The 72,089-nt window shown below is 42.2% G+C and overlaps 1 protein-coding gene across 1 annotated transcript; it reads right to left on the bottom strand.

Annotated features, from left to right (window-relative positions):
• Nucleotides 1-24,121: 24,121 nt before the first annotated feature.
• PI15 (peptidase inhibitor 15) lies at nucleotides 24,122-47,101 on the bottom strand. Its single transcript, XM_082236058.1, has 6 exons — nucleotides 46,898-47,101; nucleotides 46,042-46,379; nucleotides 32,612-32,730; nucleotides 31,707-31,839; nucleotides 31,470-31,585; nucleotides 24,122-30,398 (listed from the first exon to the last, which is right to left on the bottom strand). Exons 2-6 carry the CDS (start codon nucleotides 46,312-46,314, stop codon nucleotides 30,263-30,265), a joined length of 777 nt encoding a protein of 258 aa, XP_082092184.1. The 5' UTR covers nucleotides 46,315-46,379; nucleotides 46,898-47,101; the 3' UTR covers nucleotides 24,122-30,262.
• Between the last annotated feature and the right edge of the window lie 24,988 nt (nucleotides 47,102-72,089).

Raw genomic sequence — 72,089 nt, 5'->3', positions numbered from 1 at the left:
AGGTCCATTCTTAACTGAAACTGTTCTTAACTAGAGGCGTGCTTTCGCTAATGGGGCCTCTTGCTGCCGCTGCGCTGCCGGCACACAATTTCCATCCTCATCCTGGGGCAAAGTTCTCAACTCGAGGTAACTCTTCCAGGTTAGTGGAGTTTGTAACCTGAAGTGTTTGTAACCCGAGGCGTTTGTAACTCGAGGTACCACTGTAGCTCTTACTGTCAGAAAATTATTAGTCAGAATCTCCATTCTTGTAACTTGAATCCGCTGGGTTCGGGTCCTACCCTCTGGAGCAGGAGAAAACGAGCTTGCTCCATCTCTCATGTGATAGCCCTCTAGATATTGGCAATGGTACTTTTAGGGTTTCACACAGGGGTCTCTCCCAGTCCTACCAGCATATGCCATGAATTGAATCTGGGACTTTCCACATGCAAAGAAGATGCTCCATCACTAAGCTAAGTCCTCTCCCCCCCCCCACCCCGGTGGCTTGTCCCAATTGGGGGTGACATCAGTTCAAAAACTGTCAAGTAAAGGCAATATGTTTGATGGACATCAGTGCCAGTTACAAGAGGGAGAGGGGTGGCAGCAAGACAGCAAGGAGTTCAGCACAGCATAGGCAATTGCAGCGGATCCAACCTTCGCTGGCCATTACTGCACATAATAGTCAATTCCACTTAACACATAGGATTACTTTGTAAGTCAGCTGCCCCTGACTTTTCACCAAACTATATGCATAAAAAAAAAATCCTTAAATATAGGTCGGGTGAGGAGTTCTGTTCACCCTCTGCTTCTCATTGTCAAACAATACGTTTCCTTTCTTAGTCACTTCAAACATAACCTGCAGAAATTTTCTGCTTTTAACACACTTCCCCTAGTTCTTTCTCATTTATTTCTAGTGTCTGCTGTTAAAAGAACACATCTCAGTGGATTGACTAAACTATATTATCTAAGCCAGTGTTTCCCAACCAGTGTTCCGCGGCACACTAGTGTGCCGCGAGATGTTGCCTGGTGTGCCGTGAGATGTTGCCTGGAGGGAGGCGGGCGAGTCCAAAAAAGGTTGGGAAACACTGACTTAAGTTTCTCTTTCAAAAAGGAAACGTGGGTTAAAGCGGCGACGCCGCCCCCCACTCACTTTCCTGCTCTGGCTTCCCTAACAGTTTTCCGAGTTGCGTCACTGGATCCAGCCCCCTTTTCCACAGGTGACACGGGGCTGGAGGGAGGGAAAGAGGGCTTTACGTCGCGCACAAAGGCAGCCTCCTAGAAGCGCTCTGGGCCGGCGCCGTTTCGCCGAAGGCGCCGGAGGACCCCCACCCTCAGCTCCTTCAGAAAGGACTGGAGCGGAATAGCCCTTTCTCTTCTTCCCCAACCCTTGTCGTTGGAGGAGTCCCTCAGTCCCTCGCTTTGCTGCCTCCTCCCCCCCCCACCCCCAAAGCTTGGAGGTTCCCCGGCAAGGGGGAGGGAAAAAATTGAAACTTACACTTTCGTGCGTCCCTCCCGGCGTGACGCTGCGCGCTGACGTCACGGGGCTGTAATGGTGGTGTGCCTCAAGATTTTTTTCATCAAACAAGTGTGCCTTTGCCCAAAAAAGGTTGGGAAACACTGATCTAAGCATTAGGCATACTTTAAGGGCTTAATCAACAACCGGATCTTTGCTCTTTCCTAGTGAAAAGCAAGAATTGGAAACTGACTATGAGCCACGAAAGGCAGAAAAGTAGTCAGTGGGTGCCTCACTCCCTCTCCTGGAAAATCAAGGCATAGCACTGGTTTGCTGTGACATCAGGCTCCTGTTTGTGATTACATCTTCTGAAATATTCACAGCAGCTTGTTCCTTAACCATGAGAATGTGACAGCTTCCAGGCCTGTTCGAAGACGGTTTTGTTCCAACAGGCATTCAGGAAAGATTGATTATGCCTGGTGGTGGTTTTTTGTCTGCTGTTCCTGTCTGTTTTTAACATGAACTCATTTTTCTGTTTTAAAAATTTCCTGATTAAAAAAAAAAAATTTTTTTTAATGCTAGTTGCCGTGAAATAAGGCAGGACATGAATGCTCTTATAAATGAATCATCCAGGCAGTCTCTGTGCAAAAATGTATCTCAGCAGTTAAGCAGCCCACAGTGGGCTATAAACTGGCAACCTAGAGGATATCAGATTCAGATTCGGTCTGGGCACCACCACCCTGCTCCAGAAAAGCAGAATACTGCAGCGAGACCTTATGCATAAGCTTGGAATCCTCTTCGTATCAAAAGTGGAACTCCCTGGTCTCTAGATACAAAAGCATTCCAGTCAGGCAAGGTTGGTCATAGGAATAATCAATAGTTAAGACTTCCTATTTTGCATGCAGAAAAAGCCACAGGTTCAGTCCTCAGCATCTCCCCTTAAAACACCTGGTTGTAGATGATGTGGGGTGTATGGGGCATTAGGGGAGGGGTAGTATCCCTGGTTGATGATATGCTCCTTCTGATGTATTTTGTCCATCTTTGGTTCTCACCCCACCCTGCACTCAGCTCTTACCAGTGGCTCCTAGAAGCTGTCAGCAGGTGACACACTCTGGGAACAGCTTTGACTGGCCAGTTAAACCAGATGAAAGTAGCCAATGGGTCTCAAACCCTCAGTTCGGAACTTCGCCCTCATGCAAAGACAGTTTCCATTGGATTCAACTGAAGAGACCAATACAGTCATACCTCGGGTTGAATGCACTTTGGGTTGAGTGTGTTCGAGTTGCGCTCTGCAGCAACCCGGAAGTAATGGAGTGCGCAGACGCTCAAAATGACGTCACGCGCATGCGCAGAAGTGGTGAAAAGCGGCACGCGCGTGCGCAGATGTGCGTTCACTAGTTACGTTTGCTTCTAGATATGAACGGGGCTCCAGAACAGGATCCCATTCGTATCCAGAGGTACCACTGTAGTGAGTCCAATGTTCAAGAAGGTGGTTTCTGCACGTGCTGCAGAGGGAAGTAAGGGGCCAATGGGACTCGTCAACCTGGGAAGGGAGCCCATTTAAGAAAAGGAAAACCCTGATCCTAAAACTCCGCTGCCTTGCAGGATATCTTCTGGAAGAGATAAAGAGTAAATCCTACACAAATCTGCAGTGGAGTCCCTAAAATGGTTGGATTGTGATTTGTATGCCTCTTTCCAGCAACCCCTGCAGCCAAGCTAGTGCCAAATGTATTGCTCTGCTTTCCTTTAGACCACATAAGGGAGGTTGAAAGTGGGGTCTTGTCTGGGCATCTCAGCACCTTCATACACACTGCCCATGGTTGTGCCCTGGAGAGGTCACTTCAGTGCTGCTAACACAGGACAGGACTTGGCTCTGCATCTAAAATTTGGATTGATCCCCCCCCCCCGTAAAAACATAGGGCACAACAACCCAGTCAAAATGAAGTGCTTGCAAGTCTCATTGCTTGCAACAGAAGAGAGAAATACCTGCTTCCAAGGGTGCCAACTTGAGTAAAATATTGGATGGCCCAGGTAAGCCCCACCCCACACAATCAATCATACACCATTTGAATGGCAATGTCTATTAACTTTGGGGTGGCAGCCCCCTCAAATAGTTTGTTGAGGGGGCTGGAGGGACCTCAGCCCTTAGGAGTTGGCTCCTACACCTGCTTCAGTTTCTCCCAGTGGCGTAGCGTGGGTTGTCAGCACCCGGGGCAAGGCAAGTAATTTGCGCCCCCTAACCCATGGATTTGCGCCCCCTAACCCATGGATTTGCGCCCCCTAACCCATGGATTTGCGCCCCCTAACCCCCAGATGTTGCGGCCGGTGCGGCCGGCCCCCCTGCACCCCCCACGCTACGCCACTGGTTTCTCCCATTGAAATCTTTGGGACTTGGAAGTGCTTCGCTTTGGTGGAGTCGTGCCCTGAGTATCTGAGGCTGAAAACCTGGGCTGACAACACAACAAACTGAATGCAGCTGAAAATGAACTGAAAGAAGGGTAACCTTTGAAAGAGCTGTGTTGAATGTATTCCAGGTTCCTGAAGAGGTAAATAGGCATAGCCTTGCTGCTAGGGAGAATGTAGGCAATACAAACTGTGATGTTTAATCCCTTTTGAATAACCCATTTAACATGAGCCAAGTTGTAGTTAACAGAATGTTACAAGCTGCTTCCTCATTGGGTAGAAATACTGGTAATTTTAGATGGGGAAGGTGGGCTAAATTTCATGTCTCGTCTATTATCATAGACTGCTTGCTTCTGTTTTGGATCTAAAATGTAAATAGTTGAAAGTCCTTTTCCCCCAGCCACAAATGTTGTGTGAGCAATAAATTTCTGAAGTATTCCTTGGATATCTTGAGCGTAGCTCATCCAAAGGCAATATTTATTCTCAGGCTTAGATTTGTTTGGTTTTGTAGATGTATCTATGTACATATGATACATTTGTATTTCTTCTGGGCTCCGTGTGATTTCAAGTAGCAGGGGGAAGGAGGCTCATGTTCCCAGCAATAAACAGATACAATGCTAAAACACTGAGAGAGAGAAAGTTCGCTTGGTTACATTTGCTTCTTGGTTCACAAACTGAGCTTGAGAATATATTATCCATTTAAAGAATTTCAGTCCAATGGCACCTTGAGGAGCATTTTACATGACTAAAGGTCAGACAGGTAAGCTTAAGCTGACTACTTGCATTTTTGAGAAAATACAGTCCCTGGGCCATAGTCACTGCCCAGATTGGATATCTACATTGGGTTTTCCGCTGAAAATTGCCCAACCTGGCTATTTGCCCTGAAAGGTATTGTTTGCAGTAAACAGCATTTTCAGGGGCAAAATGCACTCAGGAGGGATCAATTTTATGTAGAAAAGTGACGCAGAGCCCCAATATAGATCAGGAGCATGTTCTTGATCAGGAATTCATGACTGCCTTTTCTCCAAAATAAAAGCAGCGAGGATATGTATGCTTGTTGAAACACATGATTAATATCTAAGGATATACAAAACTGACCATTTTTATTTCTCTCAGTTTCTCATTTTTCCTGTGCTTTGGCTTGCACAGGAATATCAGTTCTTTCTTCACACAGAGTTCAATGGACATCTCATTTAGCTCTCGGGTGCAATATCCTCACAGACCACTTGTCTTGTGACCATTTTAGGTGTGGGGAAAGTTACTGACCTCATCACATGGTAAAAATTGATTGTGACAAGTGACAGAGCAATCAAATTCCTGCTTTTTTGTGTCTGTGGCCAGCAGTAATGCACTATGCTACCCCGTTCCTAGTGGTCCTGATGCAGTTAGTAGCCTTGCCACAATCAGACTGTGCAGGATTCCCAATCATGGTGAATAAGGACTTTCGGCTCAATACAGCTAGAAACTCCCTTCTGATCTTTGTTCTGAGCACATGATGGTCAGAAGTAGAGCTGGTGGCAACACTGGGAATAAGGGTTAGTGTGCACAGTCCCCTATTCTAATAATGCCTGAATAAGACTTAGGTTTTCCCAAAACTGACAGCCACAATTGACAATCTAGTGGGGCAGGGAATATAGAATTTTCCACTCTCCCAGTAATTTAGTCTAGTGCTATGCGTGTTAGGAGAATGAAGTATCACTGAAACGGAACCACTACTTTGAGGAAAGATACCCAGATCCCTCCAAGAAACAAGGAACAGCTGCCTATTCATTGAATCTATAAGACAGATTTTCTGAAAAAGTTCCCTGTTAGGAGAGCAAAAGATGCAATCAATTTGCTCCTGCCAGAAAGGCAAGCAATGGGGGAAGAACAAGTTTGCGGAGGAGGGAAAATCCCAGATGTTGACTGCTTGCTGTCCTTCTTATTCAGACTAAACGATAATATTGAATCCAGCGTCTGGAGTATCTGACACAGAAAAAACATATGAGCAAACAAATTAGCTAAGTCTAATTATCATTTGCATTTCTGTGTCAATAATTTTTACCTGCAGCAAGAACATGCTTGCTTTCTAAGATTACAGCTACTGCTTAATGCTTGTTGAACCCCAAATGTGTTATAGCTAATTTCCTAGCTAATCAGCAATATGCATATATATATATATATATATATATATATATATATATATATATATGCAGGTTTTGGTGTCTTCGGGTGTCTTCCCGTGTAAGAGTCGAGGTGTCTGTGCGACGTTTCGACGAGGTCTCACTCGTCATCTTCAGGCTGGTGCTTTCGGCTTCTTGTTACTGGAACAGAGCAGAATCTGGTGTTTGAGTTCCTATAAATACTGTTGAGGGGTGTGGTGTATAGCCTCCAACGTTCTGGGCAGAGAGGAAGTTCCTAGATTAGTGTGCCTTTTCTTCTTTTGTTCCTTAATTACTTGAGGGATATCTTGAGTGATTTCATGAGTGATATTCTGAATACCACTGGGTGGGTCATTAAGTGTAGATTAGTTCCTAGATTAAGTGGAGTTCCTAGATTAGTTCCTAGATTAGTTCCTAGATTAGGTGGGTCATTAAGTGTAGAGGAAGTTCCTAGATTAGTGTGCCTTTTCTTCTTTTGTTCCTTAATTACTTGAGGGATATCTTGAGTGATTTCATGAGTGATATTCTGAATACCACTGGGTGGGTCATTAAGTGTAGATTAGTTGCTAAAGCTTTCGTGTCTTGACCTCTTGAGCTTGTGAAGAGTTTTTCTGAGAAGATGGCTGTGCTGCATTTAGTTGTGCTCTGGCTTGGCTTCGTGTATAGGGGCGAGCTGTGGTTTTGTGCCTTGTGCCAGCCAGATCTGTGTAGGGATTGCAGGGGGGTGCAGCATCCGGAGGTGCCACTATAGTTTGGCTACTGGATGGAGTCTGTAATATGTCTGTGGAGAGGGTCTGGGTTTGGGTCTGGTGTGGTTGATTGGTGACGGCGTTCTGTGTGCCTCTGGTTCTGGTGTCGGTTTTTGTGGGGAGGGCTAATTTCCAGATGTCTGGCAGGCGGGACGTGTCGTCACGCTTGTTCATGTTGTGAGGGTGTTTCTCTATCTCGATGGCTTCCATGATTATTCTCTTGTGGTGATGTTCCATGTTAAAGAGCAATTTGGAATCTGCAAAATTAATTTCGTGTCCTGTTTCTTTCATGTGTTGGAAAAGAGAGGAAGTTTTTTCTTCTTTTTTGACGGCATTCTTGTGTTCTGCGATACGTGCATTTATTCGTCTGTTTGTTTGTCCAATGTACGTGGCTGGGCAGACTTTGCAGGGTATTTCATAGACCCCTTGGTTTCCAGCTGGATTTTGTCTTTTGGGTTTCTGAGGATATTGGCTATTTTTTGGTTGGTGCAGAAGGCTGTTTTGATATTGTGTTTATGGAGGATTTTGCTGATTTTGTCTGTAGTGCCCTTGATATAAGGAAGGAGGGCCATGCCATTGTTTTCTTCTGTGTCTTGGTTTTTGGGGGGTGTTTCTTTTTGGATTAGCTTCGTAACCCTGTTTTTCTGGTATCCATTGGCGATTAACACATTTGAGAGATTCTGTAACTCAGTTGTCAAGTGGTCTTTGTCAGCCAGGCGTTTGGTTCTGGAGATGAGAGTCTTGGCTACGGAGTTTATTTGTGCAGGGTGGTGGTGTGATTGTGCATGTAAGTAGCGGTTGGTGTGTGTTTTTTTCCGGTAGATAGTGTGTCCTAGGGAGCCATCAGGTTTTTTGTAGATTAGGACGTCAAGAAAGGGGAGTTGGTTGTTGTCTTCTATTTCCATAGTGAATTGTATTTTGGGGTGTAGGCTGTTGAGATGTGTGAGGAAGCTATCTAGTTTTTCTTTCCCGTGTGGCCAAATTACAAAGGTGTCGTCAACATATCTGAGCCAAAGTTTGGGTTTGTGTTCTGACTTGTCTAAAGCATTGGTTTCAAAGTGTTCCATGTACAAATTTGCGATGACCGGTGAGAGGGGTGATCCCATAGGTGCTCCTTCTATCTGTTTGTATCTTTGTCCATTGTGGATGAAGTACGTGTTGGTTAGGCAGTGGTTGGTCAGGTCCAGGATGTATTTGGGGGGGGTTGTATTTGTTTTGAATGGCTGTCAAGGCTTCATTAATGGGCACTTGAGTGAAGAGAGATACAACATCGAAGCTCACAAGTAGGTCATCGGGATGTAGGTATTGTTTCTTTATTGTTTCTATGAACTGGAAGGAGTTAGTAACGTGTGAAGCGATGGATTCTGCATAGGGCTGAAGTTGCTTAGCGAGAAATTTAGCGAGATTTTGTAGAGGTGAGCCTATGGAGCTGACTATTGGTCTGAGTGGTGTTCCTTCTTTGTGTATCTTGGGGAGACCGTAGAGTTTGGGGCATCTGGATGATTTTTCTCTGGGGATGATTCTTAGCTGGATTTCTTCACTGATAGGAGAGGCTTTTATTTTGGATTTGGTGGTTTTTTCCAGATAGGTGGTGGGATCTGTTTTTATAGGTTGGTAGGTAGGGTCTTGGAGTAGATTTGATAGTTTTGCTTGGTAGTCCGATGTGTTCATCACAACAGTGGCGTTGCCTTTGTCTGCTGGGAGAATGATTATGTTGTTGTCTTTCCTCAGGTTGGTGAGTGCTTTCTGTTCTTCCTCACACATCTCAACAGCCTACACCCCAAAATACAATTCACTATGGAAATAGAAGACAACAACCAACTCCCCTTTCTTGACGTCCTAATCTACAAAAAACCTGATGGCTCCCTAGGACACACTATCTACCGGAAAAAAACACACACCAACCGCTACTTACATGCACAATCACACCACCACCCTGCACAAATAAACTCCGTAGCCAAGACTCTCATCTCCAGAACCAAACGCCTGGCTGACAAAGACCACTTGACAACTGAGTTACAGAATCTCTCAAATGTGTTAATCGCCAATGGATACCAGAAAAACAGGGTTACGAAGCTAATCCAAAAAGAAACACCCCCCAAAAACCAAGACACAGAAGAAAACAATGGCATGGCCCTCCTTCCTTATATCAAGGGCACTACAGACAAAATCAGCAAAATCCTCCATAAACACAATATCAAAACAGCCTTCTGCACCAACCAAAAAATAGCCAATATCCTCAGAAACCCAAAAGACAAAATCCAGCTGGAAAACCAAGGGGTCTATGAAATACCCTGCAAAGTCTGCCCAGCCACGTACATTGGACAAACAAACAGACGAATAAATGCACGTATCGCAGAACACAAGAATGCCGTCAAAAAAGAAGAAAAAACTTCCTCTCTTTTCCAACACATGAAAGAAACAGGACACGAAATTAATTTTGCAGATTCCAAATTGCTCTTTAACATGGAACATCACCACAAGAGAATAATCATGGAAGCCATCGAGATAGAGAAACACCCTCACAACATGAACAAGCGTGACGACACGTCCCGCCTGCCAGACATCTGGAAATTAGCCCTCCCCACAAAAACCGACACCAGAACCAGAGGCACACAGAACGCCGTCACCAATCAACCACACCAGACCCAAACCCAGACCCTCTCCACAGACATATTACAGACTCCATCCAGTAGCCAAACTATAGTGGCACCTCCGGATGCTGCACCCCCCTGCAATCCCTACACAGATCTGGCTGGCACAAGGCACAAAACCACAGCTCGCCCCTATACACGAAGCCAAGCCAGAGCACAACTAAATGCAGCACAGCCATCTTCTCAGAAAAACTCTTCACAAGCTCAAGAGGTCAAGACACGAAAGCTTTAGCAACTAATCTACACTTAATGACCCACCCAGTGGTATTCAGAATATCACTCATGAAATCACTCAAGATATCCCTCAAGTAATTAAGGAACAAAAGAAGAAAAGGCACACTAATCTAGGAACTTCCTCTACACTTAATGACCCACCTAATCTAGGAACTAATCTAGGAACTAATCTAGGAACTCCACTTAATCTAGGAACTAATCTACACTTAATGACCCACCCAGTGGTATTCAGAATATCACTCATGAAATCACTCAAGATATCCCTCAAGTAATTAAGGAACAAAAGAAGAAAAGGCACACTAATCTAGGAACTTCCTCTCTGCCCAGAACGTTGGAGGCTATACACCACACCCCTCAACAGTATTTATAGGAACTCAAACACCAGATTCTGCTCTGTTCCAGTAACAAGAAGCCGAAAGCACCAGCCTGAAGATGACGAGTGAGACCTCGTCGAAACGTCGCACAGACACCCCGACTCTTACACGGGAAGACACCCGAAGACACCAAAACCTGCATTCCTGTACCCGTGAAAATCTACGAAAGCATATATATATATATATATATATATACACACACACACACACACACACACACACACACACCATTGCTATGTACACATTCCCCTTTTTAACTATCACTAAAGTGTGCAGAGAGAGGGAGAGAGAACCTTCACATTAAGTAATACTGCCAACATATCCTTTAGGTTTTTGTTTCTTTTTAAAAACATAGCTAGAAAAGCATTTTATCTCTATTTATAAGATTGATTAGCAAATAACTAGAGTAAAAAAATGGTGCCCACCATGTGTCATACATTCACTTTCATAGTGCACATCTGCCCTTATCAAAATTCTACCTTCTTAAAAAGATGAGATAGTAGCACTAAAGCAGGCATAGGCAAACTCTGGCCCTCCAGATGTTTGGGACTACAATTCCCATCCTCCCTAGCTGACAAGACCAGTGGCCAGGGATGATGGGAATTGTAGTCCCAAGCATCTGAAGGGCCAGAGTTTGCCTATGCCTGCACTAAAGGCTACTACGCATCTGGAGATTGTTCTGCTTTTCTGGAAAAAGCCACCATTTCTGCAATTAAAGATGGAAGAACCATGGCTAAGATAAACGAGTGAAAGAAGTAATGCCATACCAAATGCTTAGTGTGGAAGTACCCCCATGCTTCATTTGTATTTGCTCACACCACCATTTAATCCTATTGTTATAGATCAGTGTGTGCTAAATGCTTGGATTTAATTAATATTAGAATTTAATTAGAACTGGTATGTTAGAACCCAGAAATGGCCAGACCCAAGTATGTATTATGCATACTAAAAGGTATGTGGAAACACTGATTGGTTGGCATCTGCCTTTCTTGGGAGATAATAGAGGAATGTGCCTTTGGGGGTGAAGACAAACTGTTGGACAGTTGCAGCGCCTGCTGTGGCTGTAGAGCAGGAAATATGCAGGAAAGGCATATTTTGTTGCAGCTGGGGCAGATGAAGTCATCTGGTTGTGCTGCTCCACGTGCACCAAGGCATTTGGCTCGGTCAGTAGAGAATGAGACTCTTAATCTCAGGGTCGTGGGTTTGAGCCCCGTGTTGAGTGAAAGATTGATGCAATGTAGGAGTTTGGACTAGATGATTCTTGTGGCTCCTTCCAGCTCCACAATTCTATGATTCTTCTCTCTGCACTCCTCCCAGAAGTCAATCCTCCTCTAGTCACTGCTATGGATGCATGATATGACTGTCTCCAGGCATGTAATATAAACCTGGGCTGCAAACAGGCCACTGTAATCCTAGCCAATTTAACAAGTGTTAATGAAGTCAGGCAAGGGATGTGGGTGGCGCTGTGGGTTAAACCACAGAACCTAGGACTTGCCGATCAGAAGGTCAACGGTTCGAATCCCCGCGACAGGGTGAGCTCCCGTTGCTCAGTCCCAGCTCCTGCCAACCTAGCAGTTCAAAAGCATGTCAAAGTGCAAGAAGATAAATAGGTACCGCTCTGGCGGGAAGATAAACAGCATTTCTGTGCGCTGCTCTGATTCGCCAGAAGCAGCTTAGTCATGCTGGCCACATGACCCGGAAGCTGTACGCTGGCTCCCTTGGCCAATAAAGCGAGATGAGCATCACAACCCCAGAGTCGGCCACGACTGGACCTAATGGTCAGGGGTCCCTTTACCTTTAATGAAGTCAGGCAAACTTCCTTGTGAGGTGATGCCTGGTAGGATTAATCCCTAGGAAAAAGGAGGGGGAATACAGTGGAACCTCAGGTTGCGGACGTAATCTGTGATGGAGGCACGTCTGCAACCCATAGCGTTCGCATCCTGAAGCGTTTTGTCTGTGCAGGCATGATTTGGTGCCTCTGTGCATGCGTGAGCGGTGAAACCCGGAAGTAACCCGTTCTGGTACTTCTGGGTTTCCTGTGGTCCACAAGCTGAAAACACGTAACCTGAAGCATCCATAACATGAGGTATGACTGTATTAGAATGCAAATCATAGAATCATAGAGTTGGACAGAACCCTAAGGGTAATTTAATCCACCCCCTTGCAATGCAGGAAGCTCAACTAAAGCATCCATGACAGGTGACCATCCAGCCTCTGCTTAATGAATGGAGTCCTCCCTCTGTAGATAAAGAGGACTTGGTCTAGGGAAGGGAGTTGGAATAATGCAACAAGGAAGCAGAGAGCAAGAGTTAAGTTGAGATGTGCCCTGCAGAACAAAGAGGATGCAGAGAATGGATGCTGATGCTGTTAGTATGGAGTAAGCTGGTGATTTTGGGGCTGCTGCTGCTGCTGCTGCTGCTGCTGTGAGCCCCTTTACTGAAAGCTTCAGGTTCTATATATGTATAAATAAACCATATATCATACAGGCACCATGGCCTCCACTGTGCCTAATTTTCCAGAGGAAACACAAACCCTGGGGGAGCACCTGGAACCCCTGAAAATTTGCACACCGCTCAGTAGAGACTGGGATGGTGTGTAACACAATTAGAATTAGAATTTGAAAAGCAACACCAGAGTGCCATGTCTAAAGTAAACATGTGATGGGCACTCGACTAAGCAGGCGACTAAAGAGAAGTGGGTGGATAATAATTACTCCTATTGTGATAGGGAATCTCTTCGTGCGCTCAAAATGTTGTCTCTCTTTGCTGTCCTTTTGCCCCTAAGCTCTTTTCTGAAATTTTGGGCAGGGATTTCAAAATACAAGCAGTACCAGTGCCAAGCCCACAACATATTGCCAGGTTAAATAGTTGTAACTGAGATCAAAATACAGCACAGTGTTCAAGAGAGGAAAAGACACCCACACTTCCAACGCTCAGTCAGTTGCCTACATCTAGTGCTTTTCCCAGAAATGATACTTAGAGGAGCTTATGAGCTGAAGCAGAACCATTATGTCTCCCACTTATAAAAAAATATTATGCCAGGTATTGGACTTAAGTTTTACAAAATCCCCTGCACTTGTATCACATTATTCTGTGCCCACTTCTTTGTTTCAAGTTTCGCCTAGCATTTAACAAAAGATATGGGCAACGTTATGCCAAAAAGCCCCATTTGCTTTTGCTATTGACTGTAGCCTCTGTGTTTTACAGAGGCCAGAAACTATGAAAATCCAAGGGCTGAGTAAAAGCCCAGATTCTGAATGCTTTAATGGCCTTAAAAAAAAATTGAATCTAAAAAACCATGGAGCACACATACATTTAAATGTTTGCTGTCATCCAATGTATATTATATAGTCCAATTGACCCTCCCATCAGATGTCAAGGGGATAAAGAACTACACAACTTTTAGAAGAGACAACTTTTGGAAGCCACCCAGAGTAGCTGGGGCAACCCAGCCAGATGGGGCAGGGTATGAATAAAAAAGTTATTATTATTAAAATTATTAAGCTGTTCTGTTATGCAGAGTAGATAAATAGCCCTTTCCTTAGGTCATTTGGAGGACCATGGCCAGTAATAGCCATTTGGACTTTCTATTTATCTGAAACATAAGGAGCATCAGTTGTGTGTATGTCCTAAAACAGCATTATGGACACATAATGTTGACCAGTGGTGGGGTTAGAGAGAGAGAAACAGAGACAAAGAGAGAATGAGATGAAAGGAGCTTTGTTATAGTAAGTCCTGCTAGTATACAGTATATTTATGTGGATGATGAACTCATCTTGCTCCTCACAGCTCCAGGAAGATAATATTAGCACAGTTTCTCAAACAAACAAACAAACAAATTCCTGTCATTCACAGAAGTTTCTGTTCATCCTGAACCATAATTTCTTTGCCTCGGTTTCACGACACTTCATAGATGAGATTCACACTCAACCTTTGCAATTCCAAAGCCTTCAGACTTGCCACATGGAACACATCATCAAGAGACAGCCATGACTGATTGTATGAATCACAATGGCATATGAGAAAGAAGGTGGTCTCAAGGGCTTTATGTGCTGTGAATCAATACGAGTGACATTTTGTGATGGTGTTTCATTTTGAAATGGACTCGGGCCAGTACCGATTAAAGCGATAAGTCCTTCCTTACTCATTACATGTTGGTGTGCAACTACCCTTTGTTTCTGAAGTTATAATCTGTGGCATAGCATCCATTCCAATCTATCCATAGTGCAGGCCTTACTCTTATTGAAGTACCAAACCTGCATCGAAACTGTACGACTTCAAACTGCAGATGAAGCCTCAGTGTGATTGATTGCTCTTCCTAGCTCAAAATGTTCCCCGAAAAATAGCCGCCTCATCCATTCCAGGGAGAAGCTAAGGACAGAATCCTTTTCTTTGACATCTCTACTTTCATATGCACCAACATTCCGTATTTACCAGAGATATTCCCTATTTTCTGCTCTTTGTCTCTAGTAAATGATTTTCTTTATTTTAAGCCTAGGTGGTGGTTGTGATTGCTGTTGTTGTTGACCTTTCCAGGAGACACCTTGTTGAAATGTTTTATGTATTGCTGAGCCAAATTTTCTCAGTTGACATCCTTCAGAGAAAAATTATGATATTTTACATTTTAGCATCCCCTGCTGAAAAAAATATTATTGCTGGATATTCTCCAACTTTTTCATGGCCACTTCCACCATTCCTAGCAATGCCCTCAAACAATACTAGGCTTAGGTCTTTAAGAAGGATGTGAGACAGTGTTCAGGCCACCAACAGAGTTTCTGCTACCCCCAGCTGTGGCAGGAGCAGGAAAACGCCACAGGGAAAAAGTAACTGTTAGACCATTTATTTTCCCTGCAGAAATTTGATTAAACTGCCTCCTCAGCTCATCCGTTCATCCACCCACCCATCCATCCACCCACCCATTAATTAATTATACCACCCTTCATCTGAACTTCACAGGGTGGTCCATGATATAAATACAGTGGTACCTCGGGTTACAGATGCTTCAGGTTACAGACTCCGCTAACCCAGAAATAGTACCTCGGGTTAAGAACTTTGCTTCAGGATGAGAACAGAAATCGTGCTCCGGTGGCACAGTGGCAGCGGGAGGCCCCATTAGCTAAAATGATGCTTCAGGTTAAGAACAGTTTCAGGTTAATAACAGACCTCTGGAACGAATTAAGTACTTAACCCGAGGTACCACTGTAAAAGACATAATAAAACAAGAACAAAAAACAAACCAAAACCTCAAACACATTTAAAAGACCATAGAATGTTCAACCAGCCAAACTCCTGAAGATAGAGGAACATTTTTGCCAAAATATATGTAATGAAGATGCCTGGAGAGAGCATTCCACAAATGGGGAGCCACTGCAGAAAAGGCCCGTTCTCATGTTGCCACCTTCTGAACCTCTCATGGAAAAGGCACATGAAACAAGGCCTCAGATGATGATTGCAGAATCTAGGTCAGATTACATGGGGAAAGGCATTCCTTGAGGTACTGTAGTCCTGAGCCATATAAGGCTTTATAGGTCAAAACCAGCAGCCAGAGTTGTCAGGCCAAGATCATTCTTAAAAATTATCATTCTGGAATGGGACGTCCCTATTTCCATTGGAGAAATGTTGGAGGGTATGCAACGATGAGGGTCAGGTAAGTGACACTGCCCCATCTGCTATTGCATTAACATCAAGACACATTGCTGCCAAATTGCACACCGCAGCTCTAACAAGTTGATAGCATACTGTTATCGAGGGTTATGTAACTAAATGAATACTCTATAACAATTTTGTTTTTCTGTTACATCTTTAAACAAAAGGATAAAAACCTGGCCAGCTTTTAAATCGATGGAAGACAAGCAATCTTTTATAGAACAAATGAATTTTGAAGGTGAAGTAGAGTCTCAAACAATGGGCAGAAGTTGCAAGTTAAGGCCTGGGCACTCCTTGACAGTATGAGAACCAGGGCAAGCACAGTATGGTGGGCATTAAATTATGAGAGCCCATGATGCCATCTGAAGTGGTGCAGTCCAGACCCGTATGAATCTAGTTCCTATTAACTACCCATTTCTATACATGCTTACCCAGCCTAATGTGTATAATTATTCCCATCTCAGGCTCCCTGAATTTCCAAGTGAATAAATGTCAGTAGAACTTAATTGGCTTCATTCCAACTACTTCTGTATAGTTGACTGTGGAATGAACTGTTAATGTGTTAAGGATGGAGATAGATGATTAAGTTGCATGCACTTAAACATCTCAAATTACTCTAACTCATATTGCAGAGTTTAATAGTCACCTACTATGCTAGGTGGGGGAATGCCAAAAATAACATCCTTTCAATAGCAATGGACAACAGAGTGAGCTGTAATGTTTTACCAGGGAGGCCTCTATAAACAATCTCTCTCTCTCTCTCTCTCTCTATATATATATATATATATATATATATATTTGCTTTCGTAGATTTTCACGGGTACAGGAATGCAGGTTTTGGTGTCTTCGGGTGTCTTCCCGTGTAAGAGTCGGGGTGTCTGTGCGACGTTTCGACGAGATCTCACTCGTCATCTTCAGGCTGGTGCTTTCGGCTTCTTGTTACTGGAACAGAGCAGAATCTGGTGTTTGAGTTCCTATAAATACTGTTGAGGGGTGTGGTGTATAGCCTCCAACGTTCTGGGCAGAGAGGAAGTTCCTAGATTAGTAACTAGATTAATCTAGGAACTTCCTCTCTGCCCAGAACGTTGGAGGCTATACACCACACCCCTCAACAGTATTTATAGGAACTCAAACACCAGATTCTGCTCTGTTCCAGTAACAAGAAGCCGAAAGCACCAGCCTGAAGATGACGAGTGAGATCTCGTCGAAACGTCGCACAGACACCCCGACTCTTACACGGGAAGACACCCGAAGACACCAAAACCTGTATATATATATATATATATATATATATATATATATATATGAACTCTGCCTGTGTGGATAGTGTCATTATATATTTTAGTCACTAGGAGGCACTGGACATAGTTTTTTTATGAACACAGGCATTTCCCGTTGCTGTTCTGCTCTTCTTTGAGAGAAACAATAAAGTTCTTGCCTTATTTCTTGACTGCTGTCACCTCTATGCCTTCCAATATGCTGTCAATCAATCTGCTTAGGAAAATAATATTTCTTATTAGGCCATGAAATCTCCTAGAAATTCATGTGAATAGAATAAAAGGCAAACACAGAGAAATAAAGTTAGCTTTTAAAAAATCAATATTTGTTGGTAAGAGAATGCAGATTTTCAGGTTACCAAGACTTGCCATTCTTGACCTGAAGAATAATGACCTAAACATTTGCAGTGAGTAAATCTCTAGGCCTAGTCCAATCAAAAGGGCCTAGTTTGTCAGTCTCCCCATTCCACTTCCTTTCCTTATAAATCCATTAGATGGCAGTGAAACACTATCATTTTCCTGACATGGTCTTTGGTAATTATTGCATTGTGCAACAGGAAAAATCACTCCTACTGCCCTTTAGGGCCAAAGCAACTTTAAATGCGTCAGCATTTAGATACACAGAGGAAGCTTATCTATCATTTGGACAGGGCTTTTATAAGATTCAGGTCTAAGTCATTTAACGTTCCCAGCCACAAATACCTTGGCTATAATTCAATGAAGAGTGAAGTATGCCCAAGTTTACTGAAATCAGAGGACTTTAAACACACCTAACTCTGCATTGGATCGAAGTCTTTCTAAGATTTGTTCCTTAAAAGCAGTTTCTTACAAGGCAAGACTTAAGCTGTGCCAGAAACTGATGTTGCCAAGTTTTTTAGGGCAGCAACGCTATGCACACTTACTTTGGAGTGATCATCCCTGTGGGCCAAAGATGATTTGGAGTGTTTTGTAAGGCTTCAGCCACATACTTAGTACATGGTTTGTAGTGCATGTTCCAAAAAGACTGGGTACCACTACCATAGAAAGGTATGGGAGGGGGGTTGAGAGAGAGAATATAACAATTATTGTAAGGCTTCAAACTGAAATAAAACCCCTTAATAAAATGTAGATGATGCAAACCCACACCATATAAAGGTTTCTTTGATGCAATTTGATTTCATTTTTAAGTATGGGTTTATATTTTATTAGCCGAAGTATTGTGCTATTACAGTTGTTAATCCTATTACATATATATTATTATGCTTATCTTCTTGTCATTGTTCCCCCCCCCCAATCACTTAGCACAAGGCAGCTTCTAGACAACCTACAAGCAGATTTAAAAACATAAAGAATTGTTTGAAACTGCCACCAAAATTTAACATAAAACACCAACCTCCACTGACATCAAAGACATACCAACAATTCAAAGTTACGTTTTCATAAAGCCTTGGCACTTCTGGATTCTATTCAATCAAACACCTGGGAGAAAAGGAAAGGCTTAACTTGGCAATGCAAAGATGTCAGTGTCGGTACCAGGCAGGTCTCACTGAGGACAGCATTCCACAGGCAAGGGCCCACAACCAAAAAGGCCCTCTCACCTATTGCTGCCGCCCAAGCCTCTTCAGAGGGGAAATCCAGAGAAGAGCCTTAATAGATGATCTTAGGATCCAAATAGATTGATGCCAGGAATAAGAAAAGCATTTAAAAATAATAAAGCAAATGAGAGGCAGTTGACCGAGTCCTAAGTGTTGACCACCACCACCACCAAGAAAAAGGACCATATTTATTGCATTGCAAAAATTGGGTAGCAACTGTGTAGCATATTGTTCATTATACAAAACAGAGATGGAAACAGTTTCGGTCTTAAAAAGATAGCACACATAATCACATTATCATTTACAAACTGGCTACTATATGGCACCTCCCCCCCACCCAAACTCTAACTTTTACTATTTGGATTTCTTATATGCCTCTTGTTGCAAAAGTTCTGTGGTTTTCTTTGAGATAATACATTATCTTGTAGCATAAGAACATAAGTAGCAGTTTAAAGAGATTGTTGGGGTCAAAACTCATTCGGAAAAGCCTGCATCTATGTAATCAGCTGTGCTAAACAGTGTGATTATGGTTTATCATGTCAGCTTAGATTTATCTGAAGCATGCTTCTATTTTTAATAGTACCATTGTAAAAAACAAAAACAAAATCAACAAGCCCAAATTAAAAAGTATGCACTTTTCACTAGACCACAGAAAAACCTTGACTCACATGGCATTAAGAATCTTATTGGAAGTTACAAATACCAGTGAATTTAGAGTTAAGGCTAAAAATATAGCCTTAACTCATTCTGTTGTGTTTAGGTATTCAAGGGAAGAGTGTACCTAGGCAGAATGGGGTTAGTTAAGGACCCACAGGCAATTTGAATATATCCACAGACACAGCATTATATGTCGCCAGTCCCATTTGTGGATAGTGCTATATTAATGACACAATATTTGCTTTAGCGGCCGCTACATCTCTCTGCCAGGTCAAACATTTGTAATCTGGACCCAGCCTTAATATATCCTTTCAAATGGGAAAGCCACAAACAGTCATACGCTACATCAACATAACTTCCCACAATCTATTAGCCTGTCAGGATTACGGCAGAGCCAGTAATAGCAATCATCTTCCACGAAGGCATTAATTAGAATGTGAAAGTAATGAGGCTCCTTACTATGTGCAAATCTTTATCTCACTGTGCTGATTCCCTCCTCCCAGCTTCAAATGTAAAGAAATAAATTCAAAGGAGTTTATTTCCTGCCATTTTCCCTGAAAGAGACTCAAGACAACTTACAGAGAAAATAGGAACAGCTAAAAACATAGGCAGGGGGAAGCAATAATTAAAATACAATTAAACATTTATATGAAATCTATTAAACCATACAGATCATTTGTGTGTGTGTGTGTGTGTGAGAGAGAGAGAGAGAGAGAGAGAGAGAGAGAGAGAGAGAGAGAGAGAGAGAGAGAGATTAACACATACAGATAATTGCAATAAAAACAACACAGCACCAGCCCTTTCCTTAAAAACAGTCAGTTCTCAAAAGTCTGTTTGAACAAGGACAACAAGGAGGGAGCCAGTCTAACTGCTCTAGGGAGCGAGTTCCAATATCTGAGAGCAGCCACTGAGAAGGCTCTTTCCCACATCTCTACCAATCTCTACTCTGTGAGGGTGGTGAGACTGAGCGAAGGGCCTCCACTGAAGAACTTAGACGTGGACAGGTTCATCATCATCATCATCATTAGCCAATCATGTAAAGCTGAATGTGAGCAAGTTAAACATGCGTTAGTTGTGAGTCATCTATATGTCTCAACTTGCTCTTCTGGGCCTGTAAAGAAGATTCTCTCCAAGTTATATACTGCTTTTATTCAGTTTATCTCAGTACAATATTATCCATTTCTTTCCCCTCTGGACTCAAACAGCCTTATTCCAGGCACTCTGCTAACAGTTTTGTCATGTTTCTGCACTCAGGCTGGCACCACTATTTCAAGACCTAGCAGTCTACTATACTTAGCATAATCATTCACCCATCTTGATTAGGAATTCACCACACATAACAGAAATGTCATTTATTCTTAATAATGCTGTAGTGCTCTCTGGTAGTGGAAACAATTTCTTGCATGCTGCTTCAATTGATTTCCCTTCTTCAGAGTTCAGAAATGGTTACCAGTTTGTGTGTCTGTGTGCAACTGAGCTGGTTAGCGTACAGACTTGTGAGAATGGAAGTCCACTTCACCAGTGGCGTTTTCCCACCCACATCTCCTCACTGTCCTTCTCTTCACCTCTGAAAAAGCCTCTCAAAATGGCCTGGTCTGGGCCGATTGAGGGTTTTGATATGTGCACATTCTGTTATGAGCTGACTTGATCCACATTTGTGAATTAGAGTGTAGTGACCCATCAGTTTATACACTTTCCTGAAGATCGCAACACATTTATTGGCTCAAAGCAATATCAAAATCCACTTCGAAATGTGTATTTTACAATTAGAAGTGCCTATGTCTAGAGACCATGCATTCAAAAATACACATTTAAAAATTTTCACGCAGATTCGTAAAAAAACAAAACAACTCCCCCCCCCCAAAAAAAAATAGCTGATTCATACAGAAATGAGATGGCATGAACTTGTAGGCAGAAATGCACATCTTCCAAGTATCCCAATTTTCCAGGGACCATCACAGAAGCCATCCAGGTTTCTGATTTGATAAATTTAATAAATAATAAAGTTTTGTTTTTTAAAGCGAGCCTATTATCATCATTATCCATAGCCATATATAGGTCTTCCCTATTGTCATTGGAGAAATGTTGGAGAGTATGGAAATGTGAAAATGATAATACCCCCTAAATCACTAGTCTATCTATCCCCAGCAGCGGGAGGGAGGAATTGAAAATATTTTGCCAGTATAATTTACATGAATGGCAGCTCCATTCCAAACATCTGCCTTAAATGTTGCCCATACCCACTCCTGATATACCTCCCTGTGCCCCACTCTAGGACTTCCCTGAGGAGGGCAGAAGGTTCTGGAGACCTCACTGAAGAAGTGAAGAAGGAAAGCCCCATCAGATGACTAGATTTCTAGTCATATATTAGATAGTCTCTGTGTATTTTAAAAATATATGGAGTATTGACATGCATATACCATTATAAAGGTGATGAAAGACTTCCTATAAAGCAACAGTTCGTGTTTGCTGCTAGTGTAATATAATGACTTTTTACATACCCTTTAATGTATTTTAAAATTGGATGGCTGCCCAACATCCATAGAGAACTAAAGGCTGGAGTGTCCTGTAGAACAGATTTGCAAAATGACAGGGCACCAGCAAAAGATGGATGAAGGAAGTGTGGCAGGACAAGGACCTGTGAGAAGGAGAGATATAGCTACCACCTTCTTTGGGCAGGTCTTTCACTGATGGAAATAAGGAGCAAGATCCATTCAGGTAAGGAGAGTATCATCAACAATACATGTGCTGCAGAGTAAGCAGCATGGTACAGCATGCTTCTTGTCACATTAAGAGTACTGAAGGACATGGAGTGCTTTCCTTATAAAATAACTTTCCTGTAACTGCTGGGTGGCTGGAACTGGGTTTATAGCTGTCTTGTGAGATACTGCAAGAGGGAGACAGATGGTAGGCTTACAAGTTAAAAAACACATACACACCTCTCTTCTCAATTAGCTTAGCGCTTATCACACTGTGGGCAGTACAATAAATGATGACTATGTGATCATTGCTGGGTTGGCTTCTTTTCAAAGAGTGGAATCCATATGAAAACAAACCCCAAGAGCCAACAGGAGTTGCAAGTTATGATAGTACAGTATGCAGTTAGGTGACTGATAGAAATTCTAAAGTAAGAGCCACTTCCCTGCAAGTTAAAAGTTATTCCTGTGTGGGGGGGAGGTGAAATTCCCAGCATGTCAGTGCTCAGCTGGCTTTTGTCAGCGGTTCCTAATGCACTTGCAGTTTGGTTTGTCTGAGAAGCATGGAGGGAAGTGCTGATGAAAGAACTGTGGATTAATTCAATCTCCTGTCAGTGGTCGCAATACTAGAGCATGCCAGATCCTGCACTGGTGTGGAAGGGTCATCACTTGCATTCTGTTCAATAAGCGACTTGGGGTCCTCTAGGTGACCTATTTATTGGTCATTCATTCTGACCCCCTAAGAGAGCTGACCCCCCCCCCATTTTGTTCCCATTTCAGCTTGGTCCTGACACATATATTCCTCTGAGAAATTGCTCAATGCTCAAAATATGGCAGGGCCAGTGTTGTGTATATATTAGATGCTGATGTTTGTCCTTAACGGGGGTTGCCAGTGATCCAGCTCTTGTGCCTTACCTTCCTGCATGACTGGTTGATAAGAATATTATAATAATATTTCCCCAGCCACTCTGGGAGGCTTCCAGCAGAATATTTAAAACACGATAAAACATCAACATGAAAACTTCCCTAAAGAGGGCTGCTTTATTCATTTCCACTACAGTTTTCACCTGGCTGGCTGAGCTCTGTGCTTCAAAGACACTATCTGTAGTACCAACACTCCTGATTATTCAGTCATCTGACTCCCAAAGGCCAATCCCTGTGCTGCATGTCCTGTAAAGCAGTAGCCCCAGAACTTCACGCTCAGTCTGAGGATCTTGCCCCTGGTGTGAGGACACTGCCTAAGAACCTGCTCCACAACTTGACCCCTGCCTGGTTTTGCCACTGTAGAGTTTGCCTGGTTTTGACTGCTTATGTGCGTCTGACCTGGTCCTCATACAGGTTTCTCTATGAGACATTGATTTCTTTGTGGCTTTGATACACCTCTGCCTCTGTCCCATGGCTGCCCCCCCCCCCACAACTCTGGAACCCAATCCTGCCTCAGCCTAGAGCAATGCCCTCCCCCCTTTGCTGGAACCTGACAGTCCAGAACCTGACCTATTGCAGCTTGACAGCATTATAAACCTACTTCATGAACCCACTGAATCACATTCTTGGCTTTGGTCATCAGTAAGCTGCTATAATTACTGACAAAATTGAAGGTACAGCAAAGGGTTATTTGAAACTATTTTTAGTTTTACTTTGCTATAATAATACAACATTACAGACTGGCACACAGCCAAGAAACTGGGTGCAGATTCATATATAACCTATGCATGTAAAACTGCTCTAATTAGGAATCTGGGCATAGTACTAAATGGTACTCTGAGGCATATTTATTTTGCAAGTGCTTTAAGAAACATGATGGCTGGTTCACCCTCGTTCATAGTAGTTGTAACATTCTTTCACACAACCACATGAAAAAAAACGAGTGTAAATTCAGTTTTATGTGCAGGGAGTTGGAAGGCATCACTGTGATTGTGGCTCCTGGAAAAATGCAGCTACAATTGCTGACAAATTTAACTATGAATCAGCCTTTTTAAGTCCTGCAATCTGCATCTTCTAAGGTTTTCCCCAATGAGATTTTCCCCCAGAAGCTGCCTTTGCCACATTTGTCTTTTGATTGACTGACAGACCAGCCCTTCACATCCATGTGCAGACTAACAAGCTAAGAGACACAAAATCCGCTTTCAATAGAACACTGATTCATACCAATCAGGACTGATTCACACACACCTATCCCAATCAAGGCATGTGGGTGATATAGTGCATGCTTGTTCACGCATTTTCTGCTCCTCCAATGAAAACTGATCCCAAACTTTTGTGCAAAGGGGCAAAAATAACACTGAAACTGATGAAATACTGACCATTTTTATTTAAATGCATATTCTTATACATTCACTCAAAACGATCTACACTTTTATGTTTCCACAAGATAGAGAGTGTAATATTTGCCACAATTCATAATAAAACCATAATAATATGGGGGAAAATAAGCTTATTCATTGCAACACCCGTGTCAAACAATGAACTTTATTCTCAGGAAATCTTAAAGGTGGGGAACACCCAACAAAGGTTACAGAAATATAAAAGGGAAACAGATGTTCTGTCATATAAATACATAAAAAATACCTTTTAAGTGTTGCTTCCAGATAGTAATCAGCATATTGTATTTAGCAAGTTTGAAAGTCCACTTCAAGCCGTCCTCATAACATCGGCTGAGTTTGGATGTAATACCGTAATGCACTGCTACCTGAGTGAGCCTCAGGTTTGTGCACTTCCTCAGACTCAAGTATTCATATGAAGGAGGACTGGAAGTATTTTCCTTCATTTTCACCAATTATATGCCCAAGCAGCCCAACTTCAAACCACGGTTTACAAATCTGGCAAGTTCAGACAAACCATAGCTAATGAAAAGCAGTTCCCAGTTCATACATCATGACAAGCTATTGTTTATGGTGATATCCAAACAAGGCATTTGTTGCAGTACAAAGAACAGGAGGAGCTGGCATGGTAGATGGGTGCCACAGAGCCACACACATACACACCCAGTTGTGTTTCTGCTACTTACCTGGACAGTGTAGGGGCTGGGCAGCGTGGCACCAAGTCTGGGTTGCACGGGTACACTGCTGGAAAAGGACTGACTGCCGGTGCACCCACATAACCCCAACCTCACTGCACCCTGCCGCAAACCTGCACCCTCCAGGTGAGCAGCAATTATGTTTTGGTTCCCTCCATAGCACTGCCCTACCATGGCAGCTACTCCCAAACAAACTGTACAAACTGAGATATATTAAGTACCATATTTTGCAGCAAAAGCCAAAACCAGTGGTTTAGCGGGGCTGCTCATGTAGCAGCAGAATGTTGTCCCAAGTGCACACTTCTCATGGAGCTGCAGATATCCAGAGCTCCCTGGTGCATGGATCTCTATTCCATTTATTTATTTACTTACCTACCATATTCCTAAGTTGCCTTTGACATCTGATCTATGATATACAGGTTCAAGATGCATTTGTTGCATTCCTAATTCACAAGGTTTATGGGCACATTTAAAACATTTTGGGTGTACGACTTTAAGCGGCCTCAAGCTTTATGGGTTAATATACCTCAGGTTGCTGTATTATCAGTGAATACATCTGAGATAGTTGTTTTTATGGGTTCCTTGGTGCATCATTGCATGATTTCTCATCAGTGGTAGAATATAAGGGCTGTTCAGCTGGCTGGCAACAACATGCTTAGTGAAACAGCTTGATTGCCATTTAATCGCATGTTGAATTTGGAGAAAGAGAGTACAGTTATTATTACTAGACTGCCTATTACTTTCAACTATCATTGTTTAGGAGCATTTGGGTCATTGTGACCAGGACTGCTACAGTGACTTATGATGCATGTAAAAAATGTCCCTACATAATGCCCAGAGTCTTGAAACCATTTACTTATATGGTTATAGCACCATAGTCAACAAGGATTTTAAAAAAACCATTACAGCTTCAGAATGTGAAGTTTGATTATTGTTGTGATCCCACTGATACTCAGTTCCACTAATATTTTCCTTCTTGCAGAAGATTAAAAAAAAATCTATTTGAATATGCCATCATTTTCATATTCATTCTTTCAGCTGGATTGCAATCATCAGTTTTGCTTATGCCAGGCCCTATCTGCACTATACACATGTAAAGCAGTATCATACCACTTTAAACATCCATGGCTTCCCCTGCAAAGTACCCTGGGAACTGTAGTTTGTTCAGGGTGCCAAGAGTTGTTAGAAGACTCCTATTCCCTTCATGTAGCAGAACAACCCTGGCCCATCCCTGTGGAAATCTCTGGTGCCCTGGTCAAACCAACATTGACAAGGCCCAAAAGGGTAGTGTTTCGGGGTGGTTTCTGGGCTTGCTATGGAGGAACAGGAAATGGCTTGGATTTAAAAGATCCAAAGCTTTCTCAGACACCTGACATGGTCCCAAACCAGGCAGAGATTTAGGCAAGCTTAAGTGCTGGTCTAAGTCTTTTACTCTGATTGCTCCCGATGGGAAGGCTGAAGTGTGAATGTTTTCAAAGCTAGAAAATAACAGAAAAGCACAATAACAACACACCTTCGCCTTCACTTTGCCTTGCTGGCAAGAGCCAAGCAGAGCTTCAGGTGGGGTGGTTTAACCGCCTTAAGCAATACCATTCTTAGTTAAGTAACTGGTTGGCCAATCAATTAAATTTGCAGAAATCTGGATTTGAGTAAGAACAATAGTCCTAAAGCAAAATGAATACTTTATTTGCTTTTTAGATGATGCATGAACTGAAGGCTCAGCATTTCCTCCTGTGTGACAGAATTCCTCTTGTGGTTTTTATAACTACTTATATTTTTTAAAAAATAGTAAGGTGTTTTTTTAAAAAAAAAACACTTTCTGATTAATTAGGGCATTCTTAGATGATTCAAAAGGCTTCTATCAATAAGTTATAAATTCCAAGCCTACAAAAAAGGTGAGGGTTTGGGTTTTTTTAAGTACCACTCTATTTTTTTGGTACCGCACTTTACCAAAGCAATTTGGTTCCCTTTTAAATCTAAGCCACTAGTTTGCATGGCCTATATTCTTTTCTCATCTCATTTGTTTTACTAAAGATTGATTTGATTGCCATTAAAATAACCTGATGTTGATGTCACAGGATGTGACAAAGAGATTCTGTGTATCCTATAGGACAATCTGCTTCTCCTTGTCATGAAGGTGACAATTATCAGGGCACATTTGGTAATATCAAAAGTAAAGCTACCACTCAAAGAAAACATTTTTAGCACCATCATGTGTAGTTAACACTATAAGCATGAAATGTTAGCACCAAAAATGGTTGTTTGGTGAGGAAATCATCCAAAATACTCAAGTAATTATTAAAACATGTGAAAGCTGTGTTAGACTGCTAACAACATTTTGGACAAGCTAGCCATTTCCTATTCCTGGGTCCCCACTGATTCACCATGCATCTGGAAGACCAATTCAGTTTACTCTGTCCTAGTTCTCTCCCCGCCCCCCCCCCGCCCCACATTTTTTTGTAAATATTTGTTTCATATTTGAAGAAGAAAAAGATTGCAGTGTTCCAAAAATGTATTTTTACAATGGCATGCCTATACCAGTCAGGAAGTCACTGATCAGTTTTTACCCTAATCATAATCAACATGCAGCCCTGTAATAATGAAGTCATTGAGAGAAATAGCAATTCCAGTGAAAGTCCACAGGGACTAGTCACCAGAATTTCTCCTCTGTTAAAAAAAGAAAGTGCAGCACATTCTTACTGCCACATTTGTGCTGCTCCAATTTTGTACACTGTGTATTTGCCAGCAATGAAGCAAGACAGCAGTTGTGTAGCTGTTGCTCCAGATATTTGATTGATTGTTGTCTAAGCTCTCTCTAGAATGGTCCCATTGTTGTTAGCAAAAAAGACATAGCCTCACGCGAAGCTGTTCTCTCAAGCACCATTTGATACTGGCCATGGAGGTAAATGTACATTTCTCAACTTTGCTGTTATATAACCAATGGCTTTCAAACCTCATATAGTCAAGCAATGTTTTCTACATAAGTTTGTTTGCCAAGGGACCCATATTGTTCTGCTAAGGAACCTATGTATCTGCCAATCAGTCATTGGCCTCACCTGCTAGGCTCTTTCCATTTCCCCACACTAACTGAAGGCACCGAAATATAACCCCCTTTCCTTTATATCACAGAAGATCAATAATAATAGAGATGACCCAAGTTGTCTTTCAGGAAAGTTTGACTGCCACTGCTGAACATCTTATTGATAAACCCTGTGTTTCTGAGGAACCTAGTTTAAAACCCATTGTCATCAATCAACTGAAAGCTGATAGTAAGTAACACAAGATTACAGGTAAACACAGTATTGTAAAACATCCTACTATTCTTCAGTCATATAAGTCAAATATGTGATGCATTGAAATGTCTCCTGGAGGGGAGACTTCTTTTGAACCCTCCAAAACTTGTTGCCTTTTTAAAATGAAGCTGCTCTTATGAAATAGCTTATCTCATTTTTGTTTCCTGTTGCACTTAACAGTGTGTTTATAATGGGTTAATCCTGGCTTCACTGAAAGGAATGGTGTTGTTGTTTTTTTAAAAAGTAATTGCTTTCAATGCAGCCAGACTTTTGCCCATTCTTAGCACCATTGTTGTAGACTGTGAAAAAGCTTATGCACCTCTTTGATAATAGAAAACTTTTGTTACTTGAACTGTTGAAAGACAGCTATTCCACAGAATCAGCTTATTCATACAATGTAGAAGAATAACAGTTAACAGTACCATATGTATGTAATAGTTTCTGCTACATTACAGAATCATATATTTACAGTTACTAGTTCTGTTTAGAAAGCATAAACACTGTTTTTTAAAAAAGTATTGCGTTTTTAATGTCATACTTATCCCCCCCAAAAAAATATTAAAAATATATAGGATTTGCATTTTTCTCAACACTCATCCTCTCCATAGAGGAGATCATTCATACAAAAAGAACAACAGCTTATTTCACAAGAGTAAAATCAGTTTGATGTTGCACCCATGAATATCAGTTACGCTTTAGCTCTTTAGCAACATGTGAAAGGGATATTACATAATTATGGGGGGCAGTATTGTGTTCCTGGCCCTACCTCTAGCATCTGCATGCTGCTAGCCCCAGCTCCAGTCATCCACACGTTACTGTGGTCATCTGCAGCAAATACATCTATGCTTCCTCTGCCTGGCATTTCATTCAGATATATGACTGCAAAGGTTCAACCACAACTATCACTCACAACTCTGTTACCTAGTTTAACAGAACAGAGCCAGTTAAAGATAAAGGTACTGAACTGAGTCTGACGTGGTCATAGGGAACAGCAAATCTGAACAAGGCAAATGCAGCAAATTTTCTACCACGAATGAAGGAGCCTAACAGCTCCATCTAATGTTACTGAACATTTTGATGTGGTCCTGGGACCTGCATCAGCACGACAGCAGCTATCAGGTCTGCTCTCTCAACAGGGAGTACCGATCCAAGGGGGAAGGGGACCACCCTGCAGTGCCCAAAGAAACCTTTATGGCCTCAGGTATGAGCATCTGGTCAGAAAAGGTATGTCAAGAAGGGCATAGCCAGAAAGTTCTGCCTCTTTTGACATGGCTAGGATGTTACTTGCTGCAGCAACGTTTTCCATTATTTGTGCTCTCATAGATAAAATCAGTCCATAGCACCAGGCCACAATTGCAGTAACGCACATGCTTTGAAGAAAAGAAATAAACTAGAACATTTGCTCAATACTGCTTAGATTCTGGAACAGGAACCCTTTACAAAACATACACTGCTAAGGTTTAAGTAAATTTTTCCTCACAAAATCATCTGAAGGCCTCCCCCCCCTTTTTTTTTTACAAACATTACGATTATTATTTTACCAAAATGCACTTGCTTTTCTCATTCTAAAGAATAACAGACACACAAAAGAATAATTCGTAGGTGATTTTGTTCTATTACAGAGTTAATTTGCGTTCCTTAAATTGCTTGATTTGTACATATCTTCTATTTTGCCAGTTTGGTTAGAAGGCATTTGTAAAACTCAGAACATTGCATATCACTACAACCCTGTAATGGTGGAGTTTTTGAAGATAAGAAAATATATTCCCAATGACTTTTAAGGAAGCAGAATTTAATTACCTTAAATCCAAGTACTCCAGTTAAGATTATTTGTGGATCACTCCATTACTTGCCATTTCTATAGCTTCCTTTTCTTTCTCTTTGTAAATATATGATATCCCTCTCTGCCTATCAGTGATCTGGAAGGGTGACTCTGTCAATTAAGCAGAGGATTTTTGCCACATCCAGAAATCTAATTATTCAAACTACTTCACAAAGTACATTTATTATTATTATTAATATTATTAAAATTATTTACATACAATATGTGCAAAGTTCAATATACAATATTTTGTTACAGTCTCATTTGACCAGAATAGTTATTGGGATGCTGCACTATTTTACTTAAACCAATATAAGTAGTTTGATGTTACTCCTGGAAAGCAAAGATTGTCAGTGCAGGATCCTCCATAACTGGGAGGGCAAGCAGAACACGGCACCCCTACTTTATATGGCGCTTCTCCAATCCAGTTCCCCCTGAGGAATAAAAGTAATAATGTGATTAGCACATAGAATCACTGTTTGAAGTAGCTCTCCAACAGATCAATTTGGTTTAGTTTTCTATCTGTTATGTAGGGCTAAAGATTCTGCAAAGCAGCTCAGATGATCTGTGCCACAAACTAGATATAATGAGTACTCGTATTGGGGTGCTCTGTAGACTGTTGGCTGTGGTCTTATATATACTAGCCTTTTACACTCTTTCACTCTTGTCTGATGTTCCTAACCCTTGTTTTAGACCTTCTTCGCCTCATTTGGATTCTTATGGACTTTTATATATATATATATTCTGTTTTACCTCCTTTTAGGTTTTTTTAATAAAAGAAATGTGTTGTTGTTTTTTAACTGATTGTACCCCCTCCCTCCTTATGCTGGTCTACGACCATAAAAAAGTGTTGTTGTTGTTGTTGTTGATGTTGTATGTAGGGCTAAGTCTATTGTGTGATTCAGTGAAGGAAAAGAAAATCACAGAGTTTGGTACTTGATACAGAATAGTATCACAACCAGATGTGATATTCATGTTATTCAAGTTTCTAGCCCCCGTGGCTGAGAATGGAGGGTTGGAAGCATATGGAAAAAGCCTGGCCACCTAACCAAGAATGCCAGGCTTTGAAGAAGAACCCCTGCCTGTCCCTACCACCCAGAAGTGGCAGAGAAGCTGCCAGTGCTGGAAAACCCATGTCCTTCCAGATGTTGCTGTATTACAGTTCCCATCATCCCTGCCCATTGACTGTGCCCTCAGAGGTTAATGGTATTCAGAGTCTGATTACCCACCCTTGCTCTACTCTCATCTGTCACAGATGATAGAAGAGAGTAGATAGAAAAAACGTGAAAGTGCCATTGTCTCCTCATTTGCTGTCCAGAGCAAGGAGGATCCGCCCTGGCCCTCTGGCAGATGACATCATCACTCATACTGTGAAAAAAAGCCCCAGATCTGCGCTTCCAGCCTCTTCTTGCTCTGTTGCGCCACTGAAAAGATGATGAGTCGGCTCAGTCAGATAGCCTGCATGCTAATATGAAAGCTGGTGAAAAGAAAAGAGAGCTACTTACTTTGGGGCATAGTTGCATACCAAATAAACAGCTCGTCGCCAGACTGACCCCCAGACATTCATGTTGTGGCATGTGTGGATTGCACAGCCTATTCGATTGGAAGTGGCCCAAACCATCTGAAGAAAGATTAATGTCCATTTGTTAGAGTCAAATGTGGAGAGAAATACAGATAGCATAGGGAGCCGAGCATTGAACTGAAGCATGATATTGATGTATGAAAAGCTGAACTCAAATCACCTGGGTGTAATGTGTGCACACGGGCCCATAGCATCTCAGCGGACACCTTGGATTACAGTCCTGAGGATACGGAAATGCGTAGTCTTTCACTTCATCGTACCATGGCTTCACCAGCTGGAGAATAGATCGATACCTAGGTGTGATTGAAGTCACAGAGAGATAGGGACATTTCTGAATGTTCAGCATTATTGATGTGCATAAGACAGATATTAGGCTGTAGTTATTTCCTCCACGTGATCAAGTTCTCAGGTACGCTCTGGCCTCTTACAGAGTGACTACGATTTCCATGATCATGGTGTCTTGAAAAACTGACCTATATTTTTGTGAATAAGCCCTGGGACATGCTGAAGAAAATGCATGCTCTGTTTGATGCTAGAGTGTTGCTGATACTTATACATAATCTGTTATTTATATAGCTTCTGATTTTGCTGGATGGACAGAGCTGTGAAGGTGATTATTTTATTTTTTGTGTATATGTCCTTTTAGAATTTTAGAAGTTTCCAAATGGTGGACAATAAAACAGTATTTTTAAAAATGAAATGTGAACATTTGCATACATATACAACAGCTAAAGAGTGATCTCTTTGCCTAATTTGTATATCATGTATTCTTGGACCCACATCGCAATAATTTTCTTTACCAAAATAGCAACAGTCACTGCGTTGTGTCAGACCCCATTGCTGATCCATGTGCTCCAGTGTACACAGAGTACTCCTGCACAAATAGGCTTCTCTGTTTACTTCACTGGAAAGGAATGCTCTGTGCCTGGATCCTATTGCATGTGTGAAGCTGGCTCATTAACTAAGTGAAAAGGGCTGCTTTTGTGCCAATGTTCTCAGGAATCTTCTACATCAGGGTAACTGTTGCCAAAATACATTGAATGAAGATATGCTACATCTGCCCACCTTCCAGTCCGTACCGACAGATTTTGTCCCAAGAATCTCATTAAGTATGAAGGGCCATGGTCCCAAATGCAGGTGGCAGCCCATGCTTCAGCAGACTTGGCTAGATTTTCATCCCACACCTGGAAAAAATACATATTCTTTAGTAATACTGAACACAGAAACAGGCTGGGGAGTTCTAAAATATTAACTGCATTGTACTAAGTGGGAGCAGGGCTTTTTTTAGCCGGAGTTCAATGGAATTCCACACCTCTCAAGTGGGCTCCATTGCCATTACAGTGGTACCTCGGGTTACAAACACCTTGGGTTACAGACACTTCGGGTTACAGACTCTGCTAACCTGGAAGTAGTACCTTGGATTAAGAACTTTACCTCAGGATGAGAACAGAAATTGTGCGCTGGTGGCACAGCGACAGCAGGAGGCCCCATTAGCTAAAGTTGTACCTCAGGTTAAGAATGGTTTCAGGTTAAGAACAGACCTCCAGAATGAATTAAGTTCTTAACTAGAGGTACCACTGTAGAAGAGAACAAGGAAGCCATTCGTGGGGAGTTCCAGCACCTCTTTTTCTATAAAAACATCACTGAGAATGAAACAGAGTTGAAGGCAACTGCATGGGGTGTGGCAAAACTTTCCCTCTTCCCTAAATCAGATTGGTCACTTCTGCCATGTTTCTTACACAAGCCTGATGGATTGACCAAACATGATGGTGGTGACTCAGCTAACTCAGGACCCCTCTAAATGGGTGCTTTATTGTGGGTGTATTCTGCAAGATGCTCTTGAACCAATATTAGTGCATTGGTGATGGAATTATTCTGCTTTAGTTCCGCTATGCTTCACCCATGCTACCATGTTATTGCTACCTGAGATGCTCTGGCACAAAAGTGTGACAAAAAACCCAAACCTGAACATTTGTGATAAAAAAGTTACAGGACTTCAGCAGAAAGTTACAGGGTACATTGCTTAGAAGCAGTATGACCACCCAAGTGCAAATAGTCTTGGACATGGGATCACAAGAGACTGCCTCAATAGCATCATGAGCACAAATCATCATGAATGTACAATAAAAATGATGTCTGGCAGGCCCCTGAGGCTTAATTCTATGCATGTATAAGCTTTTTCAGGCATTTGCCTATGCAGTTCTATCTATCTATCTATCTATCTATCTATCTATCTATCTATCTATCTATTTATCTATTTATCTATTTATCTATTTATTTATTTATACATACATACATACATACATACATACATACATACCCCACCCATCTGACTGGGTTTCCCCAGGCACTCTGGGCGGCTTCCAACAAAATATTAAAATGCAATGGTCTGTTAAACATTAAAAGCTTCCCTAAACAGGGCTGCCTTCAGATGTCTTTTAAAAAGAGTATAGCTGCTTATTTCCTTGACATCTGATGGGAGTGCGTTCCACAGGGCAGGCGCCACTACTGAGAAGGCCCTCTGCCTGGTTCCCTGTAACTTGGCTTCTCTCAGCAAGGGAAAACCACCAGAAGACCCTCAGTGTCCGGGCAGAACGATGGGGGTGGAGACGCTCCTTGAGGTATACTAGACCAAGGCCATTTAGGGCTTTAAAGGTCAGCACCAACACTTTGAATTGTGCTCGGAAATGTACTGGAAACTCAATATATGAAGGGAGCTATGGGGCTGTGTGCAGTACACCTGCTCCCAGCATCTCTGCCCCTGCCAGCTTTATCTGGTGCATTGAGGGGGGGGGGAGATCTGAAGGGGAATCATCACGTTTATTTGCTGGGCAAGCTTACAATCCTATGTGTTGTGGCGCGTAGGATTCTGAGCACATCCCGTCTCACACACACACACACACACACACAAATGCATGCGCGCACACACAGACAGGTTTTTCATTTCAGTCAAGGAAACCAATTCCAAGGCACTTGAGTCCATATGCATAAATCATGTCCCTCTGTTTAAAAAAAGTATATGAACGATATTGGGTGTGAATAAACCTGATGTAATCTCTGGAATGCCCTTCCCACTTGACATAACATGAATAATCAGATCCAAATATGCAGTCATTTCTAGGGTGCTTGGGAAATGTTTTCACCGCACAGTGATCCATTTGGCACAGCTATTCTGAGATGTGTAGCTTTGTGAGGGGGGTAGGGGTCTGCTCACAACTCTCAGTACCTTTAACAAAATACAGCTCCCAGTATTCTTGGGGGGAAGCCATGACTGTTTAAAGTAGTATCAAAGTGCTTTAAATGAATAGTGTTTGAATAGTGTCTAACTTAGGGTCAAACTACACATGTTGCAAGGGTTCTGTGATCAGATCTCCCACATGCCATATATCATGGCAGGAAGATTTGGATTGGGCTCTGTGGCAAGCCAGAAGGGATTTTTTTAACTCTTTCTCCAGCATGGATTCCATGATGCAAAACAACTCTCTGAAATTGCTGTTGGCTCCAGAAGGGGTGGGTGGGAATAGAGCACAATACAGACACCTTTCTTGCTTAAGCAGCTCAAAGAGGAGGGATTTTGCATCGGGGTTAGCACAAGGAAAGGGGTTAACCACACCCCACTTAAATTATGATTTGATCTAAAACCCCTCCCCTACAGCTGCTTTTAGGAAGAGAAGAACACACTGGGAGATCCAGGCAGTGACAACTTTAAAGGAGAGTATTTCACAACACTAAAGAGAGATTGTTCTATCAGCTTTTGTAGGCGGATCCAAAGATTCTTGACAGGAACAGTGGACAAGCATTTGTGCCACAGCTTTGGGAAAACAAATAGGGTACAAGATGTTTTGCAGCTGAAGTTGGCTCTAACACCACCATCCAACCACAGTCTGCTATGTGATGCAGGTAGAAAGAGATGTTTTCTTGGTCATTTGTATTATGGACCTTTGTTTCTTTAAGCAGTTCAATGGACACATGCAACCTATGTAGCAATCACCATATATGGCCAAGTATTTAATATAGAGGAAACCACTTCTCTATCTGCCTGCTTTTTACCCATGGCTGGAAAATGCCTCTCCTCTCCTTTTCAGTGCATACTAAGTGATGAAAACACATGAGCTCATTGGAATTTATACAGACAGATTTGGCTGGCATTATGTATTTATTATGTATCAAATCCAAACTCTTCTTCTTCTTCTTCTTATTTCAGCTATGAATCACCTGGATTCTGAGCTGTCCCTTTGCAAAGAAATCATTCTTACATTTGTAATCTATTGGAAAGTCCATATACTAATAGAAATGAATTAATACTGTGATCAGCTAGCAATTGGCACTTTTCTATGAGCAAGTGTGTGTGTGTGTGTGTGTGTGTGTGTGTGTGTGTGTTTTAGATTAGTAACTATGTAATCTATTAAAGAACTATAAACAAAGGTTTGGTTCAATATTTCAAGTCAGTGGTATCCATGGACTGAGGTTGCCATGCATAAATTGTCTTGATGTGCAGCAGGAATAAAATCCCATACACCACCTCACTTCTGGACTTATAAAAATGTATGCATGCAGAAAGAGGTTGCTACACTTGTGAGAAATCCCCTCCCCTTAATAAACTATTCCCAGATATCTAATTCTAGTCCTATTTCAAACTCCATCCAATTATTGATAGGAAGTGTGGGTCAACAGATCTGGCTGAATATAAATAATGAGTTGTATCTAGAGCAGACCTTCTGAAATCAATAGACAGGACTAACACAGGTCCATTAATTTCAATGCATCTACTCCAAGTAAAACTTAGTTGGATGAAGCCTATAGTTTCCCAATACCAAAATAATATTTAATAGACCTTGAACTGTTTGCCAACCTTCCAAAATAGAGTCATTCCTTTCAACATGTAGAATGCTTGTTTCTTACCATTCTCAGACATCACAGCACTTCAGCCAATAGCTATAGGGGCTCACAGGTAAGCACAGGGAGGAAACAATGTCATATATGAAACTATATTGTGTATTTCCAAGACCATTTGCAGACTGCTGTTAAACACTGGTCATTCTGTGTGTGTGTGTGCACGCGCGTATGCATGTGTGTGTGTGAACACATAGACAGAAACAGTGAAAGGCTGCTTCTTTAAAAATCCTTTCCATTATCTATTCAAAATAATGGAAATTATTATAGTCAAATATGAACATTTCACTATCCCAAACTGGTAGCTTTAGGCTTCTTTTTCAAACTAAATTCAGTGGCATTTGTACAGTACCAAGTTAGGGATGAAGCTGATCTGGAAGCCCTGTCCCCTAATTTAAAATACTTAACTTTTATTATCAAAACATGCACAGTGCTTACTTCTAATCCTGTGTGCTTGACTACTGCTGTTTCCATTTCACAAAGTGAGAACTAAGAGCAAGAGGCAGCAGTCTGTGCATGATGGCACATAGACCTGGATCGAAACCTCTCATGTTCTACCTGTCAAAATTCAAGGCACTGTATTTGCCATGCTCTATGGAGTTCTTCTGAAAATTTCCCTTGCTTGTGTTGAATTAAACAAAACCTCTGTTATTTCATCAGCAGAATAAACCTCTTGCAAAGTCTTACAGATTGATTTTAGCGTTTGCCAAACTCATCATGCAAATCCTAACTCTATATTCCACTATTAGTCTCCCAGGCTTTCTAGGAATTATATTATTTGGATGCAATTTTTATCCTGTGACATCACTGAATATTCTGTTGTTAACTTAAATAGCTCAAAACCCGCAATATTCCTTTGTTTTGTTTCAGATATGGAAGTGAATTAATGATGTCAAGGGGAATAGATTCCATATGTTTCGGTGCACAGCCCTGAACTCCTTGATATGTCAAATATAGAATCTCATTTGATAGGATCTTTCTGCATTCAGAGCTGAGGGAATAGTCAGACAGTAATTGTACTAAATCATTAATATACACCTAATTCTGATGTCTGCCTTTCACAAAGGATCTGGCTGCATTTATTCTGGGATGACTGATCTTTTAAAAGACTTTCCACAAATATTAAATTTGCATATGGTACATATTCCTCCAATCAGACCACTTTCAGGAGAACTGGAGTGAAGCACTCATGCCATAGCTATTCAAACTAGGCCATTCCTTCCTTGCTTCCTTCCTTTCATTTTTCTTTCTTTTTTAATAGGTCAGGAAGTGCTTTGTACTAAAAGGAGATCCTTTCCAATGTCTATTTGTTAAAACTGCTCTGTGATCTTTCATTGTTAACACATTTCCTGGCTTGATTTTTTAAAAACATTTCCAATAAGAATTTTAGTTCAGTCTGTAGCCGGTTGCTGCAAAAAGCCACCATGTGGATTATATCATTTGGGGGGACTGGGAAGGGAAGTCAGCTGAAAAATCTACAGCTTTTTACACGTTCTCAGATTTTAATACGCCATTAAAAGCTTCATAGGGACCTGGCCAATTTTCAAAAACATAGCTATGCATTTAAACAGATGCATATCTTGTGATGTTAAAGACATTATGTGCTCTTAATGTATCCATATGTATCCCAGTCAAGGTTCAGTTTTGGAAACATTCACTTTGACAGTCTGGCCAAAATCAAGGCAAAGCAATGATAAGAACATGACTATGACCTTGTTAATGTTTCTTGGCTGACATTGCACACCGACGGCTGATTCTGATGTTGCATTTCCTTTCTCGCATGTTGGAAATGTAAGCAAAGATTTATCCCACCAAAAGCCAAAGGCAGGAGCTGTGACTTTATAATGTCAGAATGGTCTCATGTCAGTAAAAAGCAGTGGCCTGCAGAGAAAGTCCCAGGATCTTTATTAGACACGTTTATAATATTTGCCTCTGGTATTCTAAAGCTTTGAAGACGTATGCTTTCAATTAGTTCCTGGCTACTGCCCTGCATGTGTTTTCAAATATCAAATATAGAAATGAGCTACTGAAAGCAGCTCTGAGACAGGGATTTTACCCAGTTGGTTCCTGGGTTGGGATCTAAAGAAGAGGCATGAATGCACAAGAGATTTCCCTTCAAGAAATCCACTTCCTCTGCCAGACACAGCAGTTTCCCTCTGATGAAGAGATAAGCCTCTTTTTAAGTTGAACAGTAACTTTTAACTTTGGCAGTGGGCATCACTGCAGTGAAAATATTTGAAATCTTTGACTGAGCAATGTATTTCTCTTCTTCACTCACACATTTTTTCTTTTCTTTTCCCCCTGTCCCATCATTTTGATTAGCACAATAATTAACTTACGAACCATCCGAAATAACTGCAGGATGATTGACAGCAGTTTTGTTTGTGTAAGAGCTTCCTCACTCATTAAATATGTTTTTGTTAATGGGGGGGGGGAATGGGAAGGTCACCTTCTCTGTAGTTTGAAGGTTGAGTCAACATAGTATGGTGGTTACTGAGGTTAATCTTCAGTGGGATTAATTTTATTGCATGGTTGATATTATGAAGTGTCTATTGTGTATCTGATTAGCTGGGCATAGTTCACAGTCCAAGACCATTCAATGTCAACACAGGCCAGCATGTTGTTTCTAGAAATTCTCTAACTGAGAAGCAGCACTCTGACAGTTTTCAGGCCTTGTTTGAATATAAAGGCTCAAAAGAGCATTGCACTCTAGCAGGTCAACAGCTGCCTTCCTGGAAGTGCCATTTGGGAGCTCTCCTGGGTGCTGTAGAGCCCAAACCACCTGCTACTTGTGCTTTGCATATGCTACCAAGGTAGTAGTTGGCTCCTAGATGAATGCAAGCTCTTCAGACATTACTTAAGCAATGTCTTTGGACCCAACATTTCCATACATTATTCAAAATTGCAGACTCTTCCATATTTGGCTGGCAGTGCAAGTCCACAGAGCCATTGTCTAAGTTATATAAATTGTAGCTCCATTTCCCCATCTCTCTCTGACCTTGCTCCTGAACAACTCTGAGTGCTGGTGACACATCACATCTTGTCCTCTGTATACTACAGTATACATTATTGAATGTCAGATGAGGCAGTAGAACCACCAGGTTCTGCAGCAACACAACTTCTTAGAGTAGCTTTGGGTGACTAACAGTAAATTGGTATAGTATTCAAACATGTCACAAGACTCCTTGTGCCCAAGTCTACTTATCTGCTATCAAAGGAACTTGGAGGTAGGGCAAGATTCAGTTCCCAGCCCTTTGCCACTTACTGTTGTGTACAAAACAATATTGCAAGGTTCTAAGGATATTCGGTGGAGTGAACCTATGCCTGTGATTTAGTGTGCATTTTTAGTTTGTAACAATTCAAAGGTTCCTTTATGCAACCATAACTGAATGCAAGATCATAACTTGAGCTGGGAAGGCTTTTTTATCTAAGGACTTGTCCACACTTCCATTTGCCCCGCCGCTGCCCCCCCCCCTTGGTAAAACCCACAGTTTAGCACACAATTGGAACAAATACCAATTGGGTTTTCAATGGATTCAGCACTAAAGAGTGGGTCTTCCAGGGGAAAGTAGTGGGGCAAAGGCAAAACCACTTGGACTCATGGCTAGAAAGCATGAGACAAGCAGAGAACTGCTCAAACCCAAGTGGAAGTGTAGGTGAGCCCCAAGCAGTAAAGCACATGCTCTGTATGCAGCAGGGCCCAGGTTTTAGGTTCTCCTGTGAAAATAATCAGATACTAGGTGATGTGAGAGATCTCTGCCTGAGATCTAGAGATCAGCTGCCAGTCACTGTGGACAATATTGGGCTAGATGAGCATCCAGTCTGATCTAATGCAAGGCAGTTTCCTGTGTCCCTAAGAATGAACTGACACAAACATGCAATTGTGGTTTTCTGAAGGCTTGTCCTTTTCCAGTGGCCTTGGAATACAAACCCATTTTGTGACCTTTCCGTGCAGCACATTTGTAGGCACGAACAATGTGTTCCTAACTACTGCATGTGACATTTGCTATTTGAGCTTCAAAATATGCTAGGGGATCCAGTGTCACTTGCAATGACTACCTTTCAGTGAAACATGGATAGTTTATAATCAAATTAAAGGCTGCACTTTCTAGACACACTTACCTGGAAGTAAATCCCATTGCATACTTCTAGACATAGGTAGGATTATGCAGTAAGAATTTATGCCAAGAAGGATAGTGTGTGATTGGAGATACAAAATGCCATTTCAACTAAAGTGTTTGGGAGCTAGGTTAATAATTGCATGTGTTGGTGCCTTCTCTTTGGTGGTGCCAAGCTTATGGAACTCTTTCCCTAGGAGAAAGAGTTAGAGGATAGCACTGATATAGTGAGCAAAATGGAAACCTGGTGGTGTCGCTCTGTACATCAAAGAGGGCATTGAGTCCAGCAAGGTAGAAATCCCAAAAGGGGTAGACTCCTCTGCAGAATTATTGTAGGTGATGGTACTGGTTGCCAATAATAATTGCATACTGGGGACATGCTATTGTTCCCCTAATTGGTCTGCCATCTTTAGTGTCTATTTAAGACCTCTGTGTACCTAAGTTGCTGGAAGCCACAGGAGAAATGAATGCTCTTGTGCTTGAGTCCTGTTTGCCAGTTTCTAAGGACAGGCATCTGCTTGGACTCTGTGAGTACAGAATCTTGGACTAGATGGGCCACTGGTCTGATTCTGCAGGCTCTTCTTATATTTTTATGTGATGCATTTGCCACTCTCCTTCCCTTATTGTTTAGCAGAACTTTCACCAGATGAAAATTGACCCTCACATGGTGAATTCCCTCTTCCCCACTATTGACCACCATGATGTGAAAGATAGAGAGTGAAGCTCTCTACAATAGTGGACAAGATTCAAATAATGAGTGTTGCAATGTAGTTAGGAAACTATAGTTTCCTATAGAGATGCTGAATCCTATGGATCTTAAACTGGAGACTGAAAAGAAATTGTAGCAGTAGAACAAGTAACTTAGATTTTCCCTGCAAAATTGATTAAATAAATATCCATTGTTATAGTTCTGGGTTCCCCTCCTTTTCATTTCCACAGTTTATCTTGATTAATTTCCTGAACTCTGCAGTGAAAAGTACTGTTGCTTTTGAAGTGATTTTCTTGGCACTGCACAGTTCCAAAACTCAGATGGGGAAGCATGAGTAAGACAACTTGACACTGCAGCACCACCTCCTAGTCCTGAAGGGAAGATTGGCTTGGTTTTTTGTTTTTTTTTAACTTATTTATTATATATAGTCAAAAACAACCTCCATTGATATTACATATGTTAATTATTCCTAAAAAGGTTCACCTATTAAAATTAAGTTTGAATTATGCCCTTCCTTCCTTCCTTCCTTCCTTCCTTCCTTCCTTCCTTCCTTCCTTCCTCTGAATTTTCTACTCAAAATAAGTCAATATTGCTGATGTCGTTAGCAATACGTGGCCATCTAAGATGCTCCTGTGACTTTTAGATGAACATTATTCTTGTATAATAAAACAATAGCCCTTTCAGAACTATGTGAATTCTTTACTCAGTAGGTAACAGAATTTCTGCTGAGCCAGCCTATTTGTTACATCAAAATGCATTCACTGAAAGCTGCAAAGAAATGAAATTTTATATGTTGAGCTGCTGTAGTACATAGTAATTCATCTCCAGGGGGCTAGAATGGCAGGATCACATTACTGGCAGGTGCTCCAAAGTGTGCATTGGCTTCCTGAAGCATTCCAGGGACAACTTAAGATGCTGGTCATAAACTATAAAATCCTAAATAACATGACTGCAACATATCTTGGAAGTTAACTCTTTCCCCATGCCTCATAACCACCTGTAAGATCGAATAAGAATCTTGTCAGCTACAAGTTTTGTGCATCAAGTAGGAATAATGAGGACACACAGGGAAGTACCCTCACTGAGTGCTTCACTGAGCTGTAGCTCAGCAGCAGAACAGATGCATGAAGAAGGCACAGCATCTCCAGGTGGAACTGGGAAAGACTTCCGTCTGAAATTTTGGAGAGCTAGATCATGATGGGGTGAACCCCTGTTGCTCTGTCCAAGCTTCTGCTAACCTAGCAGTTTGAAAGCATGCCAACTTGAATAGATAAATAGGTACCGCTCTGGCGGGAAGCTTAACAGAGTTTCCGAGTGCTCTGGCTTCCATCACGGTGTCCCATTGCGCTAGAAGTGGTTTAGTCATGCTGACCACATGACCCAGAAAGCTGTCTGCAGACAAACGCTGGCTCCCTCGACCTAAAAGCAGAGTTGAGTGCCATAGCCCACAGTCGAATTGACTGGACTTAACCATCTAGGAGTCCTTTACTTTTACCTTTTACCATACAACCTCTCAACAGTTTAAGGAATGCTAGAGATGGGTCACTGGGACACAAGAGATAGCTCACCCCTACACCTGTGCATTCAGAGTGAGTGAGAAAGGTATTTGTACATTTACTTTACTACACAGACAGCACGTGCCAGGACTCCCTGCAATGGTGGCAGCTAAAGAGGAGCAGGGCTACTGCACATCCTCTCAACACCTTCCCACTTTCATTGAACATTGGGTTATTGTCTGACATCCCCCCCCCATCCCAACATTATAACTTAATAAGGGAGGAAGAGCAAATCTTTAATGTGCAAACAGAGCTCTAAATCTGGTTGTGCAATTATATATTTGCAAGGGTTTCGTGCATAGAGAGAACTATGGGAATTGCTAGATTTACAAGACTGGTTCAACCAACCATTTCCTTGCATATCAACTGGTTCGCCCCAACTCTTGTTAAGCAAGATTTTTCTTCTAGTTTACATTGTGGGGAATACAGTTAAGGTTGGGTCCATCTCACTCAGCTGATGATTCTGTTGGGTCCTGAAATTTTTTTGGTCAATACCACAAGGTATTCTGGTCCCTTAGAATCCACAAACTTAATGATTGGCTGCATTCCAAGAACATGGGCATTTCCTGGCATTCAGCAAGCTTGGTTCCAGCGTGCTGCACTTATTGCCAAATGTCTGGTATGAAAAGCTTCGACAGCAAAGGTAATCCAAACCTGAATGGCGGAAATGGTAAAATTGGCTTCCAAGACACAGACTGCTTATACAAGACAGCAAGCTTTGCAAACATTGGGGGAGGGGAGAGGATCAGGAATCCATCCTTAGAATGCATTGACTAAACACTTGGGCTACTGGCATGTTTGCTCAGTCACTGGGATTATCTCCTGCTCTCTCTGATCCCCGTTTTCATGTGTATGTGTGTTTTACATATTTTCCCCTGATGTCTCTTGTGATGTTGTAGAAAGAAGATGAATGACCTGGATGTACAACACTGTATATCGAATTTATATTTTCTGGGAATGGGGTGGTTATTTTAGTGATGAGGCAGGAAGGAGGGATTTCAGCCAAAGAAAGTCATTCTATTCTTGTTTACTTTGTTGCATATTTGATGCTCTTCTAATATCAAAGCTAAAGAAAACAATCGCTTTAAAAAAAATAATCTGGTGAGCATGTGGGTTGGATGGGTGATGTGGGGCATCAGGGCAGCTTGTATGGGAGCAGTAAAGTACCAGGTGATCCACCATCCCATACAATTAATAGATTTTAGTTGTTACTGCTGCAGTATGAGATTCAACCACAAGGAAACGGTGCCATGTGCTCCTCAAAATGGCCATGCAACATTAGCTGCCTTTTGTGGGGGACAAGGAGGTAGGAGAAGGTGGCGGAAATCTATGATCTATATCCCAACTCCTAGATAAGCTGAGGATGGTCCATTCTAGGCGGTTTTGTGCTGAATTCCAATTTAAAGTTGTTCTTCCCTGATCCCTTCTATCCCTCTCTCTGTTTTCGTCCTGGGTCTATTATATCTGTTTATATTATTAGTCCTTAAGGTCAGTGGCAGAAGAACCCTCTCCGGCACCTGGGGCAGCGCAGCCCATATGGACTGCACATCTGCCGCATCCCGCGCATGCACACTCTGTACAGAATGCCGCACATGCGCAGTCCGTACGGGCTGCCACTCATGCGTGGCGGCCATACGGGCTGCCACTTGAGCGGCATTCCGAATGGACTGCACATGCGCAGCAGCCCGTACAGTTGCCATCCGAGAGGCAGCCCATACGGACGGCACGTGTATGGACGGCCATCTTGCCACCCCTCCCAGAGTGATACCCAGGGCGGAACACCCCCCCCCCGCCCCCTTCCTACACCACTGCTTAAGGTAGAGATGGGAAACTTGTGACCTTCCAGATGTTATTAGACTACAGCCTCTATTATCCCTGACCATTGGCTATGCTGGCTTGGGCTGATGGGGTTGTCATCTTAAACATGTGGAGGGCTGTCCCTGTATCAGGAGATAACTAAGGTGAAGAAAACTCAAACGTGCTGTGGCACAGTTGCACTTACTAAATGCACCATGAGCTTTCCTGAACAATAGCCTACATTGTTAGGTACAGTGGAGGAGAACTTAGCCTAAGCTAATCCACTACAAACTTTTATTGGCTTCACATTAGGTAACTGCCATGTCTTTTCCCTCCCTCCCTTAAAAAAAGAAAGAAAGAATCTTGGAGACTGTAGTTTGCAGAACAGGATGAGAATTCTCTTTTACAGATCAGTAATATCCCTCACAGAACCACAAGCACCATGATTTCCTGGAAAGAGGGAATGGCAGTTCACATAGTTCAAGTCTGCAATGTTAATATGTCCCATAGCAATGTTAACATACTTCCTTCTATTCCTGGCTTTCTCTCTCTCAAAAGCAGAAACCAATTGTCACTCAAACATATCATGATAACCGGAGTGTTAAAAAATATCCATGCTTTAATATTGCCATGGTTTTTAGGCTTATGTTTAACCCTTAAAAACCATGGGAGCATTAAAGCATGGATACTAAACTATGGGTGAAGTGCTGTAAATTAATATGAGAAAGTCGCCCCAAATCCTCATTCAAATTCCCTCATTCCCTGACCATTTTGCCATACTGGTTAGAGATGATGACTACTGGAATTCAACAACATATGGAGGTCATTCTGTTATTTTAGGTATAGTAGGAACCCTACATTCTGATAAACCATTGCAAAGAAGATTGAAAAGCTCCGCTACCCCTGCTCCAGTAAGTTTCTGATTGTTTTTGTGTATTTCATAGAGAAAGCACCATCAATGTGTATTGCACCTTGCAGTGATACAAACAATGCAGCATTAATGCAAGAGGTTACTGGCATTCAGAGTATGCACAATTGAAGACAGACCTGTAATAGTGGCATGGCAGCCACTATTATACCCTATCCCAAATTTCTGTGTCATAAGTGGCCTGGGTTATTCTGTTCATTCAAAGCTCTAGAGAGGTTTCAAAAGCCACTGGTCTAATTTAAAAGAGGATGGGAAAGGAGAGGGGGAGAAATGACATAGTGTAATATTAAGAGTAGCCAATGTACTGCCTTCCAGTCATTGTTGGACTACCACTCCCTTCATTCCTGGACAGTGGCCATGCTGCCTGGGGCTGATGGGAGTTGTAGTCCAACAACATCCGGTTTGGCGCCACTTTGGCTTAGTAGCATGAAACATCAGCTTTATACTTTCTAAAGGTCAGGAGTGGGTAGGGAAGTAAATGAACGTCTACTTACCATATATTCCATGTTAGATGCTGGTGGGAAGACTTTGCCTCTGACTTGGTTGTGATAATCCAGAATGGCAATCATGTCATTCTGTGAAATATATCGTTTCCTCCTGGTTTTGGGAGGGCTTGCAGAATCCGGAGGAATGTTCAAGGCTGCTCCAGCGTCTGTGTAATTATTGGCTGACAAGAACAGCTCAGTGGAGTTGTGTGACTCTATTGCACTTGTTTCACAGAGAATGGAAATCAAGAGGGTACCACTGATGGCAGAAATTACTGTCATTTTGGGCCCTGGTGGTGGGGTGGGGAGCAAAGATTTACTTCAACTCACTATGGTAAGCAGAAGATCTGTGAAGGGAAAATGGTTAAATAATGTGACTGGGGTCAATGTGAATATCTTTCTCTTTCAGATGAGTTTCCCCCAACCTTGAGTTTATTTATTTATAGTATTTCTACCTAGCTCTTCAGCTGTTTAGTCATCTACATAAGGTAACTCAAACTATAATGTTTCCAGAGAGTCAAATAATGCCTTGCTTTGTCTCAAGTTGCCTAGCAACCATATGCACACATTGCCCTATAACATACAACAGGATTTATTACTGGCCATCTGACTACAGCATAGAGCATCTAATAGCCTGACAATGAAAGCTCCATCCATCCTGGTGATTAGGAATGTGCTTTTGCACTCATTCCCTCCACCCTACACCCGCAGTAAATATTCAGCTGCAAAGCGATAGGCAAGAAACCTGAGAAGACATGGAAACACAGTATCTCACTCGTACGGCTAATAACTGAGTCCAGCAAAATAGGATGTGCATTAATAAAAAAGTGCATGCAAAGCAAACTGACAGAGCTCAATGGCTTACCTCTTTGCAGAACCAAAAAGCCTAGTGTATTGTCCTTCCAAGTTAAACAGCTCTTGTCTGTGCTCTAGTGTGAACCCTTGGAAAGAAGTGTGTGTCTTATTACAAACCCTCAAAGAGAAAGCGAGGGAGAGGGAGAGAGAAACTTTGCAAGCTTTCTAGCGGCTGGCTACAGGAGCTGCTAACAGCTTTTATATGTTAGTCTGTGCGAGCCACGAAGGGCAAATCTTTCCAAGAGTCTTTTGCACAGCCAAAAATGAAAGGGGAGGAGTTTTGCACAGGAAACACAGTGATTGGGTACCATCTGGTTTTTTGAGGGTTTTTTACTGTGGGATATTAGGTTATTATTTCACTCACCCCTACCCCTGACTACAAAGAGGCAAAAGTCAACCCTTTTCCCTTTCAAAATGTTCAACCTTTCCCACAGTTTTCCTGCCCCCACCATCCCCTTCCCACACACGGTTGGCATCCAGTTTGGTTCTCTAATCCCTAGTGCTAATAAATATATATCTGATAAATTGCACATATATTTTGTTTTTCATTAGTTTTCTTTATATAATGATATTATAGCTTGTACAATGAGTAGCTTAAAGCAACAGAGAAGTGTTTGGTTGATCAGGCAGTATTGTGTGAAGCCGACACTTGAAGCACTGCTAATAGGTTTATTTTCATGGCAATTGTGAAGCCGGGATGAATAAACTGATAACTTGGGAAAGATGTTCAGTCACCTGAATGCCTGCCTGTGAAAAGCTATAGAAGCAGCTTGACTTGAGAGCAAAAGGGGGTCAGGGAAACATCTGGTTCACATTTAGCAGAATATAGTTGGAATTACTTAGGCAGGGAGCATTTCAGCCACTTATACAGCAAAAGCTGAGGGCATAACACTAGGTCCGTGAAGAATGCAACAGCAGCAGGAAGGGTAGCCAATCACCCAGAGCCAGGAATCCCATATTATGGGGTTACAGATTGGAGCGCCTTCAATGTTCTGCAGAAGCAGTGCCAGGTCTGGGAGGCTTGAGGAAATCTTCAAGATCAGGCCCCTCAAACATTCAGTAAAAATACTGTGTGATGTCAGTGGACAGAGTATTCACAGGAGAAAGTAATGGAAGCAACAGAAACAGAAAGGAGCACTGTGGGTATACACACAATATACTCAGGTCCTTACCTACTTTGCATACAGAGAACATATGAAGCTGGTTCACAGTCAAGTCAGATCGCAGATCCATCTAGCTCAGTATTGACTATACCACATGGGGACAACTTGTGGCCGTCCACTTCCTTTGCAGTGGCCCCTCAAGCTCTGAGAGAGAGAGAGAGAGAGATGAATGAAGATGTCTGTTGTTGTGAATGTGTGAGAGAGTAGGGGCAGGGGGAGAGAGAATGGATGGCTGACTAATGAAGGGGGGAAAGAGGGGAGAAGAGGAAGTTTTGGGGCGTATCTTCTTTTTTTGTTTTGAGCCTGGACACCACCATTAGTATGTGCTACCCAACCACTTTCTCCCCAGGAACATACGGCCCTTGACCCAAAAAGATAGTCTAATACACACTGACTGGCATGGTTTCAGACAGAGGTGGGGGGGGTTTAATGGACAGCCATTGTGGAAGAAAGATACAGTGGTTAAAGCAGCAAGCAGCAAGCAATGACACTTTAATTCTACCAAAGAAATTGCAAGATGCCTAAAGAAGGCCACACAATGCCTCATTGCTACATAAGGATCAATCATCTATTTAAAGGTGTAAATAATATGGTGTTGGAATGTCCTTGAATAAATGTCCTTCTCCTATATGGGCTACCTTCCCAGGTTGATGAGCCCCATCTACCCCTCACTTCGACAGCATGTGCAGAAACCGCCTTCTTGACCGTCAGACCTACTATTGGTCTTGCCTGCTCAATCTGCCGGAGCTTGTCCTTGCATACGTTGAGTAGGTGCCCATTAAAATATTGATTGCTGTTGTTATTATTTTGCGCCCCCTCAGCTCAGTGCCCTATGTGGGGGAACCACCTGCACTGCCATAAATATGGTGCTGTCCACAGTATGGGTGGTCAAACTGCAGCCCAGATATCACAAGCAGTCCAGGAAGCAGAAATCTGGATAGATGCTGGAGGGTCTGTGGGCCTAGTGATGGCACAATGACAGGCCTACACTGCCTATGGAAGAGAGCCAATCCTATGCTTTTGCTTTTACATAGTCCTGCTGTCTGCTTCCCAGTTTGGGGTGCAAAAAATTAAAGAAAGTTACAGAGCACACTCTATAATCTCCTGCACTGAGCTGAAATTGTGAAACAGAAAAAGTTGGTCCCTGCTACTGCCTCCACAGTATCCAGTTATATATTATTTTGCTTGGGGTGGGACCATTTGTGGCTTGTGCCCATAGGGACTGGTAGAACAGAAGGCAGAGAGACCAACAGCAGGTGAAGTCAAAGCAAATGGAAGACAGAGCTCAACAAACTCTAGTTTCATACCCATCTTCCTCTTTGCAAAGTTCTGAAAGGCAACACTGGGCCTTAGAAGGACGTCCCTATTTTCATCAGAGAAATATTGGAGGGGACATCTCTATTTTCATTGGAGAAATGTTGGAGGGTATGATAGAATCAGTTTTGGGATTTCTACTCAGCCCATCGCTGTGCTCTGCAGGAGAGGGCATCCTGCAAATAACATCTTACATCTGCATGTCACTGTGAAATCACTTTGAAATGCTTTATAGGAAGCAGTTCATGAATGGGATAGAGAAATAAATAAAATGACAAGATAAAAGGGCCAGCCTTGGGCCAGACCTGCCAGGAATGCTGTGAGTGTATCTGCCATTTTGTATTTTCTGATCATGTGTTGCATCCTTCCCCTACCCCCCACCCCCACCCTCAGGCTGAGCATACATTGGATGCAGCTGCCATTCCGCTGGTGTAGTGGCTGCATGTCTCTGGTCCCAGCATAATGTGAATACAGAATTACTCTGCCAAGAAGACCCCTTTAACTTTGTCAATATTGTATGTCTGGTTAGATTAGTTACAGTTCTATGCATTGAGCTACGCAATCGTTATTTTGCCATTGAGCCAAAACGTTAAACAAAAGCCTCTGGTAACGGAAGTAGTCAAAATATTTTCTAAAATGTAGTTGATGCTCCTACTATTTTGCTAAGGGATGCAAACACAAATCTCCATTCCTTATTTTGAAAGCCTAAACATGAAGTTTGGTTTACCAGTTGTCTACAACAGTTCTTTCTGATTCAAAGTGAAATGTCTCTCAAATTGTTAGCTGCTAACAAACTCAAATGAAGGAGTCAGTGGAACTTTTATCTACAGTGGTACCTCAGGTTAAGTACTTAATTCGTTCCAGAGGTCCGTTCTTAACCTGAAACTGTTCTTAACCTGAAGCACCACTTTAGCTAATGGGGCCTCCTGCTGCTGCGCCACCAGAGCACGATTTCTGTTCTCATCCTGAAGCAAAGTTCTTGACCCAAGGTACTATTTCTGGGTTAGAGGAGTCTGTAACCTGAAGCGTCTGTAACCCGAGGTACCACTGTACTTTGATTTTATATTTCTTACTCTACTCAGTAATTTTCATTTACTTTGGAAAATATCATATGGAGAGAGCATCTTAAAGCAGAAAGGTGACAGTGGGTAAGGAATGCTTAACATTTTTCATATCTCCCACTTTCCCTCTCCATGCCTTATACCCAAGGTACTTTCCCCGCATGTGAAATAGCAGGCAAGAACTGAGGGACAAGAACCAAATCTGTATTTTCTGTAAGTTCACAACAGAGTTTAGACCAGTGGAATTCCAAGCAATGAATTCCAACTTTCAAAAATGTGCTATTTAAACTTGAAGGTGTCCAAGAACTGTTATGGCCATGCAGCTCAGTGGCATGTGATCTGCATGCAGAAGGTCCCACGATCATTCCCTGGTATCTCCAGGTAGGGCTTAGAGAAACCCCTGCCTGAAACCTTGAAAAGTCACTGCCAGTGAGTGTGAACAATATTGAGCTAGATCAGGGGTAGGCAACCTAAGGCCCGGGGGCCAGATGCAGCCCAATCGCCTTCTCAGTCAGCATGTTTTTACATGAGTACAATGTGTCCTTTTATTTAAAATGCATCTCTGGGTTATTTGTGGGGCATAGGAATTTGTTCTCCCCTCCAAAAAAAATATATATATATAGTCCGGCCCCCCACAAGGTCTGAGGGACAGTGGACTGGCCCCCTGCTGAAAAAGTTTGCTGACCCCTGAGCTAGTTGGACCAATGGTGTCGCTCAGATTAAGTCTGCTACCTATGTTCCTGTGTTCCTTCAAACACACACACCTTTCTGAAATTTGAAATGGCCTCTTACAGTGATGATATACCAGAAACCTCCCTGTTATGTTAAAATCTGATGTTAAAATCACACAAGTCATTCCTTTAGAGTAAAAACTAGCATCCTAAGTCATGATCCTACACATGTCTACTCCACAGTAAGTTCCATTGAGTTCAATGAGGCTTAGTCTTGGAAAAGTATGCATAGGATTGAACCCATGAGTAAACGTAGCAATTCCTGGCATTTCCTAATGGATTATTTATATATAACATATGAGGTAGTTGTGGGCAAGAAGCAAAGCTTTATAGTCTCAAAAATATATTAATTTTTACAGGCAAAGAATGTGTAAACACTACTTTTTGAAATCATCTTCATGCTAGGGAAAACAACATCCAGCCAAAAGTCTGCATTGTCTTATGAAAAGTATGAAGGCTCACACTCCTTGAAAAAGCATCTGTTCAGTCAGTTCTAGGACTTTTTGATTTGATACAGTGTACAGTATTACACAGAATAGTGGATTTGTTCATCCTGCAAGCGTACGTAACTCTGTGAAAACCCTTCCAAGCTTTACATTGTGCCAAGCGAGATTCACTTCAACAGATCATAACTTATCCTGGCAACTGGACAACCCAACACAGTGTGACGCATTTAGCCGCTGAAATAAAATCTCCAGTCTTTTACTGACTTTGACTGGAAACGCTCCTTGTCATATTACACTGAAATGTTTCTAAACAAATCATTTAAAATAACAATGGGAGCTAGGCAAGCTAAGAGAGAGATAAATGTCATCCATGTCAAACTGAGTTCCAGCTGTGGAAATGTTGACTTGAGCTTTTCTGAGTTTCTCATAGTCTATGTGGGTGGGAGAGGGTGTCTCTCCTTTTTTTCAGAAGAGAAATTCCAGTGATAACCATAGAATTCTGACTGCTTTATACCTATGCAGATGAAAGCCTCTGCTACAACCTCTAGTGCCAGATAACCTACCCAATTTAGAAGCTGCCACCCCCCAAATTCTTCACTGCGCTTATGCCAATGATATCCACTCTCTGTGGATTTCCTACAGTTGGCAGCAAAGTTTTATTTGGGAAAGCTGATTATTAAATGGGAATATAAGTACTGAAGCAGGTACTATTTTTCTGCAAATTTGTGAATTCTGAAGACTGCTTCAGATTTGATACTCTTAAACTTGGAGACCAAAGCAAAAAGTTCACACATACGATGTCAGACATGTATTTCTCAGCACTTTCCCCTCTCAAATACCATGGGAAGTCACTCCTTTTGTGATTGAAAAATACGTACATGTGTGTACTTCAGATCTGACCTACCGAATGTTAAAAATACTAATACCAGGTTGAAAAAATACCTCATTTGAGCCCCAATCTTTCAAATGAGATGATATCATTTGTTTTAGAGGTTAAATGCCACCATACACTATATGAGAATTATTTATATAGATTTAGATGCTTGTTGTCAGCCTAGGTATTCTTTTGATTAACCTGTGAGTGGCAACTGATACAACTGGAGTAAAATAGTAGAAACCAAGAGCAAAATTTTATTGGTTATAAATATATGACAGTATGAATACATGCATTGCCCTTGACATCACTCAGTTTGTTAAAAAGCCTACTAAGTTATATTTATTCCATATGTAACTTGAGCCTATACCGACTGATACCATGATCCTATATATCAACTATGGATCTGACAGCTTGATCCTGTACATCAACTGGGGATTGGGTCTAAATCTGCTATGCCACATTCGAGTAAAGTTTCTCTTGGTTAATGCCAGGTCTACTTCTCCAACCACTGATGCTCCTAGCCAAATGATAACAGCTTGAGCCCATGGACCAACACAAGCAGTTGCTGCACACTTGCGATGCTGGCAGAGCCTTTTTGCTGGAGATGAAGGGAGATGAAGTATTTTCTTTTTCTTTTTTAGTAGTGTCTTTACTAACTTCAGTCCAGAAAGGAGGAGAAGCACAACAGATCACATCTGGAGTATTTTTCACTGCCTCTTTCACCATCCTCAATGTGAGCCTTCTTTTTCTTGGTAGGGAAGTGTTGTCGTGGGGTAAGGAGCAAGGAAAAAGATGGAGCCCAAGCTGGCTGTTGAACTAGCTAGCTCATATAACCAAAGACTCTTTTTTGCCCCAATTCTAACTGAGAATAAGTTGATTGCACGTAAAACAGTGTGAAATTATTCCAGCTTCTACAACTATATATTTGAAAATACTTTATGAATACTTTGTGTGAAACTGAGCCCATTTTCTCTGGAACTTCATCTGATTTGTGCTCTTTGTACCCAACCCTTCAGACTAGTCAAGTTATGTGCAGGCTTTCAAGTGTATTCAACCCTAAAACTCAAAAGTAGGACTTAAATGTTATGAGCCCATAAAAATTAACAGCTGAGACAAGGTTCATTTCACTTGAACTGAAATGTCTTGTGGGCATCCTTTCACTTCAACAGATGATTTGAGTTCTACTATGGCAGAGCATTGTGAACTCCTTAAAAACAAGCAAAAGAACTCCTGGCATTAAAAAAAAAGCCTCATCGCTGTTTAATAATTATTTGTGGATTTCGGCAAGTATAAGAGAACAATACCACTGAAGAAAGAACAAGAAATATCACAACATACAACATACACATTGCAACTTAAGAAGTGCAACAGGTGTCAACACTAATCTGACCAGGGCAAATGGGACATTGCCCCACCAACATCAGTCTGACTGCCAGCTTCCTCCTCCTTGGTTTCATTATGGCCCTTGTGGAAAACAACTGGGAGGAGGATCGAGACAATCTGAAATTAGTTGGCTCTGCCCATCATTGGCACTGACTTCAGTCTCCCTGTCTTCTGCCCTACCGCTTCCTATGGCACAAGGCACCACTGAATCTGATATACATCCTAGTTTGCTCCACAACTCACTTTGGACTGAAGCAAAGGAAATACAATAATTATATCCCTGCTTCACTAACATGCAAGTTTTAGTTCCTAGCTTGGTTGCCAACACTGTAATTAATTTTCCCGGACAAACTGAAACACATATACTACTAGTTTTCATATCACCTTGAAAGTGATGTAATTGCTTTCTGCCCATCATTTCTAAATGGCCATTGTCTGTACAGTAAACATGGTCAATATGGACTGTGTGCCCAGCATACACTAAAACATATTCCATCGCCCAACGAAGTCTGGGAACTGTAGTTTACCCCTTACAGAGATACAAGTCACAGCACCCCTAACAAACTACAGTTTGCAGGATTTGGGGAGGGGGGATCATGTACTTTAAATGTATGCATTTTGTGTAGCCGTAATCTCTGTTTCATTTTAGTAGGAATATGTGGCTGCTTTTATGATATTGAAGGGCTATCTTCCCTTGACAAGAGATACTTGTCCCTAAATTAGCAGAGCCACTGGCGGAGGAAGATGGGGGAGGGTGAGCACAACGCCCCTGGTACCACAATCCCGGTGGGGTGCCATTGCAGCTGCCCCCCTGTGCGCGCACTGGGCGCCACACCCCCGTAGTCTGTGCACCATGCCCCCAGGATGCACGCCATGCCCCTGTTGGCGGCGCCCCCAGGATGCATGCCACACCCTTGGGACATGTGCCAGCCATGCCCCCGCCTGTTCGCCCCCCCCCCGGTGCCAGAGCATGAAGCTCTGCCACTGAGTATAGCTATATCCATATCTCTATGGAAGCATAGAATTGGATAGGCTCGTGTAGACCATTTAGTCTAACATCTTGTGCAATGTAGAGAGCTAGACCATCCCTGATAGATAGCTTAGGTTCCCAGCCTTTGCTTGAAAACATCCAGCAAGGAAGAGTTCATCTGGGTATTGGGTTCCATTTTTTAACTACTTTAACTGTCAAGAAGATTCTCTTACTGATCAACCAAAATCTTCACTCCTGAAACTTAACCCCATTTGGCTTGGTGCTGCCCACTGGGAAGCACAGAACAAGTATTTGCCCTTTTCTATGTGAAACGCTATACACACTTTCCTGGAAGCAGGCTGCATTGGACTCATTGGCTTCGTTCTGAATATACATTCATAAGCTTGCACTGTTAATATGGCAGATTACAAAAAAAAGTTGTCATGGTACCTAATAGTTCCAAGAAGCCAGAAGGCTGGGCAAACCTAGCCAGATGGGCAGGGTATAAATAATAAAATTCTTATTCTTATTCTTCTGGGATACCCATGCAATACAGAAAACATTTTTAGTGCTTGGGCTACCTTTAATACTTGGGCTGTTTTTGTTATAGTCTTTCAATGCTAAACCAGAAATGAGAAAACGCTATGGACATTTTACTCTCTCCCCCCCCCCTTTACAATTTGGCTATTTGTCAGACTTTGACCAACGTTAGGTGTAAATCACACAGGCACTTGTTCCAACTTAAATATTATTTTTGAACTGGATCTTAGACTATTCCATAATATACCAGCTGTTCCCATGCAGAGCAGCATGAAAACTTCTGTTTAAAAACAATGTGTTTATTTTATTATATCTCTCAAACTTGCAGTTACGAAAGCGTAGAGCAATACTGGGAAAAGGATTAACTCTCCTCTCCTTGCCTCCACCATAGGATACATGGCATCTTATTTGGCTAAAGTGGTAACAGCTCCTTCAGCACAATTTTTCAGTATTTTACCCTATCAGCACCAAACAAGACACCATATCTACCATAGGGTTTTAATGCAGGAGTTTAGCTAAGCGCTGTTAAACTTTTCAAAGTTCCTATAAGTAACTGAACAATGACTATATATATTTAGAGTGCCTCCTGCTATTGTTTAGAGAGATCATATGGAATAATGTTTAATAAGTGTGAGAGGTGAGTGCTGCCAAAGCCAGCATAGATAAAACTCCAGGCTCGCCGTCAGTTGCTGTCTTTTAGATTTATTTACAAAGTTCAAAAAGGTTTCCAGAGCTTCAAAGCATGCCCGTCTCTGTCTGATTAGATGCCTCGAATGGCTTTTTTTTCTTACTCCTCCTTCCCCATCAGGCAAAGCGGCGGAAACCCTGCCTCTGATCTCCTCTGTTCAAAGGATAGCTAGTTCCGGCCTGAGCATCCCCCCCCCTCCCTGCCTCTTCTTCGCTGTCAGAAGAGAGGCTGCTAATTAGCTCTTTCGGCTCTCTATAAGTGCTCCTCTCCCCCCTTGGGTCTTTTGCCGTGTGCATTTCCCTGACAATAAGGATGTGCTTTGGGGAAATCTTCATGTTCAGTATCCGTCACTGGGTGCCTTTGGTTAAGCTAATATTTCTCAGGTCCCATTTGTAATACTGGGATAATAATAAAGAATACAGACTACCATACTGACCGATACATGTTCGCTTTGACAAAGTGGTAGGACTCATACCTTGGGGTAAGGTAAAATGAAAAGGGCACATAAATTGCTTGTTCAGTTTATGTAGCTGACAAAAGGTTGGATCCAATGAAAAGGCTCTTTCCATCACGTGATTCTTTCTGCTGGAGAAAAACTCTTTCCATCTGAAGAATGGAATCTTTGGATCCAATGCAGTATTTATTTACTTATTTGCTTAGTGTTTGTATGTTTAATCTGCTGTTTAGCCAACAAAATTCCCAGAGCAGCTTACATAAAACCAATAAAAGCAGTTAAAATAAATAATTCTATGAAAGAATAGCAGCAGCCCAGTCAAAATCAGTAGAATAGCATTAAAATAAAGATCTAGGAGGCTAAAAGTATTTTCACTAGCCATCAGGAAGATTGTTCCAAAGTTGGGGTACCACAACTGAAATGGGTGTATTGCCAGTCATCCCATTTCACCTTCAATAGCAGAGGAACTCAGAGAAGAAGGCCATTCTTAGAGCAAGGCAAGTTCATGCATCAGAAAGCTGTCCTTAAGGTCCCCATATCACAATCCGCCGTCAGAGGCAGTAATGCTTCCTGAATGCTGGCTCCTGGAAACTTCAGGAGGGGAGAGTGCGGGTGAGTTCAGGTTATTTGTGGGTTTCCCATGGGCATGTGGCTGGCTACTATTTAGAAATGGGTGCTGGACTAGAGGGGCCAGTGGCCTGATCCAGTAGACTCTTTTTATGTTCCTAGGTTCTTGATAGTATTTGTGCCAGGCAGCAGAGAAACCAACCCATCACGGCAGATTGCCAGATGAGACAAGGAAAGTTCTTACCATCTGCTTTTTATTCAACATTTACCCAGAGAGGCTTGGGAATGCAGCCTCTTGGAATAATGGCATTGCCCTGAGTAAAGCTCCACCCCCTTTTCTCCCACTTCCTCATTTGTCACCTTCTCCCCTATGGGTGGCTCCGAGGGCCCTTTGCTTCTGAGCTCTTTGCTCACCAACTTTCAAGGCTCGCCAGGTTCTGGGAGAGGAGGGTCTGGAATGCTTTCTAATGACACTGTGTCCATCAGCTGTTACCCTCCTGTTGCTTCTTCTTAGAATCATAGAATCATAGAGTTGGAAGAGACCACAAGGGCCATCGAGTCCAACCCCCTGCCAAGCAGGAAACACCATCAGAGCACTCCTGACATATGGTTGTCAAGCCTCTGCTTAAAGACCTCCAAAGCAGGAGACTCCACCACACTCCTTGGCAGCAAATTCCACTGTCAAACAGCTCTTACTGTCAGGAAGTTCTTCCTAATGTTAAGTGGAATCTTCTTTCTTGTAGTTTGGATCCATTGCTCCGTGTCCGCTTCTCTGGAGCAGCAGAAAACAACCTTTCTCCCTCCTCTATGTGACATCCTTTTATATATTTGAACATGGCTATCATATCACCCCTTAACCTCCTCTTCTCCAGGCTAAACATGCCCAGCTCCCTTAGCCGTTCCTCATAAGGCATCGTTTCCAGGCCTTTGACCATTTTGGTTGCCCTCCTCTGGACACGTTCCAGTTTGTCAGTGTCCTTCTTGAACTGTGGTGCCCAGAACTGGACACAGTACTCCAGGTGAGGTCTGACCAGAGCAGAATACAGTGGCACTATTACTTCCCTTGATCTAGATGCTATACTCCTATTCTTCCTTCTCTCCCATTACTTTCTAGCTTTCCCCCTCATATGCCTCTGAGCTGTGACCTCCCTCAAACTCCTATTGAAATTCTGAACTGTCTTCTTCTCTGGAAGGGTCAGGCTGGGGACGCAGTCTCCACCATTCCTCCTCTGCCCAGTCCCTGACAATTTGTTAGCTTCAGGTTCTAAATCTTTTCATATTTTAACAATATGTGTTACAAGCATTTCTGCTCTGACATAGCAAACCGGTAGTACTGTATTCTAAACATTTTCAGTGTATACTCATTTCACTTGACTTGAAATCAGTTCTCAACTCGATAAGTGTCAACACTTGGCCAAAACTATTTGGAAGCTGTTAGCCTTGTCATATATATCCTTTCTACATACCCTAGCGGGGTGAAGTGGAGATATGTTTCTTTTAAAACAGGATCGATGGAAGGGTTTTCCCCAATAGGCACCCCTCTAGCTTCTGGATTCGAGCCTACTTATTTCTTATTTCTACTTATTCCACCCAGCTACTTATTTCTTAGCACGTAGTGTGGTCAGCAGAACCAGACGAAGAGTTCATTAGGTTTACAAATAATTAGAAACATACCAGTCATAACCAAAAATAAATGGCAGGTCATTTCTTAACAGGAATTTGCAAGTTACAGTTGAATGGGGAAATGATTCAAGGAATTATATCAGGCATTCACAAGGGGGGGGGGGACAGAAGAAGAAAATATTCAAGAATGCTTCTAACCAGCCCAAATAAAAAAATGAATATATCCTAATGGAGCAATAAAAAGATTTAGGATGCAATCCTATGCACACATACCTGGGAGCAAGTCCCACTAACCTCTGAGGACACATGTGTAGGATAAAAGATCCGTGCTTGTCATCTGTTCACCACACAGGAAACATTTACTTAACAGCAGGGGTGGAGAACTTGTGTCTCCCAGACGTTGTTGGACTCCAACTCCCACCTGCCCCAGCCTGCATGTACAGTGGTAAAGGACGATAAAAGCTGACACCCAACACCAGCTGGAGGGCCACAATTCCACACTCCTTTTTGGAAACATTACATATAGATGACCTGGAGATCCACTCTACTTCAGATTAAGGTGTTGATCTTATTTCATATTAGTAGATACAGCAAATGTCCTTGGGAATCTTCTTGAGATCATCATTAACTTACAGAGCTGAAAAATTCAGGGGGGGGGAGCAGTATCCAAATTTAATTGCTTTGGCTCTTTGGTCACGCACCAAATCTTGTTTCATTATTTCCCATGCTCCTAGCACCAAATCTTGTATTATTACTTTTCCAGGACCCTATCCTGTGAATCTTGGCATCAGCTGCAGGGGTGAGATTCTACCTGCCCTGCTCCTTGGTGAAACTTCACATAGTTATAGGATGTTCATGAATGACTACTGATGTAACAGCTGGTTGGGATATACCATGTCAAGAGCCAAGAGCAGCTCCCAATGTGAAACCATTTTGTAACTTCATGCAGCCTTGAAATAATTTGTGATGTGATATGGAAGTGAAAGGCCTGCTTGTCACGAGCATCATGAAGACTTCTTGGCAGGGCTGGTCGGAGGCAGAGGAGGAATGGGATAAGAGTGCTGAGCTTGTTGCTAGGGAGGGAAACATGCACATCATGCAGGCATTGGATGTCCCAGCAGAGGAAGGAAAGCAACCTCAGTGCCCCCCAACCTCCTATTCATGTGATATTCCCAACAATTGGGGAGGCACCTGAGTCAGCTGGACAAACCCCATCTAAGACCACAATATTGTGCAGACTCAGCCTATTCAAAGGAGTGCTCACTTGCCTGCCCAGTTCCATTGCTCAGGACCCAAAATATGTGAATGTTGGCGCCCACTCTGTTCTGCAAAAGGGAGGCAAAGTATGCATGCCAGGTGTTAAGACAACACCTTCGCTTGTGTCTAGCCATGTACTGTCCTGTGGACTCATGTGGACAACCTGTTATTTGATCTATGGTTAAGCCATATAGTGATTTTTGGAATAAAGCCTTTGTGAATCATTGAACTGACATTATGAGTACTGTGTCCACAAGTGGGAGCCTGCTGGTCACAGAAACATCTAGAAACCCCATAGGATTCACAAAATCTTGGGAAAACCTTTGGAATTGTTTTTTAAGTCATCCCACTAGACATCGCAACAGCCACTTTGGATTAGAGCCAGCAGCCGTTCACCACCACTGCTAGAAGATGGATGACACCCATTTCCAAGAACTGCAGATGGGATAATAGCAGAGAGGAACACATGTCGTACTGAGAGCTGGGACTGACGTTCAGAGCAGTGGGGAGGTGCTCAGCTCTGCTCAGCTCAGATTGTTCGAACTGGAAGACAATGTCTTGAAAGTAAAACTGGATTTATTCTAAATGCAACATATAGTTCTCTTTTAGAACTGGGACTGGCTGGAACCAGTTTTCTGTGTCAAAAATGCACACTGTTCTTTCCCCCTAAAAGGGATAGTTTGGTCTTTCAACTTCTTCCCCTTCCAATGAATGGCATATAACTATTGTCGACATTATGCATTGAACATGAGTTCACATTGCTCAGCTAGTCTTTGTGGAGTTCTTTTGTTTATTATTGATCGCATGTTGATAGGATGGGTTATAAATGTTCCGGATTTTAATTTATGATGGTATTTTAATGGTGGATATTGTAATAGATTTGTATTTCACTGTTTTGTTGATGGTGAACTGCCTTGCTATCTCAAACTATATGGAAGAAAATAAACAGGATACGCTAATAGCTCTGCTCCTCAATCCAAGATGTGTGGTAGTGGGTGGCCATAGTAGTTGATATGTAAGAGGAGAACACTTTGCGCATGCTCAGAGGATATGTGTGAGTGTTTTAAATTCTTGAGCTCAGAACACCATCAGAGCAAAAGAAAACAAATGTCCCAGTGAGGAGAATCATTTAGTATGGTGGAGAGTATGGTGGTCATATAATTATGCCCACAGAATACAGGCAGAGAAGTTCTACAGCAACTCCCTCCAGTTACTGAAACCAGCACAAAACATCTTGAAATTAGACATCCAAATTCTGCACCACTCAAATAAAAATCTCAGGCTGCCTGCTCCTGACCCTTTTACTAGTACCTCCCCAACAATATTTTCTTTGGAGGTTCAATAAGTATATTTTCTTTCACTCCATTCTATTGCTTTGTTCTCCCCTAGCTTAAGTGACTTTGAAAAATGTACATGCCTTTAAGGAATTTTCCTTAGCTAAACATTTTTCTCTCACATGATCCATTATTCTCAAACATCTGAAAGCATTATGGGGTTTTACAATAGAGCAGAAAGTTTGGAGAACTTTGGCGGGCACTTGGGATAGAGTTCTGAAGTTTTCCAATATTATATTGGAATCTGTAGGTGTATTATTGCTGAGTTTGCCAATTATGAGTATACAGTACAATTTCCTAGAAATCTTTCTTTTTTTTATAACGTTGCAGATTAATAATTTGAGTACCTCCAAATGTGTAGCCAAATATATAACTGGCAAACTCTTATATTGTTATAGGGAGACAGAGAGAAAAGTTAAAGGGCATTTGTATTAGAAGGAACCAAATAATCCTACTCCCTTTGCGTTGCTTGTATTAAATAAAAATATTTCAGTAACTGTATAGTAAAAGTTTATGCTATGCAAGCAAGTATATATTGATACAATGAAACATGGTGAACACAAAACTGGGTTAATGGGAAAGAAAAATGTTGGAAATAAATTTCCCTGAAAGAAGAATCAGATGTATTTATTTATTACATTTATATCCAACCCTGCCTTTGGCAAACTCAACACAGGATGTATCATTTTATACCCCCTCCTATTTTATCTTCACAACAGCTTTGTGAGGTAGGCTAGTCTGAGAGATAGTGACTAACTTAAGGCCATCCAGTCTTCTTCATGACTGATTTGCACCCAGGTCTTCCTGAAACCACTATGCTAAATAACCACTATGCTAAATTAATAAATATTATGCTGCATTGACTCAAATGGGAGCCCTGTGGGCAAACCAGAAAATACCAACAAAGACAATTGGATGCAGTCTAGTTCTTGCCCTGGCAGGATGTTAGAAAATGAGCATCAGACCATAAGGCCTGGTTACCAATTCATCCCAACAGTGGAATTTGCTGTTGCTTGCTGGTTCTCTCCTCTCCCCTTGTGTGTTTTTGTTTTGTTTTGAATTTTACTAAATTTAGAACACTTTCCACTTAAAAAGAATTCATAGCAAAGTGGACTTAGTTCAGAACTGCCTTGGCCATTCTACAGCAGCTCCGTATGTGGGTGTTGTCAAGGTCTGCCATCAGCCCTCAGGTACTGCAGACCTTTGATCAATGTGGGAATGATGTGAAGTGATATTTACCGTACTTGGCATTTCAGATCACACAATTCACAGCATAAACCCTTTTTGACCAAGTTAAAAGACTGTATATACATACATACATGGTATCTGTTTTTTGATGAAAGGCTCCAGGAAGTCTGAACAATGTCAAGATACACCTGCTCCTCCAAGAATAGAAAGGTGGGGCGATGAAAGAGAAAAACAGGATTACCTTGTTCTTGTTTGTGTTATGACTGATGTGTAAAACACCAGTGTAAACTATCACAGTTTTGCAATATAATACAGAACATCGGCAACAGAATGCAGTGAAATAGCCAATCTCCCTGTTAGAAAAGACATCTTTAAACCTTCCTGCATGACTTGGTTCTGCTCCTAGACATGTTAAGAACAGCAGCTTCAGGAGGCAATTTTTTCAAGCCACATCAAGCTCCAACCCAGCAGGAAGCCCCCAACAGCTAATTTTGGTTAAAAAGAAGGTATGCCAGGCCCAGCATCCTATATGTATAACTTTGGTCCTAAAAGTAAGAGCATTCACTGTTTTGTAGGAAGGAGAAGATGTCTTAGCTGTCAAGTATTCTGGTTGTCTTTCCTTGGGTTCCACGCAGTACATTTCATTTTCCCCCGACCCAATATTAAATGCTTATTATTAAGTTGCTCTGGAATTTTTCACATGCCTTTCTATTCTAGGCTAGTCTAAATAATATTTTTTCTGACTGACCCTACAACCCCTCTTGCCAAGTTATTTATAGGTCTGCATCTACAGCAATTACCCAACTCACCATTAAGTTCTCTGGCTATAGGGCTTGATCAAAGGAACCAGGAGCAGAAGGAAAACAAAGATGAACATTGTTCTTTGGTGCTTCCCTGGGACCTTTTGCAAAACTTCATGCTGGGCTTTATAGCAGCTCTCATATATGTAACCTTCCTAGGTAAAAGTAATACGTGATATTTGACTTATGAACACAATGTCTTAAAAGTTTAGTTGGAGCTGGGGATCAAGGGAAGAGAACTTACGTAATCAGTGCATATCCCATATCCAGACAGGTTACCAAGAGTGGAGAGATGAGCAAGGTTTCTCACACAGGAAAGACTGATGATGTCACTGCTACAGTTTCCATTGCAAGTGGGTCCACTGATGCTATCACAATACTGGAAGAAAATTTCACAAAGTTGCACAGTAATTACAAAACTTTTTTTTATTGCAGCCTAGAAGCTGAAAATGTGGTTTTGTTTACTAGAGTTGAAGCCATTTCACTTTTGTTTAATGGCAGTAACTCATAATTACAAATGTTTCATGAACAGAGGTTGTTTGCGGCTCTGAACAAACCCCAAGTCTAATAATTTTGCTGGTGCACTCCCTCTAGTACCCCTCTCCACCTCAGGTACAGGTCACTGATAAGTGAAAGATAACAAAGTTTTAGGAAACCTTAATTATTTATTCCTGCTCTTTTCATTGTTGACATTCACTCTCTTTGGACTTGCAGAAGGTGGGGTGTGACTGCACATTGGTAGAAGGCAACAGGATCTGACCCATTTTCATGCACATGCCACAAGTGGAAGCATACTTCAAGGGTAATATCTGAATAATTTTTACTACTAGTAAACTCATTAAGGTACCTAAGTTAGTCATGGTTATTAATTTCAGTAGGTCTGCTCAGAGTAAAAGTTAGTTGATGAAAACCCAGATACCCAGATACATAGTGAGGGTCAGAGCCTAACCCTATGCATAATCTTTGTGTGCCTCCTCTTCGAGAGGTCCGGAGGGTGGGCAACACGAGAACAGGCCTTCTCTGCAGTGGCTCCCCATCTGCGGAATGCTCTCCTCAGGGAAGTTTGCCTGGCGCCTTCATTATACACCTTAGGCACCAGACAAAAGCATTCCTTTTTAACTAGGCCTTTCCTTTGGTTGATTTGATTGACATCCTATGCCCTTTTAAAATGAGGGAGTTGGGGGGCATATTGGATTGTTGTTTTTGTTTTGATTATATATTTTGTGGTTTTATATTTTGATTTTGTTCTGTGAACCACACTGAGACCTCCAGGTATCAGGCAGTATATAAATGAAGAAGAAGAAGAAGAAGAAGAAGAAGAAGAAGAAGAAGAAGAAGAAGAAGAAGAAGAAGAGAACACAAGGAGCCTCTCCCAGATGTATGAAGGTGCTGCTGTTTTTTATGTTTGCCATGTTGCTTCAAATATTATAATGTTATTGGTTTGGGGGTCAGTCTGGGTTATACCTGTGGTCCCTTCAAGGTCTGTGATTCTGAACCAAGAAGGGAACAGATCATCAGGTTGGGTTACCTTAGAAGCACAACTACTGATGCCTGATCAGAAGGGTTAAATTTTGGGTTATAGGAATGTAGCAAAGATATATACACTAATATACACTGACTGGCACCAGCTTGCAGAGAGAAGTCCCTTCTATTCCTACACAAAGCCCTTCCGCACATAAGGATATCTACCAATAAGATTAGAATTGACAGTAAATATATAAGTTTAAGATCTTCAGATGGTTTTCATGATAGCCACCAGACTTAGGGATTCCCACTTGTCCCAAGATGGGAACTTAGGAATTCTTCGGCAATGGTATCCTGTATTTTTTTTTTTTCCTGGAGTGATTGTCCAGGAGCTGCCAACCACCAAGCGATGTCAAACGTGTTGTGTGGGCTTTCTAAAAGAACCATCAGGCAGGCCATTAGTGTTGGGCAGAGTCAGCATCTAATTCAAAACATACTGCAGTCTTTTTTTCCAAAGCAAGATCACTATCCAGATGAACAGCTGAGAAAAGGGAGAGGGTGGAAGCAGAATAAGCCAATCTAGCATGGACTCTCATTTGATATTTGTGCCTGGGTAGAAAACATATTTTTAATGAAGGCAGCTTCTCCCACCACTGTAGAATGGTATTTGGACAAACCATTTGAACATTCAAAGGAATGTATTTCAAGGAATAGATCTCCTCTTTAGGTTGTATCTCCCATAAGTATATTTTGTGGAGAACAGCTGAGCATTGGCTATGTGCCAGTGTTCAAAATATCTCACATGTAGATCTAAAGTTCATGTTGCCTAGGATTAATGCCTACAAAAAGTGCCTCAGAGAGGTTACATCAATTGCCCACTCATGCTAAAATATAACATAAATATACACATTACTGTCAACTGATCTACTTCAGCATGTGTCACTAATGCTTGCTCTGATCACGTCCCACATTTTAATATAAAGGTGGCTACAAAAAGACTATTACTGAAAGTGAAATGTTTTTTGAGTATCTACTTTTAAACAAGCTGCTAGTGTGGTAAATTACTTTAAAAACCTCTAAAAGAAATATTGAATTACTTTTCATTAGCTCAGGGTTTCTGTTTTTCATTTCTATATTAGTTTTAACATATTCCAACAATAGATATGCAATATCTCATATTTGAAATCTCAGATTGTTTAACTCTATACTTCAGGTTCTTTGTGTTTCCCATGCTCTGCAAATTCCTGATCTGTTGTGATCAATGACTTTCTGCTACATACCCATGATACCTTTTCTTCATCCTTAATGTAGACTTTATGCAATGCTAGAAATAACCCTACTCCAAAAAACACCATCAACAACTTAACATCTGCCGGCTTATCATTAGCCTCATGCAAAGTGGGCTTGCCAGCTGAAACTCACTATGTGTCTGACAACATCTTAACTCACAGCGTTGTACTCAATTCCAGATATGTCATCACTTTGTATTTCTCCAACTTTTTATCATAACAACCCAGTGAGACTTACAGTTTTGTAGGACTGATTTCACACTTCCATTTTGATTTTTTTTTTAAGTACAATTCTCAGAAGAGATAACATGGAAATACTACAATGACTTGAGACAAAAGTCCTGTTCAGGCATTATTTCTGAAGGGGACTTCCAAGGATATTTGATCAAGCACAATTAAAAGCCTTCTTGTGATCTGGAATTAGGCTCAGGATCATGACAGCTACACTCTGCCTCCAGGGTCCAATGACAATAATAACTCTGAATACCAACTGATGGAAACCACAGAAGAGTTGCTCTTGTGCTCAGGTCTGACTTTGGGGCTTTCCACAGTCATCTGGTTGGCCGCTGTGAGAGCAGATACTGCATTGGATGGACCATTGGCCTGATCCAGCAACCTCTTCCTGAATCCTGACAATACACACTTCCTGACCACAAAGAGCTGAATCCATGATTTGTTATTACGATGTTTAGTGGAGTGGGGGTTGTGATGTTCCCTGCCTTTAAATGCTTTGTAGCGCTCCAGTTTGTGATGACCAGAGGATTTCATTTAGCTTTGAAACCTCTTCCGTATCCTTAATGCAGACTTTATGCAACACTGTGGGCCAACACCAGATTTCAGGGGGTCCCAGGCAAACTGCTTCCTTCCCCCCTCATGTCCTATCTTGGTGGATGTCTGCAGAGAAAAGAAGACAGTGGCTGTTGCTGAGTGCCCCATATGTCCGTAAGTGATGTTAACAAGGTAGCTATGTACAAAATTTGACCAAAGTCATTCAATATAATGGAAAGCATATTTAGATACATTGTCAGCCAGCCAATAACATTTATCCACATCAGCATTTCAATTACAGAGAGCCATCGTCACCCCTTGTAATTAAAACTGAGACTGAGCCAAAACAGACCACCTACCTTTTCAACTTTTTAATTGTTATTATTGATATTACAATATATTTATTTATACCCTGACAGGGACTGAAGGCTACCAAGTTGGACTTCCTCCTTCCATTAATGCTACAGGTGGCAGGTGGGGTGCACAATTATCAATTGCTCATAGGCACATCAAATGAAGGTGTCAGTAGGGATACACTTCTCTGTCTGTGATGTGCTGCAAGATAGTGTCATAAGATAAGGAGTGAAAGGTAAAGGGACCCCTGACCATTAGGTCCAGTCGTGACTGACTCTGGGGTTGCGGCGCTCATCTCGCTTTATTGGCCGAGGGAGCCGGCATACAGCATGACTAAGCCGCTTCTGGCGAACCAGAGCAGCGCACGGAAATGCCGTTTACCTTCCCGCCAGAGCAGTACCTATTTATCTACTTGCACTTTGACGTGCTTTCGAACTGCTAGGTTGGCAGGAGCAGGGACTGAGCAATGGGAGCTCACCCCATCACGGGGATTCGAACCGCCGACCTTCTGATTGGCAAGTCCTAGGCTCAGTGGTTTAACCCACAGCGCCACCCACGTCCCAGAAGATAAGGAGATTCAGCCCTTATTGTCTTCTTCACTGCTCTCCTGAAGATAGGGTAGGGTTCTCAGGCTGCCAGAGCAACCAGGGAGCTGCCCCTATTTTTGGGGTGCTATGTGGGCCACCAGACCATAACACAGAAACAATAAAAAAGCACATAGCCACAGCAGAGGGACAAATCATTGTGGCTACAAAGTTTGACGAAACTAATTCAAGACACTTATGGTGGGGAAGGACTGAACTTCCCCAAAGCACCATATTTCACACACTCAAAAATTGTGGGTGATACTTCTCCTCTGCTGTGTTTTAAAACTCTTGAAATAGTCATCTGAGAAATCAATGGCTTATGATAAGAGCTCCACCAGGTGGTGGCAGCAGCACTACTTGAACAGTGTTTTAGGTCCAGGTCAGATCAGATGCCATTCATATAATTAGCAAATGCATGAAGGACTTGTTAAGAGTAAACAGCAGGCACTTGGGCTGGGGCAGGGGATCCAGACTGGATGCGTGGAGCAAAGGCTTAAACTCCGCCTTCCCTCACCCCCCCCAGCACTGTTCCAGCTTTTATTTTAGTGTGGAGCTCAATCTGGATTGGAACTACAGCAGGGGAGAAGGTTGAAGCCCCCCTGCCACAATGTCAGAGTCCCCATCCAAATCAGGGCATCAACACCTGCTAAGAGTAAAGGGACCCCTGACCATTAGGTCCAGTCACGGACGACTCTGGGGTTGTGGCGCTCATCTCGCTTCATTGGTCGAGGGAGCTGGCGTACAGTTTCCAGGTCATGTGGCCAGCATGACTAAGCCGCTTCTGGCAAACCAGAGCAGCACACGGAAACGCCATTTACCTTCCCACTGAAGCGGTACCTATTTATCTACTTGCACTTTGTGGTGCTTTTGAACTGCTAGGTTGGCAGGAGCAGGGACCAAGCAACGGGAGCTCATTCCGTCGCGGGGATTCGAACTGCCAACCTTCTGATCGGCAAGCCCTAGGCTCTGTGGTTTAACCCACAGCACCACCCACATCCCCAACACCTGGTACTTTCTTTCAAAAAATCCATTCACAGAATTTCTAAGTGCAGCGGAAATGGTTAAATTCCCTCTTGATGTCTGCTGTGCTCCTGATAATTACCACCCCAACCCCAGCTGCTGATATATGCATTAAACACACACACACACACCCCTACACATGAAATACAAAAACACATTTGTCATTGGTCTAGTTGACCCTAATAGTCCTGTGAAAGCAAAAATTGTGATCTGGTGAATGAAGGGTGCTTTTCAAATAGATGTCTCAAAGTAAAATTATATATTAGTGAAGGACAACATAGTGATCTTAATAACTTTTGTACTTATATAATTTATTTGTATTCCTTTTCTCCTCCAAAATCCCAGTAATAATCGGGTTTCACAACAATCCCCACCCCACCCCCCGAAATGTTTCTAAGATAAGGCCTCCATCCTGCAAATTAGTTCAGGCAGTTGTACAGCTGGGTTCATGCAGAGTCCTGCTGAAGTCATGCAAAGCAGGGGCCAAGACTACGAAGAGGTAGAGCAAGTGAAGTATAGCAAACTGCACAGAGTTAGAGGTAATGCAGTGAAGCACAGCTATTACAGCAACAACAACGATAAGAGGGTTATGCAACGACATAGGCTAGCTATATGTATAGCCTACTGGTGCCGAGTGATTTGGAAGGTTCCCATTTCACAAGCACATTAAATAAATGAGATAAGCTCTCTCTGACCTCCCCTCAACCTATCTGTGGCACATGTTCAAAGCTTTGCTTTCCCTGAGCCAAAGTTAATTGCAACTGCTAATAAGGTCAGCAACATATAATTCTTCCCAACCGAATCAGTGTATTTGTGGTTAACAGTTTAATCCTTATAGGAGTCTTTTGGCATCTGTTCTGCTCGAACTTGCCAACACATAGAAAAGGCATCAGATCATAGCCCTCTTAGATGTTCCAACTGTAAATGTGAGCGATCGGGTCTGACGTTCAACACAGAGGAAGCAGTACCAGAGCAAACAAGTGCGTACAGTCCCAAGGCTCAGAACAAGTGTTCTCTGTTTTCTTCCCTGGAGCTTGCTGATGCACATTTTCCTCCTGTAATTTGAATTGTGATCACATCCTAGAACTGGACTGGGATGGGGGGGGAGCAGGGAGTTGTGACATTGGTTTTGATTGCTGTTTACTTTAGACATCACTAATACTGCCAGAGGGGAGATGGTTGGTGTTGGAGGAAAGCCTGAATCCATTCAGACAAGTGCTCAAACTAGAGGACAGATCACACACACACACACACACACACACACACACCCCACACACCCCTCAGCTCTCCCCTTGCTGTGTGCAAGGACTGGTTCAGAGCTATTCGGTTACCTATTGAACCTTGACAACAAGCTCCAAAGACCTGGGTAAATTACCAAGTCTATTAACTGGATCTTATGGCTCTTAGCCTATGCCTGCTGCAATACGGCCCCTTCTAGTATGCTTTTTTCATTCCTCCTCCGGTTATTGCTATGCATACATGACCTGTCTGTCTTTTTCGAGACACTGCAGGTGTCTGCAAGGGATTCCCACATGCCAGGGTTGATGTTGCCAGCCTTCATGTCACCTTTGCAAACATCTTTATAACACAGAGCTGGTCTGCCATTGGACCTGGTGCCTGAAGCCAGCTCCCCATAGAGCACATCCTTGGGGGATCATCTTCTATTCTGTAGACATGACCAAGCGAGCTGAGACAGGAGTGTGAACATGCTGGGAATGTGGGCTTGGGAGAGCACATCTTTGTTTGAGGCTGTCCTTCTCAATACTAGTACAGTGGTACCTCGAGTTAAGAACTTAATTCATTCTTAACCTGAAACTGTTCTTAACCTGAGGTACCACTTTAGCTAATGGGCTCTCCCACTACTGCCGTGCTGCCACCGCCCGATTTCTGTTCTCATCCTGAAGCAAAGTTCTTAACCCGAGGTACTATTTCAGAATTAGCGGAGTCTGTAACCTGAAGCGTCTGTAAGCCCAGGTACCACTGTTTACAGATAAGTCCATGAAGGGTTCATGTGGACTAGGTTTTTGTGTGCTTTGTTTTTCCTAAATGACACATTTCTTTCCCACATTTTTTTTTACATACTTTTAGGCATTTCCTCAATATAGGTAAAGGTAAAGGTACCCCTGACCATTAGATCCAGTCACGGATGACTCTGGGGTTGCGGCACTCATCTCACTCTATAGGCCAAGGGAGCTGGCATTTTTCCACACACAGCTTCCAGGTCATGTGGCCAGCATGACTAAGCCACTTCTGGTGAACCAGAGCAGCGCACAGAAACGCCGTTTACCTTCCCGCTGGAGTGGTACCTATTTATCTACTTGTACTTTGACGTGTTTTCAAACTGCTAGGTGGACAGGAGCTGAGACAGAACAATGGGACTCACCCCGTCGTAGGTATTCAAACCACCGACCTTCTGATCGGCAAGCCCTAGGCCCTGTCGTTTAGACCACAGCGCCACCCGCCTCAATATATAGGACTGTAAATGTAGGCATCTCTCATCTGCTAAGCTGGTGTATAAAAGAAAGCATAATTTAGTATCATTCACTTATTATTCTGAAGTGACAAAATAAAGAATACTCCTTTTGAGAACAAACTTTGGTTAAGGTGACACTATCATTTTTTCTAAATGGTGTTTGTCTTCCTGGACACAGTGACAGTCAGACAAAATGTAATACATTTCACTGTGGACATGCTATACATCAGCACTGATTGCTGGAGGTTTGTCCTGCAAGATAAAGGGCCTGTGAATTTTACTTGGATTATTTCCTAGTTTATCTGGAGGAACATGTCACTGTGCCCCTGGATGGAAGCTCTTATAGTCCTTGGCTTTGCAGTCTGTTCAGCAACAAGCTTACGCAACACAGAAGAATGTCAGGTTCTTACTGCCTACCATTTGGATAGCATTATAAACCTTTTTTGAGGCTTGATACGAAAGAGGATTCTTCCTTAAAAAAAAAAAAATCTAGTTTATTTTCTCTTTGGAGTTATTGGCAAGGTCTTTAAAATGAAGCAGCTATATATGATGAATTGGTCTCTTTCATCAAAGACCGTTTATCTTTCCAGGGACGAGGCGATTGCATCCTGGTGCAGCCCATGACAGCCAGGAGAAGGAAGGGAGCAACAGTATCCTCCCTCACAGAAAGACATTTGTTTACTCCCTTGGCCTGCCATGGGGGACAATGGTCTAGACTGCCAAGTTTAAATTTAAATTGGCCAATGGTGGCCTGGCTGTGAGTCACGGCTTCAGCGGCAGATCAGATGAACCAAGATTTCCCTCCGGTCCACTGCAATATTTCAGGGTACCCTGGTAAAGGAATCTGGGTG

The sequence above is a fragment of the Podarcis vaucheri genome (genome assembly GCF_965113315.1).
Source record: "Podarcis vaucheri genome assembly, chromosome: 8".
Taxonomy (NCBI): domain Eukaryota; kingdom Metazoa; phylum Chordata; class Lepidosauria; order Squamata; family Lacertidae; genus Podarcis; species Podarcis vaucheri.
This window is presented reverse-complemented; position numbering and strand designations above follow the sequence as displayed.

What these genes read in the sequence shown, in the direction of transcription:
- PI15 (XM_082236058.1), bottom strand. Translation starts at nt 46,314, where the DNA reads ATGACAGTAATTTCTGCCATCAGTGGTACCCTCTTGATTTCCATTCTC. An exon ending in CTGTCGGTACGGACTGGAAG is followed by an intron (nt 31,840 to 32,611) that starts GTGGGCAGATGT and finishes AATCACACCTAG; the next exon opens with GTATCGATCTATTCTCCAGC. An exon ending in GTATGCAACTATGCCCCAAA is followed by an intron (nt 30,399 to 31,469) that starts GTAAGTAGCTCT and finishes TTTATTCCTCAG; the next exon opens with GGGGAACTGGATTGGAGAAG.